This window comes from Bidens hawaiensis, unplaced genomic scaffold (assembly GCF_021521415.1).
Source record: "Bidens hawaiensis isolate Kalapana, Puna unplaced genomic scaffold, B.hawaiensis_p1.1 tig00024454_1, whole genome shotgun sequence".
NCBI lineage: Eukaryota > Viridiplantae > Streptophyta > Magnoliopsida > Asterales > Asteraceae > Bidens > Bidens hawaiensis.
Window position 1 is genome coordinate 98,803 of NW_027493860.1, and position 72,089 is coordinate 170,891.

Below are 72,089 nucleotides of genomic sequence, written 5' to 3' on the forward strand. Positions count from 1 at the left end.
AATTTTATAAAAATAAAACCATTTTGTTGCGCACTGAAATAGCTGCACGTACCTTGATGTGTTGGAGGAATTTTTATAATTTTTGTGTCTAATAGAAAAATATAATAAAAATATTTTTATAAACCTAAGAAATTTATTAAAGTCTGGTAAAAATTTAATAATTTATTTCAAAGGTTATCCTATGTAATTAAACGCATCTTGGCACGCTAAAATCTACACATTTTACTCGTTATTAATCGATAAGTTCGTTTTAGGCTTAACCGGTTGATTTGGTTAGTTGAAAGGTTTTAGGGGCTGAGGTAAAGTAATTGGGTATGGGTTGGGCCTTGGGCCAAGTTGTTGGGCCTTGGGCCAAGTGTTGGGCCTTGGGCCAACGTGTTGGGCTTGAACGGCCCATTAGGCAAGAGTGTTCTTACGGTGTAGTTTAGTAACGCGTTGTGTACTATTTACAGGCCCTTACTTGTGAGTGTGCACTTAGGGATTTCCTAGCTCCTTGCAGGTGTTCGATCGATTTCAGGTGAGTTCATGATGCCCTTTTAACTCTTTTTAAATTTTGGGCTAGCATGCACACCTAGGTGTTTTCCTACTTGATGAAATGTTTTAAACGATTTTATATAGGCTTGCTAGTATATGGTAGGCCTTGGGATGTTAAATATATAATACACACACACACACATTATTGTTTGGCCTATATTTGGCGATGTTGTAGTCGTTTCGATTACTGATGTTGCGTATGCCTACTTTGTGTTTGCATGCGTTGATGTTACGTGTTTGGGTTGGACGTTTGCTCGACCCTGATGTTATTACTTGGATGATATATATGTTGGTATATAATTATAAGGATGTTTTCATATATAATTATAAGGACGATTATATATAATTATAAGGATGTTATTATAAGGATATTTATATATATATATATATATATATAAGGATGATTACTTACTGTTGATGATGGCCTAACTGTTTTATCCCGTTTATTTGGCCTAACTGTTTTATCCCTTTTATTTTAAAACTCTTGGGATGACTATTATGATTATTATTATAAATGTTATTTATAAAAACTTGAACTCAATCAGCTTAAGCTGACTTTGTGTGCATGTTAGTGTGAGTTTCAGGTTAGGGGATGGATACATTACCGCTTGGACGTGCACGAAGCTACTTGGACGGTGGAGAGCATACTTAGTCGGATGTTTCAATAATAATAAATGTTTTCTTTTTAACATTTATTTAAATTGGTTTTGGGAACTTATTTTATTATTTATGTTTTCCTCTGAATTATACTCTGAAATGGTTATTTTAATGAAGTGAATTGTTTTTAACTTTAATTATTTTTACGAGTGTTTTGAATGATTACCAACTGTGGGGTACCCGAGGTTCGGGGCCTTACAACTAAACTTGTACAACTGTAAACTTAGACTTACTGTTCACACGAATGTGATCACAGTAACAAATGAGATGATTAACGAATGAATAGATATTCGTTAATGCCTTACCCTGAGTAACGAATGGAAAATTAACGAATAAAGGATATTCGTTAAACGAGAATTACTTTAACGAATGAGTGCTTATTTGTTAAATGAGAATTACTTCAACGAATGTGTGATATTTGTTAAAGGCTCAACGAATGAGTTTTAGCGAATGAGGTTTAGCGAATGATGTAGAAACATTAACGAATGAGCCGTTTTAGAATTGAATGAATGGGATTTAGAATATTAACTAACGAATCAGCATTCATCATAGCGAATGAGTATTCATCATAACGAATGAGTATTCATCTTAACGAATGAATCTTCATCAGGTCAGAATATCAATTTCAAACTTCAAATCCGTCCGAATCACACCTAAAACATCCTAAACCTTTATCAAACTGTGCCTAAGCCAAATCCGAACCTCTCTGAACTAGTCCGAACTCACAAACAACCATCAGAATTGTTCAATTCCAATTCTACTCAGACTCTGTTTCTCAATCCTTCAATTGAATTTCAATTTCAATCAATTCACCATGAAACTAATACGATATTCAAGCAATTATACTATTAAACCAACAATTAGCATCGAAGATCAGATCCCTAAGCTCTGATACCACTTGAATGAACTTATACGAATCTAGATCATTTGATAACAATGATGCTCATGTTGATTATGAATACAATTAGGCTTGTATACTTTATGTGTGTGTAGTGTGTGTGTTGAGTGAATAATTCGGCAGAGTAACGAGAGAGAAATCGTAAATATCAGAACTATTATAAACAGAATAGATTACAGGGGTATATATAGGGAGATGACCTCATTTGTTTAAGATAAACTTAACGAATGAGTCATTTGTTACACTTAACGAATAAACATCCATATTCGTTATTACATTAAAGATAACGAATGGCCAACATTCGTTATGTTCAATTCGTTAATCTGGGTTAACGAATGGGACGTACAATAGACAAATGTGACACATTCGTTACAGGGTAACGAATGTGCCTTACATTTAGGCAAATTTACATTAATAACCCCTATACATTAATCTATTACATTAATAACCCAGATAAAGATCGAGACGTACAAAACATGTATCAATAGTTGTATGGCTATATTTTTTATGAAAAAGAGGGACCAGGCCCTAATAATATCTGAGAGGATAGGGACTAGATCCTAATCATACCAGAGAGGATAAGATTAGACCCTTATAATATCTGAGAGGGAGAGACCAGACCCTTATAATATCTGATAGGATAGCAACCAGGCCCTTATAATATCTGAGAGGATTGGGATAAGACCCTTATAATATCTGAGATGATAGGGACCAGATCCATATAATATCTGAGAGGTTATAGGGTGAAAGGCTCTTTAAAACGTAGAAATATCCAAGTATGTAATAAGTAAGTTAAAACAAGAAAGTATGAACGTATAAAAGTAAGAAGGCATGAAAGTATAATTGTATGTATGCATGTATGAAAGAAAAGTAAACATGTTAAGTATGTAATTTGTATATTCGGATACACATATGTAAGTATGTGAATGTAATGTATGTTGTCTGATTAACTAGAATCACTCAACGTGGCTGACTTTTAGTATGCAGCAGGCAAATAGGATGAGACAGCTGGCTTAAGAAGCACACATGGCAGATGAATAAAGAAGATGGCATCTGAAGACCTGAAATTATAATGTTTTGTGATGTTTGAACTTAAAAGACATGTTGAAATGTTTGTTTAAATTTAAGACTTATCTAATGATTCATTGAAGTTTATTATTCTGCGAACAGTTTTAATTCATTATGATATTTTGAACTGTGTTTATGAGTAAATCCAACATCCATAGTAGAGCACCCGGGTCCGAGGCCTTACATAATAATAATAATAATAATAATAATAATAATAATAATAACTTTTGATTAAGATGCTATGAAGAACACCCATGAGGCAGTCCACACTTTCTTCAAGCAGTTCAAGTTACAAAAGCAAGGCATGATCAGTCTAAAAGGAGTTCTAGTAGTGATCTACTCATATAAAAGAAAAGGTTGATAACTTATTTTGTGATGACATATTATAAAAAATTCAAATATTCACAATTACAGGCCAGTAGTCGGAATCATGCCACAGAGGTCATTGTTTGAAACATCACAAAGAAAATAAAAAAAATAAAACGAAACTGATCTTAGTTAGTGCAATTTCCAGTTCAATCACTTACAAATCCTAAATAGCATATACTAAATCTCACAATTAGGACAAACCTAATCCAATACAGCCAAAACTTCTCAAATATCTTTAATTGAATAAAAAACAGAGAAAGGGACAATACATTAAATAGGCTCAGATGTGGCAAATCTCGTCATCATAACTCAGCACATAGAATCATCATCACTAGGTGTGAGAACAACAGTATAGAGATATAGAAAGTGTTGCAGGTTGTAGCTCCGACACCACCAAAAACAACTGGAAAGCAGCTGGCAACACCAACTGCAACTCTCAATTTCTCTCTCTACAAAAACAACAGAGACAAAGGAATGGTGAAGAAGATAGGAGAGAGAAGCTGGATGAACTGATGAATTCAAAGGAAGAATATGATACGTGAAAAAGGTACAACACACGTGTAAGATCAACATTTTAGAACAAAGGTACACACAAACCCAATACAATGTACAAACCAAGATGCCCACCGACCCTTGAAATTGTTATTATATAAATTTGAAAGATTAAATAAAATTGGTGAATATATGAGATTTTCTTGGGGTTTCGTAGGGAACATAAATGTTATAAAATATGGGTGATCTTCATGTTATCCACAAATACAATATAATAACGTCTAGGAAATGTAATAAAAACAAATTGTTGGGTATTCTTATATTTAGATAATTTAAGTTTGAAAACTAATAATACCTTGTATTTTTATAAATAAATATTTTATCAACAGGGTTCTCAAATCAGATCTAATCAGTGAACCAGCAAAAACGTTGGTACGCTTCTAGTCCGATCTGAAAATATTGCAACCAACACAAATAATGATTCATTCAATTTCAATTGATTAACCAAGCAAGTCAATGGAATAGTAATTATCTATTTAAGGTAACTCATCACTAACTTAGGCGATGTGGTATACATTCATGCCTTTAATGTCACGAAAGCGTCACACCACGCACCTTACCTTGTTACTCAATCTCACATAAATGAAATTAACCCTGCTTAAGCTCCTTCAATTTAAAAACAATTCTTAAATTATTGTGTGCGAGTGTTAGAATATTTTAAAGTATGTTAACACTTTAACTTAGCTTGCCTTTAAGGGAGTGGTGTCCATCTCGTTAACCATTTTCAAATCAGCTTTAACTCTCTAAGCATTAAAGTATACCCAGGGCCTTAAATCATTTCCAGCAGCATCTCTATCTCCATCTCTATGATTACATAAAAAACACTACATTTTCTCTCACCTTTCAATTAAATAATAATTTTTTTTACTTTTATAATTATATTTTCTCTCCCATTCAGTCAACCACTTTCAAAAGCATTACAAACTTAGAGAGGGTGAATAGCGTTTCCCCAAATTTACTCATCAACAAAAGTTTCTTTATCTCCTTCACTCATAACCACTTAAAACCTTGGATTAAAAATCGCACCTGCGGCAAGCTACGACGAGAGATGGCCTAAGGTGAAACCCACATCTCCTTTTCCTACTCAAGGCGACCAATGTTCAAAAGGCGAGAGTAAGGCATGCTTTTTAGGCAAAAAGTGACCTAAGGCAAAGCTGAGGCGAGCGCCTTTCGTAGGTAATACAACTTGATATACATATTAAAAAAAATAAATCATATATAATGTTCATTTATAGTTAAATCTAAGGTCTGGACGCTAAAAACTTTGATATATATATTAAATAAAATACTTGCGCCTCGCATACGAAAAACGTTCGATTTTGCACCCTGCTCTCCGGTTTTGGACCTCATTGCTTTTGTTCTCCTTTCGCTTTTTAAAACCAAGCTTACAACTACTATATATAACATAGAGAACTTACTCACAATAATATGGAGGACCTACTGAAAATGCTCTTTAGAGGTCGAAGACCAAAATATCGCAAAATACCGATATAGGTAACTTTGTTAGACTATCCTTATTGGCAGTCCAGCACAACCCAACCTTTTATTATAAAAATAATAATTTTCTCTTTCATCTATACAACCTAACCTTACTTTTTGACATATGTTCACAACCCAAGCCAAGCTAATTTTTTTTATTAAAATAAATGTAACATATGATTATTTTTATTGTATTTAGAATTATAATAACAAAAATAAATTATTGTATTTCAAAACAAATAAAAAGTTATTTAAATTAAATATAAAATAAAAAAGTTAAACATAAAAATATAAACAAACTTTGTTTTAAATATGTAGATATGTTCAAAAAAAAACTGAAGATATACTGTGCTTTTATAATTAACTTATTAGAAGAAATTAATAGTTAAGGGTTTGGGTTGCAACTAATTATTTTGTGATATGTGACATGAGAACCACTCAAGTTTGAATTGCAACCTAGGTTGGCCCACCAACCGGGTTGCAAAGTTAGGTTAGGTGCTGTTTGTTTTTTTAGAGGTAAAGTGTCTGTAGTCTGTGGACCACATCTGCAGGCATATGTAGCAGAAGAGGTGGACCAAACCTCTGCAGTCTGCAAGAAGAAGACTATTTGTTTTTTAACGTCTGCAGACTGCTAAAATAAAATAAGAAATCAACAAGATCCATAAGTTAACACTAATCAACAACAAAACCTAAACCTAAACATTTATATATATTAACAAGATTCATAAGTTAATTCTAAGATAGAAAACAATAACTCTGTTACAATGTAAGAAATTAAACCTAAACACAAACAAATCAAACCTAATAAGATTCTTAACTAGCACAAACAAACCGATGATACAAGCATATATCAATTATCAATAGACAAGGAATAGTAAGGTGATTGATAATAAATTAGTATGTAGTTAACAAATAATAAAGGTAATTGACAAGCAAGATATGGTTTATGCATTGAGGTTAAATGGACAAAGAAGCTTACCATGATATCCGGCAAAGTAGGTAGCTGAGAGAGCTGATAGAATGAAAGAATATGAGAAGATGTTAGAATATGTGAGACGTGGGTGGTCCATGTCTGCACGAAAAAGAGGACGCGCAGACCTTTTTAATGAAATGTGTTCCGGAAAACAAACAATCTGTAAACCTAAACGTTTGCGCGTGGTCTTCGCGGGGCAGACAAAAAAGACCAGAAAGATCTTTTATAAAAAAGACTAGGAATACCTTAGTGTGAATCTTCTTTTTTGATTTTTTTAAGAGAAAATTACTCTTTGCGTCCCTGTGATTTTAAGACGGAGACACAATGAGTCATTGAAATTTTTTTTGAACTGGTTGAGTTTCTGTGATGAACCATTTGAATCCCTGCCGTTACTTAACTTTCGGGGTAAACTTTTATTTTACCGAAAAAAAAATGTTTGAAAAACAAAAATGAAAATTGAGATGTGGTGAAAACAGACAGGATGCCCGAATAGCACGAAAGAAGGTTTGACGTCCGTCGGATCCCTACGGCCCCAAACACAGACGAATCCAATCCCCATCCCCTAAACAAACAAACAAACAAACAATTTTCTAATTCAATCTCAATCCATTCAGGTTGCGTTGGGTTGCGTTACGTTTCGATTCATTTCAATTCAATTCTCCTGTGTCTGTCACTCGTAAGTCTCTCTCTCTATCTATCTATCGATTCCCATTTCTCTTCACTTGCTCTTTCTTACATACATACATACATACATACATATTCACTGCTTAGGGTTTTTATTATTTCAATTCAATCAATTTAGGTAGGTTTTACGCTTCATTCTACTTTCCTTCCTTGCTAATTTCACTTTCAATTACGATTCTTTCAGCCTTTTATTTTCTTACGTTAGGGATATCAACAATTATGCATTCTTATTCTCTAACATTAAACTCAAATAATAATGTGACCATTTATTTGAAACCCTAAATAAGTGGAAAAAAAAAATACATATTTTCACATTTTGTATAAGGCGGGGGCTCTTAAACTTTACATTTTCTTTATTTACAGGAGGTCTGAATTCTGTATTTTCAAGACTGATGATGGAAAGAACTTAAAGTTTGATTAGATTCAAATTGCTCCATAGTCAAGTCAATGGCTCGTAAAGGAAACCAACACAAGAACGGCTTCACATCAACCCACAAAAAAGGTGGACTCCACTCAGCCTCTGCAACACCACATTAAAAGCACAAGGGAAGTGTCAACAACACGAAAGATGTTAGGCGGGAAGAACATTCAAGTGACGCACACCCGTCCAATCATGTTAATGAAGACAAGAAAAAAACAAGCAAATCCGATGACCATATTAGCGTAGAGCAATCAGCACCTGGTGATGCTCCTTCTCAAGATTGCGGTGCTGACATGCCAACAACCGGAAGTTCTCGTTTGGAAGAAAATAAATGGACGCCACCTAATCGTATCCGTAGATCAAAGAATAGAAATTTTGAAAGTGTGGAGCTTCCAGAAACTTTGAAGACGTTTGTGTCGTCTGTCTCAAAGGCCTCAAGTGAATGGCTGCACAAACACAGGCCGTTGCTTGATAGATTAATAGCCAATATATTAATCTCTCGTGATTATGTTAGAGTGAAGTCCAAGCATGCGTACCCGATTGTCATGAAATGGCTTGCACATTTCACCAGCATATTGCTTGTCGTGTCAATGGTGTGGCTGGATTGCGCGCTTAGAGGTGTAGACTCTCTTATTCGCATGGGGACTGCATCATTTTTCACAGTTATTTGGTGCGGTATCTTTTCTTCGGTTGCAATGATTGGAATGCTCAAGTTTATTACTGTTGGGGTAAGTATATTTTGTTCTATTCATTTATGTTATGCTTATTAGCATATAAAGACTTATTCTTGCTTATGTGATAACTGGCTTTCTTTCTTTTTACAGGCTATAGTTGCTTTGGTAGCAGTTTTTGTAGGATTCACTCTTGGTCTTTTGTTGCTTGCTGTTTCTGGGATTGTTTTCTTATGGTTGTATGGAAGCTTCTGGACAACTTTACTTGTTCTAATCGTTAGTGGTAAGTCGACCAACATTTGACCGAACATGCTTTACAATCTTGTTGTCTAAATTCCTTTTATGTAATTTGCAGGAATGTCATTTATGTTAAACTATCAGCGTCTTGCACTGCTAGTTATGACTGTGTACTCTCTATATTCTGCATGGACACTGGTTGGCTGGCTGGGTCTTGTCTTTGCCTTGAATTTATCATTTTTCTCAAGTGACGGTTTGATATTCTTCTTGAGGAATAACATGAATGAACAAAGAAGAGCCAATAATGTACCTGAACAGACAGCTGGCATGCCAAGCGGGCCAGGTGCCCCTAATGATGAAGAGCATGCCGATGGTGGGTCCCACCCACCACCTGAACGTGGCTCTGGTGTACCTTCGACCAGTGGGTCTGATTCTGAAGATGAAGTTGTTTTGCTGTTAAACTCAGTAGATCATTATTCAGCATTGGGCTTGTCTAGATTTCAAGAAATAGATGTCACTTTTCTCAAAAGGGAATACAAAAAAAAGGTTCAAACAAAAATATTTGCTGCCTGTAAACTAAAGATGAGTAATGATGTGCTAATGCTACTGTTTTTGATTTTGATATCAGGCAATGATGGTACATCCGGATAAAAATATGGGTAATGAAAAAGCTGCTGAAGCTTTTAAGAAACTTCAAAACGCATACGAGGTACCTTTTTTGGTTTCCAAGTTTTTTTTTTTCAGTGGCTATTGTTTATATTTCTTTTGTTGGTTTGACTGTAGTGCAAATTTTTATTTTTCTCAAGGTTTTGTTAGATACTTCTAAGCAAAAAGCGTATGATGATGAATTAAGAAGAGAAGAACTTTTGAATTACTTCAAAAGATTTCAAAATGCTACCCCAAAGGTTTGATTATATATTCTGCTTTACGTTTTGTTTATTTACTTTTTGGGATATATGACCATAAAAAAATATACCTTTCAGAACAAACGAGATGGGTTGTTTGGATCTTCATTTGGACGAGCGGATGTTCATGTGGATGATCCTTTGGGAGAATCTAGACGAATTGCATGCCAAAAGTGTGGCAGTTTTCATATGTGGTTTTACTCTAATAAGACAAAATCGAGAGCCAGATCGTGCCAGGTAGTGCTTTGTTTATGTACAAAGTAGTTACTTATTATCTATGTGCAATCAGTAGATGACTTCTTTTCTCATTGTTGACTTTGAAGGACTGTAAAGATTTTCATTCAGCCAAAGACGGGGATGGGTGGGTTGAACAATCATCCCACCCGTTCCTTTTTGGGATATTTCAGAAGGTATGTTAGCATTGTTGATACATGTTTTTGTTTGGCATATGGCGTTAATTTAAACCTACATTAATTTTGCCAATAATTTGCAGGTGGATACCCCTCGTGCTTATGTTTGTGCGGATAGCAAGATATATGATGCCACAGAATGGTATCTCTGCCAGGTAAATATTTTCTTCAATTTTATGCCCTGGAAAAAGATAATAATATTATTTTGTATGGACTAAAAGAAGATATTTTAGTTGTGTATGTATATAAAACATAACATTTTAAAGCTAAACACTAACGAGTGAAATTTCTGTAAAACAATCTAGACTTGTATATCCAACGATGAATCATATATGGTAATATGACAAGGAATAACAGAACGTAAAAGAAAGTTCCAGTGCCCACACACGATGTGTGTTCATACTCAGACATAAATAGTTGACCCTTTTCAACTCGAACCCGTTATCCTCATATCATGCCACCTCAATTCATGGTGTATACATGGAAAAAGTATATTTTCTTGAAGTCTAGTTATGGCTAGTGGTGTGAATTTTTGACAACATGGACCTAACATGAAATTCGTGGGTAGAAGTTTGGTATAAATGGGTACAGGTTGAACCCTTGAACTCGTTTAGCTAAACAGGTTGTTTTCTTGACAACCTGGCAGGACCCATTAACCCATGCTATTTTATTATATTTACTTGAAAATTCTTTATGTAATAAATTATATTGATTAGGTATTTGTCACAAAGTTTAAACCTAAAAAGGAATATGGCATAAGAGTTTAAAATTAAGTTGTAAATTTCTGTAAATTTTTATTTTCATGTTTAAAAAGTGTAAATTTAAAGTTTGTGAAATTAATCAAAAATTAAAAAGTTTTTGGTCAACACGCGAGTACTCGTGTTTGGGTTCACGTGTCTGACACGATTTTTTGGTTCGTGTCAGACGTGTGAATCCGAACATGACACGAGTACTCGCAGCTTGACACAAAATCACCTGTCTAGCCTGATGTTTTTTATTTTAATGTTTTTACATATTTATACTTCAAATTTACATTATTTACAACAAAAATTCAAATTTATATAAAATAATTACAGTTTAGTTTTAAAATCTTACATCAGTATCCTTTTTGGCACAAGAGACCTAATAATCCAACGAATTTAATTTATTACATAAAGCACATTTAATAAAATAAAAGATAAATGAGTTAAACGTGTCAATCAGAGAACATGATGGGTTGACCCAAACACGACCAGTTTAGCTAAACGTGTTTGACTGAACCCGTTTATAACAAACCCACGGATTTTGTGGTCTGAAATTCACACCCCTAGGTTTCCAACCCCCGAACACAACCATTTAGCACCCCTTGTTACGGCTTCTATGTTATTAAGCATCACTGACATGACATTTATCTTGGTTGCAGGGAATGTGATGTCCAGCAAATACTCACAAACCGAGCTTTCATGTGAACACAAGTGTGATTTCAAAGCACAGTAAGGGGGCAAGCTCGAGTCATAAAGGAGGAGGGATACCAAACATGGATGAAACCATGACGGAAGAAGAATTCATGGAGTGGTTACAAAACGCTGTCCAGTCGGGCATGTTTGACAATTTTGCAGCCAATGGTGGTTCATCTAATTTTGCAGCAGCTAATGGTGGTTCAGCTTCCAAAACCGGGAGCTCTAGTAAACGAAAGAAGAAAGGGAGGAAATGATAATAAAAGTTACAAGATCTGGTATTGTATATTGTCATGAAATAACGTTCTAAAGTCAATACCTAATAGTTTTTTCTTTTAACGTTCGCCAACTGTATTACTTGAGAAAGAGAGTGAATGTCTTGACCCGAATTGCATGTCAAATTTCAACCCGTCCGTTTGCTTGTGAATTGAGTAGAAGATTTGGGATGTGTTTTATCAAATGAAAATTTTAATTCTAAATTACTTTTGTGTTGTAAGAAACTTTGTTGTTGAAGATTCGAAGTTTCTGCAACAAACATCATGGGCATGTTCCTTGGTTTTATTTCTGTTTCAACCTCAGCAGATGATATACATGAATTGGTTAAAAGAAATGATGTTTGCTTTGTTATTCAAAATTAAGTTCCACTCTTTTTTTTTTCAATATAATAAGTATTGTTTTATTTCAAGGAGTAGCAAAACTATAATATGGTGCCAACCAAAAAAAAAGGAAGAAAACGCTAGCTATAAACTATGCGGTATACCCTTGCTCACTGCCAACGTTGCGTCACCCTCATTGCCAAGCCGGTATGGTCGCCATTTCCTCCACGCTCACCCTACCCCTGCCGCCCTGCTCTTCTTCCTATCTCGTAGCCTTCTTCAGTATGGGATTCTCCACGCATACTTCCTTCCCATGCCGCATAGTCCACGGGTAGAGGGATGATGACATCCTTATCTTTTGTCATTCACTCCTTCACGTAAGCATCATGTCAACTTCACCACTATATTCCTTATCATCTTTCGTGGGCGGTATAGACATCTTACACCATTCAATAACATTTAAATAAATAACATTATTTATTTAAAAATTAAATTTCATTGATAAATTAAAAACAACATTAAAAAACATTAAATAAAAATAAAAACTATATGATTAGAAATGACATTAAAAGTTAGCTTCTCCTCAAGGTGGGGGATGACAGTGTTTCAAATATGCTCTATAAGACTAAACTGTAAAACTGAATGGGTGTCATGATCATGTAGTTCACTTTAGGGATGAGCAAACGAGTACAACTACATGTATCGAATTTAGTACCAACTTTTTGAGTTTCGGTACCGGTATTTATCGAATTTTTGCCTTCGGTACCGAGATAGTGAACCAAGCATTTTCAGTACGGGTAGCAAGTTTTTGAGAAAATCGGGATTGGTACCTATTCGATACCAAACTCATCCCTAGTTCACTTTTGATATCATCGATAACCTCATTGTTGTTTGGAGGATCGAGTATGTATGCTGAAGATATCGCCCTACCTTCATCTTCAGCATACATACTCGATCCTCCAAACAACAATGAGGTTATCGATGATATCAAAAGTGAACTAGGGATCGAGTATGTATGCTGAAGATATCGCCCTACCTTCATCTTCAGCATACATACTCAATCCTCCAAACAACAATGAGGTTACCAATGATATCGATATTGCCCTACCTTTATCTTTAGATCATATTGTGTAGAATAACGTAGAATTACAAGATTTTTCTAATTTTTCTAGAATTGTTTTTAAGTTTTTCTAATTGTGTCAGGACAAGCATTTGGTTGATGAATTTACTATTATACCTTTTAAAAATATCATATTGAAGTTTTAAGCTTATGTGTACTTTAAGCCTACAAAGGGAGTTTGGTTTTGAACACAATTTGATGTTTTAATTGCTTTTTGATTATTATTATTTTGTTTCTTCTATTGAAATATTAGAACTTATTTTTATTTTGTATATTAATATAAATTCTTTACATAAAAATTTCACAAGCATATTACTAGAGTATCATAAGGACCTTTTATTTTACGTTTTGTATAAATAAATTCAAATAAAAATATAAAAAACCTAGTAAAGAAACAGAGACGTTCAATTTTCTAATTCCGAACACCTCATTCCTTCGTTGTTTTCCAGAAACATGGGATTGATTTTTTGAAGATGAGATGAAATCACACACACAAAGAGCTAAATAATGCAAGCAAGGTTAACAATATAAAACTCCAAAACAATTCATAAATGAAGAAGAAACATCTATCATAAAATAAACTAGAAATAATAATTGGGATGAAACAGCTAGACACAATAAAGTTACTGGTTTAGTTACAAATACACCTACTAATTTTATTATTATTTAACATTTTAACATGCCGTGAGTGGCGGTCTATTGACAAAGACAAAGCCTTTAAACATCTAAGTTTGAAAAGGAGAGGTTTTGGGTTCAAATCGCATAGTAAAAAAGAATTAAAGTATAAAGTGTCATTTTCATCCTTATGGTTTGGCAAATAATGCGAATTTAGTGCAAAAGGTTTATTTTTTGCATATGGACCATCCACGTTTCCCAATTCTTGCCAATTACATTCAAATCACTAACCCCGTTAAATCTAATCGTTAAATCAGGGGTAGACATGTCTTTTCACTCTTTCTTTATTATATGAGTAAAGTGCCAAAATCCTTCATGAGGTTTGGTCACATTTACGAATTTCGTCAAAAAATATTTTTTTTGCAGCTAGACCCTCGATTTTTCCCAACCTTAGCCAATTTCGTCCAAAAATATTTTTTTTGCAGCTAGACCCTCGATTTTTCTCAACCTTGGCCAATTTCGTCTAAATTGTTAACTCGGTCTAAATTCAACGTTAACTCAGTGGTGTTACCGTCCTTACATGCATGTTTACGTTATTATAGTTGTTGTTGTTATTGTTCTTATTATTATTATTATTATTATTATTATTATTATTATGTGTTTGTTCGGTGACATATATAACATCTCACGATTCGTATGTTTGAATCTAATATAGTATCCGTTTTAACATTCTTCTTTATTTTTAGTCATATAAAAGATTTAGTTCAGTGTAGTAGCAGCAACAACAATAATAATAATAATAATAATAATAATAATAATAATAATAATGTAAACAAACATGTAAAAAGACAGTAACATCCTTGAGTTAACGTTGAATTTGGACGAAATTGGCAACGATTGGGAAACATCGAGGGTCTAATTGCAAAAAAAAGTTATTTTTGGACGAAATTCGCAACTGTGACCAAACTTTAGGGACGATTTTGACACTGTACTCATATATAATAAATAAAGAGTAAAAAAACATGTCTATCCCTGACTTAACAATTCAATTTAACGTGGTTAGTGATTTGAATATAATTGGCAAGAATTGGGAAGCATGGATGATCCATATACATAAAAAATAATTTTTTAAATTAAATTCGCATTATTTACCAAATCTTAATCCAAATTAAAAGAAGTTCAGTAACACTTGTTTTTTATACGGTTGAATGGTTTCAAAAAACGGAAAAAGAGAAACCATTGAAAGAGATGACTTATCACTCAAATGTATCTCATTTCTCAAGAAAGATACATTAATTAATTAAAAGGTAATAAATAGCGACAAAAGGAAAGAAAAGATAGCTTCTTTGCCCAAATCCTTCCTTTTTTATTTGTATTTGTATTTGTATTTGAAAACCAAGCCCTAACATGTACCTCGTATCATTTTCAAAATGACGATGACGAGCATTGCAATCACTTAGTTTGCTTGCTTTAAACATTATTATTATTATTATTATTATTAAGATATGGTCTCTCAAATTGAATCCGAAACTTCTCTTTCTCTTCCAAAGGTTTCATCTTTTTTCTTTCTTTCTTTTAATTTTATCACATGCAGACAGTTTGTTGGGCTGTTATTGTTTGCAATTGGCTTTTGTTGTAGTTTATGAGTGATGAGGGGCTTTTGGTTTCTCCACAAGAACAGCTCAAGAGAAACAACCTCATTCACAACCTTAAACAGGTAACACTTTGTTTCTTTAACTTAAGTCACATTACATTACATACGATTATTGATGATGCAGATACTAATGACTTGGATTACAAGAGTTGCTTATCAACGCAGGCTGCCACAACACCAGATCAAACATGCTTCTGCAACACTATTAGTCTATGGATCATATGGCCTTGATGTGAGTTTCTGTATTCGTATACTCTCTTTGCTTTTATCCTATAGTCTTCTGATTTATCCATCAATGTTTTCAGGTTTATAATGCAGACTCCAACATTGATGCTGTTTGTGTTGCCCCCTGTTTTGCTTCTGTGGCAGTGGGTCTTCTTTCTGTTCACTGGTATATTGCTACAAACATTTTGGAACTCTAAAGTTTTCTGAACTTGATTCTTCATTTGTTTTTGCAGGAGGATTTCTTCATAGTTTTGTACAACATGCTTGCAGGGAGACCAGAGGTGTCTGGTATCCACTCTCTCAAGGAAGCCAAGGTTCCGATCTTGCAGTTTATTTTTGATGGAGTCTTGATTGATTTGGCTTTTGCTAAACTTCAATATACGGCTGTTCCTGAGGTGAGTGTGAATGATGCTTATGCTTCTTGCACATAGGTTTCCGTTATTGATTTATTATGTTTTCAGAATGTGGATGTATCCACTTCTTCGTTCATAAAGGATATAGATGAAACGAGCTGGATGAGTTTTTCTGGAGTACGTGTAATGAATCGGATCCTGCAGATTGTTCCAGATGTGAAGGTACAAGTTGCTTGTGTGCAACTCGGACCAACATAATTTTCTTGTCTTTTCTTTTTCTTCGTTTTTTTGGTTCTTGTTTCTTCATATGCAGGTGTCTTTTTCAAGATTTAACTTTTCTTCAGTGGTGTATGAAATCAGCATTAGTCTCACCAGAAAACATTGATGCCTTTCAATGTTTCTCTTTTGACAAGATGAGTTGCATGTTTATCCCACTTGTTAACTTAGTTGTTTTCTTGCAGATATTTCAGGAGCTGTTGCAATGTGTTAGGTCATGGGCAAAGAGAAGAGGGGTGTATAGTGAAGTAAGGGTTTCATTTTCAATCGGAGTTACATTTATCTTTTCTTTAGGACCCATAAAAAACACGTCTCTTTTGCTTCTTTGACTCCCCTCTTGTTGGATAATAGTATAGTTAAGGTGGTAATTTTGACCCGTTTACCTGTAAATGGGTTGATTTGGGTTATGCTTAACTCTAAAGGGCGATACATGTTAAATTAAAAGATTAACCAAAAAGAATACATGCCAGACGGGTCAAAAGTCACCCCAAGTGTATTCTTATGCATAAAACCTCCAAAATCATCTATTAGAAAATGGGTTGATTTGGGTTATGTTTTATCTCTTACGGGTCATGCGGGTTAGCCTGAAAGATTAAAGCAAAGAGGATACATGCCAAACAGAAGCATAGAGCCTCCAAAATCATCTCAATGAAATAATATAGTTTATGCACTCACATTTAGGTACAACTGATTGTAAAATTAACAAAATGCATAAAACAGAGTTACCCATTCACGACCTGTTTTTCTATAAATTGTTATGATGTGCTATTAATCCTATTCTCCTCATTCCATTTTTGTAGTTATTTGGGCTGTTTGGGGGCATCCACTTGGCTGTTTTGACTGCTTTTATTTGTATCAAGAACCCAAGTTGCAGTTTGGTCAACCTGATGTCAGCCTTTTTAAAAACATATGCCTTTTGGCCGTGGCCTGAACCAGTTGTTGTAGAAGATGGACCAATGCCTTTGCTGCCACCTCTCCCCCCAGGAACCCGAGTATTGATGCCTATTCGGTTGCCAAGCACTCCGGAAGAGTATTGCTATTCAAACATCACTACTAGTACCTTTAACAAGATCAGGTCCGAGTTTCGTAGAGGATATCGTCAGACTCAGGTCTACAACTATCTTTTCTGTTAAATAATATTAAATAGGTTGAATATTTGTACATATTATCTACTACTCAGAATTAATTATAGAAGTGGTCCCTGTAGGTTGTTTAAAAGCATATCTTTAGGTATTAAGTTCCAAAAGTTGCAAGTTTGTTTGAAATCACATCCATAAAAGGGTATTTTGGTCATTTTACCCATATCTAACAGTAACTTGCAACTTTGAAAGCTTAGTTTGTACCTAGATGGGTGGGTCAATAGGCTAGATCGAATGGGTCAAGGTTAATTAAGTGGGAAGATGAAGAGCAAAGAATTAGGGACATAAATGTTGCAATATTTATCCCAATTAGGTCTATTTATATGTTCTTGTTTTAGTTTATGGATATCCATGTTTTATATATTATAAAAATATTAGGGTTTGTTAACCTTATGTTTGGAGAATTGCCATCTCGAATCGGCTAACCGGAGACTAGCCCATCTCGAATCTGGTCAACTATCCTTTAATTTCTTCTTTAAGTTTAGGGGTTCTGTCATTTGGTTCCATTGCCGGGACACACGATGGTGCATGCCCGGAATAACCAGAAGGAAGGTAACGATGGTAGCAGTATTACATCCAATCAAATCGCCACTCAGTTGGCAGCCATCGCTACCAAGCTCGACGCCATAGTCTCCCAAATGAGGGGTGATGTTGCAGAAATCAAATCCGTGATGTTTGGAACACCCCTCCCGTGCAACAATCAAGATCTAGTCAACGAAGAAATCCCAGACAGCAGCCGTAGCGTTGACGAAGATCGATTAGAGCAAGTTTTAGATCTTCAATCGAAGACCGAAGATCTGTCTAAGCATGTTTTAGATGTTCAATCGAAAATTGAAGATCAGTCTTTGGGTGTTAAATTGAAGGTCGAAAATTTTGATAAACGAAACAATCAGCCAAGCAATCAGCCATTCAATTGTAGGCTGATCCGCATCATAGACCCATCCATAAGCTAAAGCGGATTGTGAAGGCCTGGCAATTTTCTTGTCTTTTGCATCTGGATCCCACCTAAATGATTGTTTGATGGCACGTTTAATTTCAGCCATTTCTTCCTTATCATGTGTGTCCCCTTCAGTCACAGGTGGTTGCTCCGATTCGGTATTCCCTTCCACTCCCCATGATTCCAACAATTTGCATGTTAGGAATCGTGCGTCTTTCGAATTAGATTTGCATGAATGAATTCTTCGAGTGGATTGAGATGACTGAGGTTTGGCAGGTGAATCAAGCTTATGGGATTTAATTTCCAGAATCTGATTGTGACCCTTCCAGCTATCAGAGTTGACCATCTCATCTTTTTTGTCGGCCATTAAACTGTCCTCAGCCACTGTGTTCTTCCGATCCTCATATGCTTTTTCACGGTAACTGCCATCTCCGATCATCTGAGTCTTGATTGTTGCAATATCATCCTTCAGATTTGCTAGGATGGAGTCTAATCGTGACGCAATGGCTGATAACTGGGTAGCGATAACCGAATTCCGGGTTGTAAGTGTCATTCGAATTTCCCGGCAATGGAACCAAATGATAGAACCCCAAAATTAGATTGATTAAAATAAACACGAACAAGGATAGTTGACCCGATTCGAGATGGGCTAGTCTCCGGTTAGCCGATTCGAGATGGCAATTCTCCAAATACAAGGATAATAACCCAAATATTTTTAATATATCAAACATGCATTTCTGTAAACTAGAACAAGAACATATATATAAACCTAATTGCTTAGTAACTGCTGCATAATTTATTATCTAAACCTTAGCTCTTCATCTTCCAATTTGCCCTCTTACTCAATAACTTCTTTGACCCATAAGCTCCCTTGGACCCAGGCCTAAAACAAACCCATAGAGAAGTCGGGTTTGTATCACCGTTTTTGTAATATACATGCACAAGGTGACCCAATTGCCATTTTTTCTTATCAAACAAACCCTGTTACTGCAGGATCCTTTCAAGCCACATTTTGACTGGGGTAACCTATTTGAGCCATTTCCTTACTCAAAGAGTTACTTGCGCTTCATAAAAATATGCGTTTCAGCATATAACAACGTCGAGCTTGGGACTTGGGTACACTGGGTTAAGTCGCGCTTCCACAGTCTTCTTGTTAAGGTAAGCATGCCATCTTTATAGCATTAATAATCACCAACACATACAATTATAGCATTGGCTTTGCTTATAACAAGGTCATGTTAATCGCCACGTAGAGGGTTATTTTAGTAATTTGACCAACAGTGGAAGTTTCAGCTAGGTGATGCATTTATTCCAAGCTAGAATGTTGAATATTTTCTTTATTTTAATATTAATTCGGATAGCGAGTCGAGTTACGAGTTAATATTTAGGAATTTGAGTCATGAGTAGATCACATTGTTGAACCCATATATAAAGGCCAGGCTCTTGTCGTGTCTTTTCTCTAATATGGTTTGGGTTGACCCTCTAATGCTTTTTGCTGATATATTTTATTTAATAAATAATTAGCTTTTTAGATATATTAAACTAAAATATATAGCAAGGCAAATTGGATTTTATTAAACCAGCTTTTTTGTCATTGGCCGATAATAAACCCACTAAGAATATTCCTGCCGGTGGTCCCACCTTTAAAAAACAAAATTCTCATTGGACCTTTGTTAAAATAAACTTAACGGCATTAAGTTGTATCCAAATTTCAAAATGATGTTTTATGGATTTTGATCGGAAGAAGGATACGAGTTGATTGATGTAAAACTTATCTCGAAAGTTGGGATTATTATTGACCAACCCAACCGCACAAAGGTGAGATTATTAAAATACAATTGCCAAATAGTAATTAATTTTGTTGTATAATAAAGCTACAAATTGAAGAATACAATTTGTATGACTTTCAACATGTTTTTACTCATTTGATTCGTTGGTGATAAAACATAAATCAAAATCGACTCATTTGTTTAGTAAATACGTTCTAACAGCCTCTAATGAAGAATACCATTTGTTCGGCTTTTGACCCGTTTGACTTGTTTTTAGTCAATGTTCTACCGTTTGATCTGTTGGTGCTAAAATATAAATCAAAATCTGACACATTTATGTTAAAACTCAACATCTTATGACATAACGTGATAAGCTGCATGAGAAGTAACTTTTATAATCAGTTGGTTCGATTGTAGTTATTTATGTTGTATTTGGTCATGACTGACAGTTGGAAGAGATGCATGCTTTATGTGACCCAAACCCAACAGAGTGCATTGATGCAAACATACAAATGTCCAACATTGTATTTTACTGGGGATTAGTTCCCGGCCGGGGGGATAACTTGGACGTAAACAATGCAACAAACGACTTCATGAGAAACCTTGTTATCGGTTATTCTAATAACCCGGGAAGTTTGACTCTAACCCTTGTTCAAGCATCTCAGCTGCCCAAGATATTGGAGCTTGCAAATGATGATATAAAAGCAGAATTAAGGTTGTCAAACTTTAATTATAAGCAGCAAATGATACCTGTTTATTCAACGCATGAGCCTTGTCATCTTGTTGGATATTCGGCCACCCAATGATGAGTTAACGTCAAAATGGGCTGCACAACGAAGACATAAATTTTGGGATATGTAATTGAGAGGGTATAGTGAGGGATAGATAGTATTTTTGTAGTTTAACACCACTATATCTAACTGATGTACCGGATGCATTTATAATCTGCGGACTCTACATACTTTGCTGTAAGTTGCGTTGTCGGTGGGGCAAAAGCAGGAAACATGGATCATTGTCACCAATCTTTCTTTCATAAACTAGCGTGTGCAATGCATGCATGAAAATTAGAAACCGGACCCAAACATGAAAATTAGATCTCGATAGTGGCGGCTGCAGCTGCTTAAGTTTATATGCGCAGAAAAGGGCTAAAATGTTAGTGCAGCTAGAATACGTACTTGAACTATGGTTTACTACACGCGTTGAAGTGTTGCCTTCTTGCGATTCTTTTAATATGAGTAATAGCGTGTATATCGGGATTATGATTGATGTAAATCTGTATATAATTTAGTTTGATATCAATCCCTAAAATCACGGGATTATCTCTTGTATTTATACCAAACAATATTGAATGAATGGATCAAGGATTTACATTCCTATATGGTATCATAGAGCCAGCCGGCCCTCCTCCTCCTACTCCTACTCCTCCTCCTTCTCTTCTCAATTCCGGCAGCACCCTCCTCCCTTCCTCATGGACACGAAACTCCACACCGCAATCACAGTATCCAATATCAAAAACCTAATCCCCATCACCCTTGACAATGAAACCGGACAATACACATCTTGGTTCGTATTATTCAAGATCCACTGTCGTGCCTACCAGGTGTACGACCATCTTCTACCTAAACCACCACCTCTCAAACCACTCCCTCCTCCGTTGATGCAGCCAAACAGGCCGTTCCACAGCCGGCTGATGACCTCTGGGATCGACTCGATGCCATAGTCCTCCAATGGATCTATGGACCGAACAACGACAATCAGACTGTCAACCGGACCGTGGCCGTGGCCGGGGTCGCTCCAGAGGGCGCGGCAGAGGACGTTATGGTGGTCGTGGCTCTCAGGGCCGTGGGGATCAGTTCGCGTATCCACACTCTACTGTACCAGGTCGTTGGGTTTTTCAGCCCACTTTGGGTCATAACACACAAGCAAATCAATGGACTAAACAGCCCCCATGCCCCTATCCTACCACCCCTCGCCCAACAGGTAGTCAAGCCCCGGGTATCCTTGGCCCGAGACCCAATCAGGCATATGCAATCGGGTATGCTCCTACTGACATTGAACAAGCTCTATACACTATGTCACTAAATCCACCAGAAACCCCTTGGGCTATGGACAGCGGAGCTACAACACACATGACAAATCAACCAGATAACTTCTCGTCTTATTTTAATAATAGCACCAATCGAAATATTATCGTTGGCAATGGCTCGACCATACCCGTACTTGGACATGGCAACCAGACATTACCCCCACCTTTCCCACCTTTAAAACTTACCAATGTCCTTTATGCCCCTAACCTAGACATAATCTTTTATCTGTACATCGCTTAACTACAGATAATTGGGTATCCATTAAATTTGACCCTTTTGGTTTTTTCTGTGAAGGACCTCAAGACGCGAACCCCTATCCTCAGATGCAACAGTACCGGTGATCTCTATTTATTGACGCCACAAATGCTTTCCAAAGTTACTTCTCCCTCAGCAAATGTGGCGATCTCTCAGACACTATGGCATCAACGTCTTGGTCATCCAGGCTCAAGTCCTTTACAATCCCTCAAGAAGTCGTCATTTATTTCTTTTTCTAAGTTTAATAAACGTGTTTGTGAACCGTGTGTTTTTGGGAAAACTGCTAAACTCCCTTTTATTAATTCTTGTAATCGCACCACTTTACCATTTGACATTGTTCACAGTGACCTTTGGACCTCACCGGTTTTGAGTTCCGGGGGTCACCGTTATTATATTTTATTTATTGACGACTTCTCAGATTTCTTATGGACGTTTCCACTTAGTAGGAAATCCCAAGTACATTCTATATTTTGTCACTTTTATAAATTAATTCACACACAATTTGAAAAACGAATTAAACAATTGCAATGTGACAACGGCAAGGAATATGTCAATAACGCCTTTAATCAATTCTTCACCCAACACGGTATGACATTCCGTCTATCGTGTCCATATACCTCATCTCAAAATGGTAAAGCGGAACGTAAAATCCGCACCATAAACAACATGGTCCGCACACTTCTCGCTCAAGCCAACCTCCCAAATGCCTATTGGCATTATGCTCTAGAAACCGCCACTTATTTACTAAAAATACTCCCAAACAAAACCAACAACTTCAATAACACCGACAAAAGTCTTATACAACCGTCAACCCTCTTACGAGCATCTTCGTGTGTTCGGATGTCTTTGCTACCCACTCAAACCTTCCGCTACAATACATAAACTCCAACACCGTTCCAATGTGTGTGTCTTTCTCGGCTACCCACCCCAACATCGAGGCTACCGGTGTCTCGATACTACCCGTCAAATAATTACCTCCCGCCACGTAATTTTTAATGAACTCACCTTCCCATATGCCAAAACTCCCCCACCCGTCTCCGACCCGTACTCCTTTCTATCCGACCCACCACATCCCACTCTCTGGAACCACGTCCAACCCATAACACCCAAACCCACCGTATCCATTCCACCCGGCAGCCCCTATATGTCAGCAACCACTCTATTAACCACCCAATCGCTACTGCCACATCCTCCCCTACACAACCTGACCTGGGGCCTACCGCAACAGCCACCACACCTGTCACACCCCGTTGAGCGGTCTACGGAAGCGAAAAACGGAAATGCAACAGATACAACTGGTATCAAATACATTGTTCATAAAGAAACATTACTAACTAATTTACAATATATTACATCGTTCTAACATCTTTTACAAACTAAGTGATTCAATCGAACTAGTCCGTTAACTACTTCACTGCATATTCGAATGCTCATAGCATCGATCACAATCCCAACATGAAACACATAAGCAATCTATTCCACCTTTCTGATTACCTGAAAAGCATGTTTAAAAAACGGTCAACTACGAATACTTGGTGAGTTTCATAAGTTTAACGAAATCAGTTCTGCGTACCACACAGTCATAGTTTGTATGTACGCGCGTATGTAAAAATATGTATTTACGTTTGTATAAATATGTACAGTCGTATCCTTGTGTCTGCATATGCACACATGTAAGTTTATAATATGAATTCGAAATTTCGGTAAAATCGTGATTGTTTGTTCGTACTACGTGTTTCCAATTTCCGTGTTTAACCAACCACTGTGGACCCCCTTCCTCTCACAACGATTCCACATAAACTCAACCACTGTGGCCCCCCTTCCGCCCACAACGGTTCCGCGTTAACATCAACCACTGTGGTCCCCCTTCCGCCCACAATGATTTCACGTAAACTCAAACATTATATAGTGTACACGCAAATAATTAGTATATTCTACACATAGTATTTCCTACGGCTAATCATATAGCATGTATATAGACACATATACACATATAGTATTTATCACGTATCACCAAACACTGTGGCTCCCCATCCGCCCACAATACACATAATCACATTATTTTCTTAACATTCATGTCATAATCAAGTTAGTTCGTTTAATAAGTTGCAGCAGAACTTGGCTCATAGGCCATACTCAACTTTAGTTTGGTACTATTGTGCCCACCCCCCTTCCGCCCACAATAGCCCTATGGTCATCACTGACCACGTTATTCCCCATGGCCGTTACAAACCACGTTATTCACCCATGTCCATTACAGACCACGTTATTCACTCATGGCCATTACAGACCATGTTATGTTTAACAGTACACAGCGTATTTGTATAAATGTGTTGTCACGCGTAATTTTGTTATGTTTTGGTATTCGTGCCATATCCATTTAATTTGTTATTCAACACTACTATTCGCCATTCATTTGCACGTAATCAATCGTTATGTTTGTAAGGACTTTTTGTATGTAAACGCTCAGGTAATTTATTTCCTGAACCATTTCCAGATAGATAACGTATGTAACTATGCTTTTCACCCCAACAATTTCGTAAACAGTTTGAAAAGAGGGGTCATGAAACTCACCAACTATTCGCAGTTGACCGTTTTTAAACATGCTTTTCAGGTAATCAGAAAGGTGGAATAAATTGCTTATGTGTCTCGTGTTGGGATTGTGATCGATTCTATGAGCGTTCGAGTATGCAGTGAAGTAGTTAACGGACTAGTTTGATTGAATCACTTAGTTTGTAAAAGATGTTAGAACGATGTAATATATTGTAAATTAGTTAGTAATATTTCTTTATGAACAATGTATTTGATACCAGTTATATCTGTTGCATTTCCGTTTTACGCTTCCGCAGACCGCTCAACGGGGTGTGACAGAAGTTGGTATCAGAGCCATTGGTTATAAAGGATTAGGTTATCCCTTAGGATACCTTTAATATAACCGTAGGCTCGATTATCACTGGGAAAGTTAATAATGAGTAACGATAGATACTGATGGATGCCGGGATGAACTCGTAGGGCAAGTGAGTTATTATGGTCTGGAACGTAATAACAGACTTGCTTGTACGAAGGAATTCAGGGAGAAGTCGCGGAACATATTGATAGGTAAAAATGGCAACATACGTGCATAAAGGTGATGTAGAGTATATATGAAATGTGCATACGTGCTTATCTGAGACGAGGGATAGGGATATGTGTACGTACAGTACTACCGATGTAACATCCCGAAATTTCAAAGGTAATATTAATTATATTACTTATTAATAGATGGGAAGTTTACTCGGGTTATCAGGAAATAAATAAAAGAATAGGAGTTGGTATGGGTCGGGCTAGTGTCGGGTAATGGAAGTGGGTTATGGACTTGGGTTAATTGAGATAGGTTAAATGAGAATGGGATTTCAGGGATATAAATACCCCCAAAATCCCAAAATATCTCATTTCTCACCAAACTCCCTAACACACACTCCTTACACCCTCAAAACACACACATTCTAACCGATCTAGATTCGAAGCCGAGACCCGAGATTTGTTGATAGATCTGAGTTGGTAAGGTAAGAACTAATCTAACAAAGCTATTATTACTGAAAATGGTTAGGATTGGATGGGTTAACCGGACCCGAAACCCAACTGCCCAAATCGGACCCCTAAAACGTCGATTTTAGGCCGATTTGATGGTTGGGGTTTGTAGGCGCCGATCATACGGTTCCGTGGGTACCAAAATCGAGTTATTTGGCTAAGAAACGAAGGAGTTATGGGCAAACAGATCTGCAGCGCGATAACTTCGCCTGCAAGATTAAGTTCGCCTGATGAACTTCGCCTTCAAGCGTAACTTCGCCTTCAAGCGTAACTTCGCCTAAGGTTTAACTTCGCCTGAAGCCAAGTTCGCCTAAGGTTTAACTTCGCCTGAAGCCAAGTTCGCCTAAGGTTTAACTTCGCCTGAAGCCAAGTTCGCCTAAGGTTTAACTTCGCCTGAAGCCAAGTTCACCTAAGGTTTAACTTCGCCTGAAGCCAAGTTCGCCTAAGGTTTAACTTCGCCTGAAGCCAAGTTCGCCTAAGGTATAACTTCGCCTGAAGCCAAGTTCGCCTAAGGTTTAACTTCGCCTGAAGTGAGGTTCGTTTAGAAAATAAATTAAAAACCTAATGGAAAATGTGTTAAGGCAGTTATCGAAAATAAAATTTTTCCAAGCTGACCTGGCAGCTTAACCCCAGCCAGGGGCTCTGCCCCTTGGACCCCGCTAGGGGCTGCCGCCCCCAGAACCCCGCTACCAGGGGCGCTGCCCCCGGACCCCCGTTCGTTGTGGGTCATATAAAGATAGAAACGCAACATAAGTAGTAGTAGCTAATTGATACGTGTAAATATTATACAGTTAGCCGTGCACAACTCAAGAGGGGAATAACTATTAACGGAGAGCGTAACAGTATTCAGGTGAGTTTCTAGCCCCATATATGTGTTATGTTTTCGGGGCTGTGTGCATACTCGATGTGTTGTTAATACATTTATCCTAAGTGATAAGTGTATGCCATATGTGATATATGTGATGGATATGAATGGTTGCTTGTCGGTACGCGAACGATCTTCGGATATTGCGCGTACTGTCAGGTCAAAAATAAAGGTACGAATATTATACATCGAAGATGTATGAACATTACAAATGAATACTTGTCGGGGCGTGAACGATCTTCGGATATTGTACGTATCGACAAGAGGTATGGTTGTTAAATGAATGATGTAAAGAACGCCTAGGGTGTTCTTATGCTATGATGTAATTACTGTATATGTGAAGTAGGTGTATACAGGTACACGAATGGTATGTGAGTTCTACGTTCGACATAGTAAGTTAGGATGGCAAATCCCTCTAGCTTTTGTCGGACATAGACTCGGCTGGTGATGGCGTAGTTAAGGACTGCGGGCCTTATACGTAAAGTAGATGATAGATGTAAACGTAGTTAAGGACTGCGGGCCTTATACGTAAAGTAGATGATAGATGTAAACGTAGATAGGGACGGTGGGCCTTATACGTGTTATAGATAATAGACGACAACGTAGTTAAGGACTGCGGACCTTATACGTATTATAGATAGGCATCAGCATAGGAAAGGACTGTGGACCTTATACGTGCTGTAGTTGTATTGTGGTAGCATAGGGGAGGACTGCGGACCTCGTACGTGCTATGGTTTAGGTTGCAACATAGGGGAGGACTGTGGACCTTGTACGTGTTGTGGATGTAGGATGGTATAGGGAAGGACTGCGGACCTTGCACGTACCATAAAGGGTGAACATAGGTAAGGACTGCGGACCTTTGTACGTGTTCACGACCTTGAGTACAGGTATAGACGGTGAACTATGAACGTACTCTCGGTAGGCTGAGGTTAGTGATTGTAGACATGTATGTATGTATGGTAGCATGTATGTAAGTAGAACAGAAGGGTAACTAGTGAAGTATGGATATGTATCTACGGATATGTATGTATGTGTATGTATTGTATGGCGTTCGATTAACTAGAACTCACTCAGCGTAGCTGACTTTTAGTATGCACGCAGGTGAGCTGATTACAGAGTTAGCATGAGGATGACACACGGCATGGATTGAACGGCTGGCATCTGAAGAAAGAAGTAAAGATGTTTTAAATATAAAGTTTTGTGTTATGGTATCAAAGAAAAGGTTTAACGTTTTGTAACAAATGATTGATGTTTTATATTCCGCGAAAAGTTTTAATAAACTCTGATTTGAAGAACTGTGTTTATGAGTAAATCCGACGCTAAAGTAGGGCTACCGGGTTCGGGGCCTTACAACCGATGATATTGAATCTTATCGTAACGAATATTATATTCGGTTATAATCAATATTAATTCATAATATGATTAAAATTATATCGTATCAAAATTTATATTATATTTTTTTATAATTAATATTATACCTGCTCATAACAAATAAAATATTTAGTTTCAGTACTGATTAATAATATCCTTTATGCTGATCTAAACTATCGAGTAACGTTTTCTTCTGATTAACGATTGCACCGAAAGATGTCGAGATCGGGTAGCTTTACGACAGATGAAGAACCAGTGTTGCCTGTGAGTGAGAATATGAGAATGCTTCAACAAGTTTAACTAAGTCTGGTGATGTGACGAAACCACAAAGGGGCTTAATATACAAGGCCGGGAACGAACTGTGGGAGGTGTGACCTACATACAAAAATTTCAAAAGAATATATATAATACTTTTCTGCTTGGATCCAATCCTATCCTATACACTCGTTTTCAAACAGTAAACTAAACAGTTTTTCGTTCGTCTCTCCACTTTCGCTTCTCGAAAACAAACACTATTCCTAGGAAAGTACCTAGTGATGAGTCCGATTTATCAAATTATAATACAATAACTACTTTATTGATTCCCCAATTCTATAAACAGACCGTGACTACCAGTACATATAATATACTAACGATATTTCAAAAAGAAATATTAATAATAATAATTTCCTTTACAATTCACCAGTACAACTAACTCTGATGAACCTCCTTAACTTGCAAACTCTTCGAACCATCTATGAACGAGAACTTCCAACCTCTCCTATATTTTTCCAATTCCAATTGGTTACTGTAGGAGAGAAACCTCATGCTCACGAATTGATGACATGCTGACTGGAACGGGACATACTTAACCCAACCCGTAAACTACCACTTTTAGTAGGCCCAACATGCTTGCGTGCACCGAATGACCTGGCGAAGGAATATACTCTATATTTATATTTAACAACCTCTAAGGGTCTAGTGGAATATACGAGTGCATTCATATAATAATACACTAATTAAACTCATAACGAGCAATTGTCTACTTACGGAAGAGGCTGAACAAAAACAATTGCCTAATGACGGGATCGTACCGGAATAATTGTCGGGAAAGTTGTCAACCGTATATAATTGTATAATGTGTACTTAGATAGATAAGGGTAGTACGATATTGTTGTATATAGCCTTCGATACCCCATGCAAGCATCTAGTAGGGTGCTATGTTGATATGGGTGACGAATTGGATATTTCATTACGAACACTTACCCTTACTGGGTTACAATTACTTGTCACTAGGTGACAACTTTTGATATATATATATATATATATATATATATATATATAAACATTGGCCTTTGTTAGGCTAACTTTACATACTATCCTTAGTATACAGACTCGAGCACAGATCCGTATGATACATACGTGCTAATTGAAATACCTGATTACTTGTTAATGTGACCCCTTTTGCGCTTAGTTGTGTAAGTGCATTGTTGTTAATTGTGGTATAATTGATTATTTTTATAGAATGGCCCCGGAGAAAACAACCATACTATGTGAAGCAGTGGTGGCCGAGATGATTGCTCGGCAACTGCAAACAGTAACTTTGACAATAGCAATATGATTCGCTGCTGGCATTAACACAACAATGAATACAAATCAAATACCGGACACTAACACGGCCGCGAATACTATTTCGTTGCCCATTACCGATACGGTTGCAAATGTCATACTCCCAACCAATACTAACATTATCACGAATAATACTCCCCCACTGAACATTAATGCTACTACCAATATTAATAAATTCCCCCACTAAATGCCATTGGAAACGGGAATCTCTTACCGAACATGAATACTAGTCGTAACAATAGTGATCCTTCACGACGAGAATATTCGTTTTAACAATCTATGTCATACAAACTTGTAAATTTTAGTGACACTAAAAGATTATATGGGGTAGTAAAATGAAAGGTGCATACAAATTGGAATACACAAAATGTGTTAACAATCTGGCTCGAATGGTGCTATGGCTAGTAGCTCAGAAATAAGGACATTAGTTAATCCAGTTAACCACCAAACCTTTGAGAATTCCGTGACATATGCCAGTGTGATAACTTTCAGTTTGGTCAAGAATAATTTGTTGAGTATGCCTGGGGAAGCATCTAGTACAAAGTGAACCAATCTTGAAACAGGAGTACAAGAGATACAACCAACTAAACGTGCGTACCCTACAACTTAAACCGATACTTCGATCAGCTTTAATTCCGAACGAACAATATACAATAAGCTTTCATCAAAGTGTGGGAAGTGTAATTATTATCACATAAGAGAAGGTCGAACAAAGGTATGTCACAAAAGCGGGAAAGTTGTACACTATGCCCGTAATTGTAGAACTATTATGAATATTATAACCAACCGACCCAACTTTAGTAATCACAACTACCTCGGCCCTAATCGATCCGACAACAACCAACTCACCAAAACCAACCCATAATAAGCCGTTATACTTACTATGAGTGTGGAAGTATGGGGCACGCCAAGAAAGACTGCCTGGTTTGAATTGAGTTGCAATGAGAAGACAAAATCAAGAACCAGCATCGATGTCCATCCCGACTAGAGGGCGCGTATTGTGATTAAATCAGATAAAGTAAGTGCATTAACGAGTACATTCAGAGTCTAGTATACTTTAGTTTTATTTAATGTGGGCACTGATAGATGTATCGTTTCTACAAAACTTTACCTTGGAAAAATATATACCATGTAGTAACATAATAAATTCTTATATTATAGAACCTACTAAAGGTAAAACTATAACCATTAAATATACTGTTCAAAATTGCCCTCTCAACCTAAACAACTAGCTATTCCGTGTCGAGGTACTCTCGATGAAAGTGAGGAGTCGTTATGTAATAGTTAGTAGGGATTAGTTAATTGAGTTCAAACGGAGGTTACATATGGTGATTGGGTGGAATTGTTAATAATCATAACTGTGAAAACCGAAGAAATTCCTTAATACAAGAACCGAAACTTAAACTTCAAGATGTTATAGCCTCAATGACCGGGCATGAACGAGGAAAAGTCTGTCCAGATGATTTGTTTGACAAAGTACTAATGTAAGGTGTAGAGATGTAAGGGAAATTTATGGATGAACTGGTATAAGGAAGATTATAGTCACATTTGTTGTAAAGTTGTGCACTATAATAAGTTAAGGTGGAATAGTAAAGATCCTCGGGGACGTTACAACAATTTGAAATACCCCATTGGAAGAGGGGAACAAACTACGATGGATCTCCTATCACATGTTCCTGAAATATCCCGAGAAAGCAATTAAAGCTGAATGATAGTTCCTTGACTGATCCACTCCGAATACTTTCTTCTGACTTGTAACAACTATCCAACTGAAAAACTCGCCTTAACAAAATCTTACCCTTGGTGAATTATGTATGAAACTTTAGATCTCTTATCGACCTGAATGCGGTCTGTTGTTCTCTAACTAACAATCAAACCAAACAAACTATTCAAACATTAGAGGAAAGTAAGACCGGTATTTTCAATCCACATACACTAACAGTCATTGTAATATTATACAAGTGGTTATATACTACATTATACGAGCAAGAATATAAATCGCCACCTAATTAAATTGAAAAATTGGCGACATCCAAAATACAAAATCCGATTCGATTTCGGGAATCATAGATAAAGCTCGTAATATTAATAACAAACCGAGAGCCGCATGAGGCTAACAAGAGGGCTATACTGATAAACGCGAGAAGTTATAAATTTTTGAGAGGTGTTAGTTGAGCTAATGAAACCGACAAGTTAACTTGAGAATACGTGGAACTGTAGGAAATTGCCTTGAAGGTTAACCCGTAGCGTATTAAACAAAATTACTTCATTCCCGATAGTTTATATATATCGAATCAGAATGAGTGCTTTACTGACAGGACGAAATTAATACCATTTGAAAAATTTTATATAACTAAAATCTATAAAGAGAATTGTGAAAATGTTGAGCGGGGAAAATCAAACAGTTACGACGCAATAAAATCTCAATGAATAAAATTTGGTGGAACCTACAACAAGGAATCAAACGTGTTTGGAAACAGAAAGAACGAATTACGAAACAAATACTTATAAACTATAACCTAAAGGGGCGTAATTGGCATATTGAATTTCGGGGACGAAATTTCTTAACTGGGGGAGAATGTGACATTTGTGACAAAACCATATATATCTTAGTATTCGTTTATCGAATAAGCGATTAACTGCTTATTGGGTAGCGAGCAAACGATTAACCGAACGAGTATGGTTATGACCCAGGTGTCCTGAGGGGCCATCTATAAGTGATATATATCTATTATAAGCCTACATATTGATATTAAGGCCTTAGTTAGATAGCAAACTAGTTAAACGAAAACATGCTCGTTTAACTACCCGCTATGGATTTAAACGCGAAAGGTAGTTCCGAAACAAGCATTGTATCATCCATTAAGCCGAAAAATATCTACCAAACAATTTTTAGGGATGTTTTAAGCGATCCATGAAAATATTTTTGATTTTTACAAACAAATAGTATGTTTTTCTAAATTTACACAAAAATGGCCGAAAAACACTCGTTTTCGCAATGTTTGTCGTACCTGGTAGATTTTTCACGCCAAGAACCAAACCCGAAATAAACTTGGACTCTGTATTTTATGTTTGGGCACGCAAAACGAGACTAATGGGCCAAAATTGGGCCCAAAGGGGCCCAAAAAGATCCTAGCCCGCCAAAGTGGAAAAATCACCACCTTAGACCTTTCTTTATACTTAAGCATTCCAAGTTAGATATTTTCCAAAAAAATCCAGACCTTGGAACATGCTCTTGTTTTTCTTCAACAACACCATCCAAAACACAAGGTATACTACATGATTTTGATCAATTTTAACTTGTTTAAACATGGATTTTACATAAACATGAGTCTTTGATTACCAAAAATTACTTCTAACCATGCAAAAACCCTAAAATTGGTCCAAAAACATATTTTGATCATACATATGGTTAGGAATCTGAATTGATATCTTTCTTGGCCATAAACGCGGATTAGAGGGTTTAAACGACGTTTTTACGGTTCAAAAGTTCGATTTAGAGCCCTAACCGAAACCCTAACTTTCGTGGCTGGTCTCTTGATGATACATGCTTGGTTTGTGATATAGTAACTTTACTTAGCTTATATAGAAGCACGAGAACCCGGAAATTGGATTAAGAGAGCGAAAACGGGCGAAAACCACAAAGGTAATGCCGAAACATTCGTTTACGGGTTGTTTAGGTTAAGGTTGTGATGTGCATATTTTTAGGTCAGGAAATTTTGCAGGGACATCAGGGACCATATCATTGAGTCCCTATTCAAATTTGGTAATTTTTCGACCATCCGAGAATATTTGGCGAATTTATTACCGAATTGGAACGTTTAATTGGGAAAAATAGTTAAAATGCTTGAAAATTTTTGTGGGGAACTCAGATTTGGTATATTTTGATCACATATGAAATTTGGGATCAATTGGAAAAGTCTAAAAGTGTTTTGTGCATATGCGTTTGTATGAAATTGTATAGCCGAATTTGGTCCGAAAAGAATACTGAACAAGGTTGTTACATTCTGGAATTGATACAGATGATTTTGGGATATAATTTGGACATCCAGGAATTTTTGTGGAATTTTTGGAAATCGTTTGGGATAAACGGACGATTTTCAGGCTAAATATAGCAGGTAAAATGAATTTTAATAAATTAATAAATCAGTAAATAATTCCAGAAATATTTTTATAAAAATCTAAATGTTTTATTTGATAAGTAACTAAATTTTCATAATTTAATGATTAACGGTTAATTAACTATGCTAATTTGAAGATTAAGTAAATTCAATTCTGACAAAAACCGGCAAGTTCATAATTAACGAACCTGCGGGAATATCAGAACACCAAGAGTGATAAAAAAATTATATTTTTGGATTAATTAAGTAAAAACGAACTTTTTATGAGAAGCCTGGACAATCTGGATAGACTGTGCGTGTTTCTTCTCAAATCAAACTGAATAAACGAAAACGGGTCCCGTAGCTAATCCGGGACCCAATGTATGATCTTTCTTTATATCTTAATCATTTTATCAACCAACACATTTACCCATGCTTACATCCCCATAACTGTTTTCCAAACGCATAAACGAGCAACTTGGCCTAGCTGGTGAAACGGGGAAACTGAGCCAAGTTCGATTTTAAACATTAGACATTGAACAACATCATAATCTAAGCCTACTGACACTTTCTGGGTATAACAGCTATAACCAGATTAACTATACAGCCCAGTCTAGTTTAAGGATTATAATAATATTAAAATATTAATATTATTATAATATTAATTATATGGACTAAGTGATAGCAAGGGAAACGAATCCCGAGCTGACCTCGCACTAAGTGCCTACAAAACCGTGAGTTTCATGACCCCTCTTTTCAACCTGTTTACGAAATTTTTGGGTGAAAAGCATAGTTACATACGTTATCTATCTGGAAATGGTTCAGGAAATAAATTACCTGAGCGTTTACATACAAAAAGTCCTTACAAACATAACGATTGATTACGTGCAAATGAATGGTGAATAGTAGTGTTGAATAACAAATTAAATGGATATGGCACGAATACCAAAACATAACGAAATTACGCGTGACAACACATTTATACAAATACGTTGTGTACTGTTAAACATAACGTGGTCTGTAATGACTATGAGTGAATAACATGGTCTGTAATGGCCATGGGTGAATAATGTGGTCTGTAACGGCCATGAGGAATAACGTGGTCTGTGATGACCATGGGGCTATTGTGGGCGGAAGGGGGGCCACAATAGTACCAAACTAAAGTTGAGTATGGCCTATGAGCCAAGTTCTGCTGCAACTTATAAACTAAAGTTGAGTATAGCCTATGAGCCAAGTTCTGCTGCAACTTATAAACTAAAGTTGAGTATGGCCTATGAGCCAAGTTCTGCTGCAACTTATTAAACAAACTAACTTGATTATGAAATGAATGTTAAGAAAATAATGTGATTATACGTATTGTGGCCGGATGGGGAGCCACAGTGTTTGGTGACACGTGATAAATACTATATGTGTATATGTGTCTATATACATGCTATGTGATTAGCCGTAGGAAATACTATGCGTAGAATATACTAATTATTTGCGTGTACACTATATAATGTTTGAGTTTACATGGAATCATTGTGGGCGGAAGGAGGACCACAGTGGTTGATGTTAACACGGAACCGTTGTGGGCGGAAGGGGGGCCACAGTGGTTGAGTTTATGTGGAACCGTTGTGGGAGGAAGGGGGTCCACAGTGGTTGGTTAAACACGGAAGTTGGAAACACGTAGTACGAACAATCACGATTTTACCGAAATTTCGAATTCATATTATAAACTTACATGTGTGTATATGCACACACAAGGATACGGCTGTACATATTTATACAAACGTAAATGCATATTTTTACATACGCGCGTACATACAAACTATGACTGTGTGGTACGCAGAACTGATTTCGTTAAACTTATGAAACTCACCAACTATTCGTAGTTGACCGTTTTTTAAACATGCTTTTCAGGTAATCAAAAAGGTGGAATAGATTGCTTATGTGTTTCGTGTTGGGATTGTGATCGATGCTATGAGCGTTCGAGTATGCAGTGAAGTAGTTAACGGACTAGTTTGATTGAATCACTTAGTTTGTAAAAGATTTTAGAACGATTTAATATATTGTAAATTAGTTAGTATTGTTTCTTTATGAACAATGTATTTGATACCAGTTGTATCTGTTTTACGCTTCCGCAGACTACTCAACGAGGTGTGACAACACCCCATGCACCGGCACCCTCCAATTCTCAGCCGGACACCTCCTCCCCACCCATTTTCACCTACTCTTGACGAAACAAAACCCAAACAGCGCACACTGACGTACCCATTCCACCTGTTCAGCCAACACCACAAACTCCGCCTACCACCGTTCCGGCGACTCGCACCATGCGCACACGCGCAATGGACGGGATCTCCAAACCCAAACCGCAATTCAACCTTCAAACCTCTTCCGTTGAACCTTTACCAAAATCACCTAAAGCCGCTTTGTCAACACCAGAGTGGCGAGCCGCCATGGCCAACGAGTTCGATGCTATTATTAAAAATAAGACGTGGGAGTTAGTCCCACGCCAACCTCATATGAATGTCATCCGAAGCATGTGGCTTTTTCGCCACAAGTTCAGATCAGACGGGTCATTGGAGCGCTACAAAGCGCGTTTGGTATGTGATGGCAGAGGCCAACAGATTGGTGTTGATTGCGGAGAAACATTTAGTCCGGTTGTTAAACCGGCTACCATACGCACCATTATCTCTCTCGCGTTATCTCAATCTTGGGCGGTCCATCAACTAGATGTGACAAACGCCTTCTTACACGGGAAGTTAGACGAAACGGTGTACATGTATCAACCCATGGGATTTAGAGACAAGACACATCCACATCACGTATGTTTGCTCAAAAAGTCTCTTTACGGTCTCAAACAGGCACCACGGGCATGGTATCAACGGTTCACCGATTATGTGCTATCGTTGGGATTCACGCAGATCGCAGTGACAATTCACTATTCATTTATCATCATGGGTCGGAAACTGCTTATCTCTTACTATATGTGGATGACATCTTATTGACGACCTCCTCTGAAAAGCTACGTCTTGACCTCATGGATCGTCTCGGATCAGAGTTTGCAATGAAAGATCTCGGTCCAGTAAGTTATTTTTTGGGTATCTTGGTCAAACGTACGGGCAACACCATGTTCCTATCTCAACAGAAATATGCTCGTGACATCATTGATCGTGCCGGTATGACCTCGTGCAAACCCGTAGCAACACCAGTTGACACTAAAGGAAAGCTAAGTTCTTCGAGACCCGAGTATGAGAACCCGTCACTGTATAGAAGTTTAGCCGGTGCTCTTCAATATCTTACCTTCACCAGACCGGACATCTCGTCTCGCTCACTGGAATAGCCTGCAACGGATAATCAAATATCTTCAAGGAACCTCGCATCTCGGCCTTACACTCGGTCCCTTGACTTCTCACTCATTACATGCCTATACCGATGCTGATTGGGCAGGATGTCCGGACACTCGGCGTTCTACTTCGGGATATTGCGTGTACTTTGGCAACAACATTCTCTCGTGGTCTTCCAAACGTCAGACCACTATCTCGCGCTCAAGCGCAGAGGCTGAATACCGTGGAATCACGAACGTTGTTGCGGAGATATGTTGGATCCGTAACCTTCTTCTCGAGCTTCACAGACCGCTAGCTCATGCTTCTTTGGTCTATTGTGACAATATTAACTCCATTTACTTATCGGGCAATCCTATTCAACATCAACGGACGAAGCACATCGAGCTAGACATTCACTTCGTGCGAGAACAGGTACATAGGGGACTGGTTCGGGTTCTACATGTACCCTCACGATATCAAGTTGCTGATATTTTCACAAAGGGGTTGCCGAGGGTGTTGTTCGAAGATTTTCGATCCAGTCTAAGCCTACGTGAACCTCCAGCTTCGACTGCGGGGGTCTAATAGCGTGTATATCGGGATTATGATTGATGTAAATCTGTATATAATTTAGTTTGATATCAATCCCTAAAATCACGGGATTATCTCTTGTATTTATACCAAACAATATTGAATGAATGGATCAAGGATTTACATTCCTATAATGAGCAAACAATATGCATTCTGGTTCCGCTAACAAGTCAATTTTGTCTTAAAAAAGTGCATTTAAAGGATTCTTAGGCATGGGGTTTTTAAGTTTGTAACGTAAAAAGTTTAGGAAGCAATTAGATAGTGACTAGGCTTGTAAACGAACCGAACGTTCAACGAACAGTTCGTGAACCGTTTGGTGAGAAGTTTGTTTACATTCATTCTTTTAATAAATGAACGACACAAACACCAAAATTTGTTCGTTTACTTAAATGAACGAACATGAACAGAGCTTGTGTTCGTTCATTTGTGTTTTTGAACGTTCGGTAATGTGTTCATTTATTTTTTTTTTGAAGTTAATTCGTTTAATGAATGTTTGCTTTATAGTTTTATAATATTTTATAAATTTTATTGTTTATAATTTTATAAATTTAACTTGTGCTTCGTTAACATCATCAGAATAAAGCTGATTGGAGGATGATTATGTCTAATGTTTTGGATTAAGAATGTTGTTTCTCTTTGTTTTTTTCTTAAATGGTACATGTTCGTTTGCGTTCGTGAACAAGTTCAACTCCTTAACGAACGAACACAAACAAAATTTTCCATTCAGTTAGCGTTTATGAACCGTTTATGAACAAGTTTAATGTTAAACAAACAACATAAACAAGGCTTTGTTCAGTTCGTTTACAACCCTAATAGTGACATGTGTATGCGTGAGAATTTTATGGTATTTGCATTTGTTTACGAACAAAGGCTTCCGGTGGCCAATCAACAACACAATGCAAAATGAGATGACACTGGTTTTCGTAATTAAAATATCATTTAGACATCTAAATGGGCTAGTAAAAGAACAACGGAAAATGGGATACCAACACTTTATTTTCATATAATAAAGATGAATCCAACCCCGAACGACATATCAATATTATGTAAAATGGTATTATAACATATTTATCCCTTAAAATTGATGTATTGATGAAAATCTCGGTTTGACTCTTACAAGCCTTTACTAGCTTCCATTTAACTACATAACCGCTACCAGATCCATTGGCCATGATGAATTGATGTGTATGGATTTAGACATTTAGTGAGCCAGCAATTTGGAATTAAAGTATATGGTGTGTGGCTAGGGTACTAGTTAATGTGATCTGGTAGGATGGACTAGTTTTTATCATCTAATAAATTTACAAAAACATGGGATGTATCCTAAGATTATGGATTAATTAATGTGACAGTTGATTTAGGTTGAATATAAATGGGTGTGACATAACACCGATTAGCAAAAAAAAATAATAATAACGTGACACGGAATATATATAATGAAGTGTGACATGCGACATGGATTAATTAATAATGACTCGGTACCACATATCCAATACCACATATCAAAATGGACCAAAATAGCCTTAATATGCAAAGGCTTGTCTTAGGATGACATAAACACCTTAATCAACCAAGGTTGAAAAAGGAAAAACAAAAGAACAAAATAATATAACATAAATAATCAGAAAGCATAAGTTTCAATTACCCAAATCGGAGTTAAAAGCAAAAAATAGCTTATTCTTGACTTTAAAAGTCAAAACAAAGGGAAAGAAAGTCTTGCAAATCCGAATTTAGAGAGAATAGAATGTTATGAGCAGCTGAATACGATTATGAAACACTTGCATTTATAGGCGAAGGGTGTAGAGAAAAGCTTGAGAGAGTGAAGGCTCCACCAATAAAATTTAATGTAAAAATATTATTGGTTGCTTTTGAATTAAAATAAAACCTTTAATTTAAATAAAATAATTAAAATAAATATGGACAAAAATATGTTTTATAGTTGGTAAAATATTTATGAGATTAACCTTGGTTGGTTTTTGGCAACTTTGCTCCCTGTAGTTCATGTCGTTTTGAGTATAGAATAAACGTTTTAAACACCGTTAAGGGCCTTAAAAAACGGCAAGTATGGAACATGATTATAACTTAAAATACACTATTTTATTATTATCAAAGGATCCAGAAAACAAAACGGATCGGGTTTACAATAAAAATGCAAATACGAATCAAATCGAAAATGACAAATGTCATAGGTTCAAATAAGAACTTTGATTTTCCTAAGAATACTAGGAATCATGAAGTTTTGGTCTACCACTTTCATCTCAAACACCCACTTACATCTTCACCCACCTCCTACACCAACCACCACTCCACCGCCCATTGCCACCACCTCGAGGGAAAAAGTTCACTAGAAAAGTCGGCAAAAAACCGGTCGCCATCTCCATTGCCTGAAAACGCTCACCATCTTGGTATTAGTGTGGTTAGAAAAGGAAGAAGAAAGAAGAATAATGAGTCGGCTAGTCATGAAATATAACTAGGTGTGATCCCGGTGCGGTACGCCAGTGCACCTTCGTTATAGTTGTTACTCGGGGCGGTTGCGCTAGTGTACCTTCGTAGTTGTTTCTCTGTTTAGCTAGACAGTGAGTGCGATTTATTAATTGTTACAAAAGTTTCTTCCATTTATGGTGATACGTTTAGCTAGGCAATTTGGTGTACGTTTAACACCAACGCTATCGTTTATCTCCCACCTTGCAACAATCGCACCGGTCACCCGATTCAAACACACATAAAACATAGTACGTTATAATAGCTTTACCACCACACCACCTTTTCCGTTACTTGATTTAGTAAGAAATCTATAAATACAAAAATCTATTTCTATTTAAACCAAAAAATTAAACCCAAAAAAAAAAAGTTATCAGCAGATTCGAACTGGAGACCAACGATTCACCAAATGTGAATGACTACACTACCTATTTATGACAAAAAATTGAACCAAATATACAAAAAGCAGGTTATCAGCAAGTTTGAACTCAAGACTTACGATTCACCAAATGACTACATTACCACCACAATAGCTTTCATGTTTGTTATCTTTTCTGCTTTCAAACATTTACATTAAATAGTAAAACAGATTTCAAAATATTAAAAAAAAAAAAAAAAACTTAGTAGCTGTCACATAACAGTCACTAATTGGATTTCACCAAAATTACTATAGTTGAAAGTTTTCATTTAATATATAGTATAATGTTATAAACCATTACAAAAATAGATCGAGTAAAGCGTTCGTTAACGTAAGACTTTCAAAAAGGCTAGAAAAGATCAAGACATTATTTTAGAGGATACTAAGGGACATGCTTTTCTTTGAACACACTAGATGAATGATATCAAAACTTTTACCGTCAAATTTCGGTTCTTAATTTCTAAAATGTAACTTTTAGTAATTTTACCCCTCTTCTAAAACTCAATACAACGTATTGTATTTTATGATTTTTTTTTCTTCATTTTGTTAATCTGTACAAACTTATTTACTAAATAGGGACACTTTAAAAAAAAAATTACCACATTAGTTTTACTTTTTCTTTACTTTTCAACAAATACGTTTACTTTTTTTTTCCTTAAGTCAGCTCACTATTTTAATCAACATATAATAATAATACTTCTATGAAAAATACACGTTTTTTTTTTACTTTTAAAAGAAAATTCATTTTACTTTACATTTTAAGGGAAACGTTATTTAAAATATCAACAGACAAAACTTTATCCTTCCAAAATGTATTTTCTATCAACTTAAAATAATTGTAGTCTTTTCTAGCTGTTGTAACTTTTAATTTACTTCCCTTCGAAAATATAAGCAATTTTTAGCAAATTACATGACAATGTTGCTTACCTATCTTTTAATAACGTTATAATTTATAAAAATTAGTGATATTGTTATGATTTTACAAGAATTAACACAAGAATAGTACTAAAACTTGAGAACTTTAGAAAATTTAGCAAAGAGAGAAAGTAGTGAAATGTATCATTTATGAATGTTTATGTATGAGGTGCATTTTCTCCTTTACATTGAGCTAGTATTTATACTACAAAAGATTAACCTTTTCTCTAGACAAGATTAAATATTTGATGGTCATGTAGTATGGGACATTATCAATAAGTTTGACAAAGAGCTCATCCACTTGTTTGGTAGATCTAGATGGGTAAATCTTGATCTTGAATTAATATTCATAACACTCCCCCTTGGATGACACTTTGCAAACTTTGGGGACTTGAAGTACTGCCTCGTTAAAAACCTTGCTAAAAAAAACCCAATGGGATAAAAACTTTAGCTAAGGGAAATAGAATGCAGTTTGTAGCTCCCCCTCAAGTTGCAGTATATAATGTGTTATATCCTCTGTACATGGCGCATGCCAATGTCATGAACGTGTTTCCGGAATGTTGCTATGGGAAGTGTTTTTGTGAAAAGATCAGCTGAGTTGTTGCTTGATTGGACATATCTCATCTCAACCTGATTGTCTTTAATAAGGTCCCGAGTATACTCAAAGTATCTTGGTGGTATATGCTTTGTTCTGTCACTTTTGATATACCCTTCCTTCATCTGCGAGACACAAGCTGCATTATCTTCATAAATAGGAGTTGGACTTCGATCTTTCTCTAGTCCACTAGAGGTCAATATGTGTCGTGACATAGATCTTAACCATACGCATTCTCTTGAAGCTTCATGCAGTGCAATGACTTCAGCATGATTTGAAGATGTTGCAACAAGTGTTTACTTTTGTGAACGCCATGAAATCGCAGTTCCTACATTCTTAAATATTTATCCAGTTTGAGATTTTGCTTTATGGGATCAGACAAATAACCTGCATCTGCATAACCAACTAACCCTTCTTTTGAATCTTTAGAATAAAACAAGCCTAAATCAACAGTACCTCGAAGGTATCAAAAAATGTGTTTAATCCCGTTCCAATGCCTTTTAGTAGGGGTTGAACTAAATCTTGCAAACAAATTAACTGCAAAAGAAATGTCAGGTCTTGTACAGTTAGTAAGATACATAAGAGTTCCAATTGCACTGAGATATGGTATCTCTGGACCAAGAATCTCTTCATTATCCTCGCAAGGACGAAATGGATCATTGTCAACATTGAGTGATCTAACAACCATCAGGGTGCTTAAAGGATTTGCTTTATCCATATTGAAACGCTTTAAGAGTTTCTCAGCATAAGTTAACTGATGGACAAGTATGCCATTATGCATATGCTTAATTTGTAAACCAAGACAATATTTTGTTTTTTCAAGGTCTTTCATTTCAAATTCTTTCTTTAAAAGAGCAATTGCTTCATTAATTTCTTTTTGCGTCAAAATTATATTTAGATCATCAACATACACAGCTATGATCACATATCCTGATGTTGTCTTCTTAATGAAGACGCATGGACAAATAAGATTATTTGTGTATCCTTCACTTATCAAATAATCACTCAAACGATTGTACCACATCCTTCCAGATTGTTTTAGTCCATACAAGGATCTTTGTAACTTGATGGAGTACATTTCCTTAGGCTTTGAGCTTAATGCTTCGGGGAGTTTAAATCCATCAAGAATTTTCGTATATATCTATGTTACTATCTAGTGATCCATACAGGTAAGCTGTGACAACATCCATAAGACGCATCTCTAAATTTTTAGAGACTGCTAAGCTGATTAAATATCTAAAGGTTATTCCATCCATAACAGGGGAATATGTTTCCTCATAATCAATCCCTGGCCTTTGTGAAAAACCTTGAGCTATAAGTCTAGCTTTGTATCTTGTAACTTCATTTTTCTCATTTCGTTTTCGTACAAAAACCCATTTATACCATACTAGCCTTACAACCTTTGGTGTAATAACAATAGGTCCAAAAACCTTTCGTTTGTTAAGTGAATCTAATTCAGCTTGCATAGCGCCTTTCCATTTATCCCATTCATGTCTATTTTGACAATCATTAACAGATTTTGGCTCAGGATCATCATCTCCACTCATGATGTCACTTGCTACACAATAATAAAATATTTTATCAATATTTTCCATTTCACCTTGATTCCACAAGATATGTGTCTGAACATAGTTTATTAACATTTCTTTATTATCAACATCCTTTTCATGGGAGGTTTTAGTATTCAATGTTTCATCAAGATCATTCACTTTGTGATTAACTTCCTTTTCAAGAGTTTTTCTTTTTCGAGGATTTTTATCCTTTGAACCGATTGGTCTTCCATGTTTCAAACGATTCTGAGATTCCTGAGCCATTTTGTTATCTACTTGATTATTTGGAATCTCAATTCGAGCTGGGGCATTAGCAGCTGGTATGTGGGATTTAGTAACTCTGTTTGTATCAGTAAATGCATCAGGCAATTAATTTGCAATTTCTTGTAGATGCATTCTTTTTTTAACCTTTTTCTCATATTTTTTAGTCCTTGGATCAAGATGTAACAATGTAGGTACATACCATGAGACATCATTTTCTTGTTTTTTTTGTTTTCTCCCCCTAATGCAAGGAAAAATGCCTCATTAAAACGACAATCAGCAAAACGTGCTCTAAATACATCACCCGTTAAAGGTTCAAGATATCTTATGATGGAAGCCGATTCGTACCCAACATATATTCCCAACCTTCTTTGAGGACCCATTTTTGTGTGTTGTGGTGGCGCAATAGGAACATACACTGCACATCCAAAAATTTTAATATGGGATATGTCAGGTTATTGGCCAGAGGCAAGTTGTAGGGGAGAGTATTTATGATTTGCACTTGGTCTTACACGAATTAATGAGCCAGCATGTAAAATTGTATGACCCCAAACAGACACAGGAAGTTTTGTTCTCATTATTAATGGTCTAGCTATTAACTGTAGACGTTTAATCAATGATTCAGCTAAGCCATTTTGTTTGTGTACATGAGCAATGGGGTGTTCGACTTTAATTCCCACAGACATGCAATAATTGTTAAAAGCATGTGATGTAAATTCACCAGCATTATCAAGTCTCACCCTTTTAATAGTGTAATCAGGGAAATGTGCTCGTAATTTAATAATTTGTGTAAGAAATTTAGCAAAAGCTATATTACGAGTTGATAACAAAGAGACATGAGACCATCTACTTGATGCGTCTATTAAACCATGAAGTATCTAAATGGTCCACATGCTGGATGAATTGGTCCACATATATCTCCTTGAATTCTTTCAAGAAATACAGGTGATTCCTTTTCAACTTTTACTGGCGAAGGCCTTGTAATTAATTTTCTAAGAGAACAAGATGCACACATAGGGGTTTTATCTGATTGTGGAATCTTTTGATATTTCAATGGATGCCCATGAGTATTTTCAATTATTCTTTTCATCATTGTAGATCCTGGATGGCCTCATACATATATCTTGTTCATTTGTTTGATCTTGTGCTCCACTGATGTTCATTTTAATCTTGAAAGTATTAAGAAAAATAGTAAGTGTATAACGAAGACATTATGATATTTTAAATGTCTACTTGATGCCATAAATTAAATGTCTTAGGATCACAAAAATTTTCTTTGATTGCCATATGTGCTTGCGGCACATTAATATGTGTATAGTGTAAGCCAGAATGGAGCATTGGCAATTTTTCCAATATCTGATCTTTGCTTGTAATATGCAAATATTTTTCATTACCAACAGTTCTTGACTGAGTATCATATCCATTATGATATATGTTTTTGAAACTCAACAAATTTCTTGTTGATTTTGGGGAAAACAAAGCATTTTCTATTATGAGCTTTGTACCATTTGGTAATGCTAAATTAGCTTTTCTCACTCCTTCTATCAAGTTTGTAGGACCTGATATTGTATTCACGATCCCTTTTGTTGGTTTCATTTCATAAAAATATTTTTTCGATTTAAGTATAGTATGCGTGGCTCCACTATCAGCTATACATATATCTTCTTCATTTGTTTGATCTTGTGCTCCACTGATGTTCATTTTAATCTTGAAAGTATTAAGAAAAATAATAAGTGTATAACGAAGACATTATGATTTTTTAACTAGAACTTTATTTAATCAAAAAACAAACAGTACATGAAGGAAAACACATAATTAAAGATAGCAGGAAACACACTTAGTTGTTGCATATATTGTGGTCAAGCAACATCAAGTTCAGAGTTCCACATCAAAGTCTGCAGTGTTCAGCTCAACACCGAGATCATCAAAGTTATCCACATGGTTCACTTCCTTCTCTTTTCTTTTGAGAGAGGCTTGGTAAAGTTCACATAGATGTGGAGTTGTGCGACAAGCCTTTGACCAGTGGTTTGTACTACCACATCTAAAACAGGAAGTGCCATTGTTTTCGGACCTACCAGCTTCATTCCATTTATTGTGTTGGTTGGAATTATTATTTTGTGGAGCGTGATAATTGGTAGTTCTTTGATTTCGGCCATGACCATGAAAATTTCCTCGGTAATTATTATTACCTTTGAAAAGACGGTTTCGACCATTAAAATGGCTTTTATCAAAATGGCCACGACCACGGCCTCTTACCCACTTTTTCCCAGAGTCTTTAGTATCATTATTAGTAGCAACATTTGCTTCTGGGATTGCTAGTGATCCGGTGGGACGAGATTGATGATTTTTCATTAAAAGCTCGTTATTCTTTTCTGCTACGAGGAGAAATGAATTTAGATTGGAATATCTTTTAAAATTTTGCAACCTATATTGTTGTTGCAAATTTATATTTGATGCATGAAATGTGGAGAAAGTTTTCTTCAACATATCTTCCTCAGTAATAGTTTGCCCACAAAATCGGAGCGCTGAGCATATTCTGAACAAAGCAGAGGTGTACTCGTTTACTTTTTGAAATCTTGAAACCTGAGATTGTTTCATTCATCTCTAGCAGTGGGAAGTAGAACTTCCCTTTGATGGTCAAATCTGCTTTTAAATCTTTCTACAAAACGTATGGATCCTCACAATTTGAATACTCAAATTGTAACATCTCATCAACGTGTTTGTGGAGGTATACATCGGCTTTTGCCTTGTCTTGTTCTTCGTAATTATTTCCCTCCATTATCGTTTTCAAAACACCCATTGATTTGAGATGTCGTTTAACATGTGTCGTCCACGGCATATAATTATCTCCGGTGATGTTAAGAGCCGGAAATTCAAGTTTTGCGATGTTTGACATTTTATTACTAAACACAAATAAGATAAACATTAGGATTACATACTTATTAAAATTGAAAGAAAATACAAAGGTAGAGCTAGAAATAGATAAAGGAAAATGAAAAAATCAAACTCCTTAGGTGGGAGATTACAAATTAAGAACAATAAGATTATCAACATTATGGTGGTTAACACCAGAACCGAATGGATCATTTCTTGAAAATTATCTTGAGTAATCTTGAGTTGAAGAGTGTTTATGGTGAAAGAAATGAGATTGAAAATTGGAAATTTATAGGGTAATTTTATACCCGTTTAATAACGGTTATATATATATATATATATATATATATATATATATATATAGAGAGAGAGAGAGAGAGAGAGAGAGAGAGAGAGGAGGGATCTTTTAAGAACCATGTTGAGTTGTAAGAATTTAAGAACTCCATTCTAGGCCACACATTTAATTAGGTGGAATGGAATATGTGGTTGAGATTAAATCTGGCAAAAAAGTCAAAGTAGGAGAGAGAATAAAGATGTAAGTGGTTACACTAACTTTTACGTCCGTTACACATGTGTAAAAAGTTGGCTCGGTGCGTAAAAAATTCTATAATTTTTTTACGTGTATGTAACTTACATATATTACGCATGTGTAAAAAAAATTCGATTACACTGAGTTCTTTCGAGTTCTTAAAACTCAAAGGGGTTCTCATTTGAAATCTTGTGGGAGTGCCCGCGCGTTGCGACGGGGGCGGAAATTTGGTAGGTAGCGGTTCGGTACGTGATTGTCATGGTTAGTTTTACATGGTTTTTTGTGACATTTTTGTTCATATGGATATAAAATAGTTGTGCGGCTGTATCTATCATTGTTTAAATTTGATAAACAAAAAAATCATCCCAAGCTTGATACCGATTCGTGACGAGTATCTGATTTTTGGTTTTTAAAATAATTTTGTAACTCAAATCAGCAGGTAGATAGGTAGATGACAAATTCTAGTCAAGATAAGAATTAACAATTACAATATATGTACACACTATTATAACATGATAGGTACAAAAAAAACCTTATGCTTATATTTACAACTCTAGCTCTTACCATGATATGTATTCTATTATTATTAAAAGAAAAGAAAAAAAACGCTGCCAAGTGCCAAATATTAGTTTATATGGTATAATACTCATTTAAGTAAAGGTTATTTACGATGTGCTTGTTTAATATTGATACTTGTGGTAAAATATTTACTTCAAATGAAAATTGTCACCTCACTTATGTTCGAGTGAGGAAAAGGGGAAAAGCAGTCAAATATCGGTTTATATGATGTACTACGGTTAAGTGAAACATTCAAATTTCATAGTAATGCAAAAATTTAATTTTAATTTTAGTCGGTCGTAATTAACCATTTATGTGTTTTCTCACTTTCTGTTTAGTTTGAAGTCCATTTCGAATTACAAATATACCCTTATTTAATGTTACATGCTTGACCCCGCCATCATGATATATACAAACTGTATGCTCAAGTAGCTTTGGTAAATGTGATATGGCCACCATTTTTAATTGATAACAAGCTCAACTGACTGACTTCCTTTGTAAATGGGTTTGAACTTTTAAAGTCAATCGAAGGTAGATTTGTAGATGTTTTTAAGCATAAACAAAAACACTTGTGGGACAAGATGTATATCTAGAACAACACAAGAATCTAATATCAATATATCATCAAGAGATAGGGGCTTTCACGTTCATTCCACACATTTTTAGTCAGTTTCAAAGAATTGAGTTTCAAGGGTGTTTTGGGAATTTTGGATGGTATCATGTAACCAGCAGGTTGGCAACAGGCCCAACTGAGCATGAACATGTAATATAACATATGTTTTTGCTTATTTCATTCATTAACTCCCGCAACCTGGGGTACAATGCTAATATCCTCCATAATTACTTGTTTGTGCCAAGTCAAATCCAAACCTAGCACGGCATATTGGAGAGGTGTGGTTTAACTTTTTGCAAATTAATAATAAATTAATGTACCAATTCACAATAACTTCCGGTGAAAATTAACTACAAAGTTATTCATAACCAATTTGTAAATAAAAATACAGTAAACAGGTCCTAGTAATTTATCCAGTACCAAGAGAAGTGCTCATTTTACGTATCTTTATCCCATCTACATTATTTCCAAGAGGTTGTATTAACCTATATTGTGCTGGGAACCGCAGGTCCTTTCCAGATTCCTTGTGAAACAATCAAAGGCTCAACAACCTTTCTTTGACTCACTGCAACCACCACTTCAGAAGCTTTTTTTGCATCTTTTTCAGCTTCTAATGCTTTGGCTTTAGCTTCTTCCGATTTCTTCTTTTCAGCTTGATGCTTGGCCTGCACACAAAATATGAAAATTAAACAACTCTTTAGCAATAATATAAAAAAAATAAGATTAGATACAATTATAAAAATGTGTATTTTCTACAAACCTCTTCTGCTTTTATTTTTTCTTGACGAATATTTTCTTCTTATAAAGCCTTTGCTTTCTTTGCCTCTTCAGTTGCAGGATTGTCTCTTACAATTTTTTTCTTCTATATGGGATTTGTATTGATGGTGCCTCTAAACATTAATAAATTATTCAAGTTCTTATGCACTAAAGAAATATAATATATAAATAAATAAAAAAGGTCAACATACTAACAAGCTAAAAATTGGGAAGGAATAAAAAAACACAGCGCAGACTATTTGATGCAATATAATTAGGTCTTACATTTGTCGCTGATCTTGCAAATCGTGTTTTCTGTCTCACATCGAGGCTCATTTTTTTTTGCTCGGGAAAGCGCGTTTCTAAATTGCCTTTTCGTTTGAAAGATCGGCCCCAAACGCAGTATACGGGCTTTTACTTCTTCCTATTTATCAGAAGTATTTAAAGAACAAGTTTAATATTGAATGTACATCTAATAGTTAAGGCTCAAAGGAGGCCAAAAAGATCAAAAACAGACCACAACATTAAGCTTGTGTTCATGGCTTAGCTCGATTAATGCACCTTCAATAACTCCACCTTTTTCCATCTAAGAACATTAGGCGCCACCGGTTGACTTGTTATCAGAATCATCATTGTCACTATAAAGTATTAAAAAGTCAGAATCATCAATGAAGTCTTTTACATCAAAACAAACGGAAATGTGAATAACAACCTTAAATAGGCATCCTCACAACCAAAACAATTACCAATCGTCACATTCCTGCTATTATTCTCCTCACAAACATAAGCTTCATCATCATTAAACTCATCATTTGAAACAAGCATCACAAGGGCCTTTTTGTTAACCAAAAAAAAATAAAAAAACTCCTTGGTGGAAACAGAGGATCTGCTGAAGTTTCTCTAATGATATAATGGTACCTTGAGTGTCTTTCAATGAAATGTAAAGGAACCAATGAGGATGCTTGAAGTTTATGATTTATGGTATTAACTATTAAGCTCTTATATGAGGTAATCAAAACCCCAATCACTTTGTGGATCGCCTATAATCCCGTTAACACATTGGGGACATCGAAGATCGAATTGTACAATGCCCATGATTATAAAAACATCATTAAAGTTAATCAACCTTTACTACAGTAAATCAAACACTCAATACCAATGCCACATTAGATATAATGTTGGATCAATAATATTTAAAAAAAAATGGTAAATTAAATATATCAATAGGTATAATTCTTTTTTCTAAGCCTTTTCTGAATCTTGTAGATAATATAAGCGAATTGGATAAAAATAGCACAGAACATACATATTTCAGATAAGTTAGGAACCAATATATCAAAGCGATTGCTTCAGTTAGGTTGTATATAAAGTTATGCATGTGCACAAAAAGAGTAGAAGTGAAGTGAGTATTTGAATCACAACATACAATCTGGATCAAGTTATAATTCAATCTAATACCAATGTACAACTATATTCTACTAAACAAAAAGTTAAATTTTCACCTCTTCAATTTGGAAAATGGTGGTGGCACGAGCGATTTGGCCAGCTAGCTGCACAAAATGAGCCAAAATTTAGTCCAAGAATAAAAAAAATATTGTTGAATACAACATAAAAACTTTCAGTGAGGTTAATTGCCAAGCTCAACAACTATATAATCAAAGCACATATGATAAAATTAGGGCAAACTGCCAATGAAACAGGTAAATTTTAACACCAAATCAACAAAATTACACTGTACGAAACGTAATTCAGCGCATTCAAATGGAGACACTCGAAAAGATTGAATGAGAGGAAGATAAAGTGTAGAGACGATGGCATCGAAGAATAATGAAGGAGAACGCCGGATTTAATAAATTTCGCCTGGATAGTTGTCTGAAACTTAATGACCTATTTAATTTACCGGTGTCCTACGGAGAGAGAAACAGAAGGGGATGAAAGGATGCAATCTCTGTTACAATGTAATATATATATATATATATATAATATTAATTATTTTAAAGTAAGATATTAAATGAAGTTTATTTTATAAAGTATATAATTAGTACACACAATAATAAGAATAAAAATGTTAGTAAACATAAATAAATGTAAACTCTAACTAAAATATTAGCATGCATATATAAGGAAAAGTTAGTTGCGATGAAAGTAAAAGTTAGATGCATAATGAAAAGTTAGATACGTCAATAAAAGTTAGTAAAAGTTAGATACTTAATTAAATGTTAGATGCATAAATAAAAGTTAGATTGTTAGTAGTCTCATTGTTGTCAAATTTTAATAACATTCTTTATACTTAATTATTATTGGTATTACTTTATAGATGTATATGTGTGTGTGTATAATGTGTAAAATTAAAGAAGTGTTTATGATGTTTATATGGGATACCTTTGTGCCTAATACCTTTCTTGATTAAGATATAAGTTGTTCGTGCTGATAACGTGTTATGATTTTACAAGAATTAATACAAGATTAGTGCTAAAACTTGAGAACTTTAGAAAATTTAGCAAAGAGAGAAAGTAGTGAAATGTATCACTTATGAATGTTTATGTATGAGGTGCATTTTCTTCTTTACATTGAGCTAGTATTTATACTACAAAAGATTAACCTTTTCTCTAGACAAGATTAACTATTTGATGGCCATGTAGTATGGGACATTACCAATAAGTTTGACAAAGAGCTCATCCACTTGCTTGGTAGATCTAAATGGGTAAATCTTGATCTTGAATTAATATTCATAACAGATATAGGTTTTTTCTAAATATTTTAACAAAGGTAAACTTTCTATGGTTAGTTTTGTTTGAAATGGTGCATGACGGTTTGCTGGTAACAGTCGGTACGGTGGTGGATAATGTAAAGACTCTAAGCTTCCTTTGGGTAAGAAATAGATCCGCGCAAGCGCGGGGGGGGGGGGGGGGGGCTTCAGTCTTGTGGGCGAATTATAGTGACGGACCTAGCTAATGAGGAGGGGTAGCCTCCGCTACCCCTCAACGTTTCACCGGTAGTGTAAAAAAAAAATTTTTGATCGATTTTCGTGTTTCGTTACCCCTGAAAAGAAGATAACGTTACTCCTATGCATTTTAAGCCCAACCAATTTAATACTTAAACCCAACAAAAGTCTACTTGAATTATAAAGTCCAAACCAAAAAACCCAATAATCCAAATAATCCTTTTAAGATTAACAATAAAAAAAAGGACCCGATATTGTGAACACAGGCACAACCTACAGCTCTCTGTCTCTATAGACTCTGCTCACCACACACCATCAGTTCACCATGGCTGCCGCCACCTCCACCTCTATCCGCCACCAGCCACTTCCTGACCTCACTCAACCACTCCACCTCCGACCTCTCATTTCCGGTAAGATTTCTTGTATTTAGGGTTATGTTTAAATTGGAGTTAATTTAGGATTTATGGCTTATTTTTAAGTTGGAATTGATTAGGTATTTAGGTTTATATTTAAATTGGAATTAATTAGGGATTTAGCCTTTAGTTTTATGTGTAAATTGGAATTGATATTAGGTTTTTGGTTCAAATTTTGTTTAGAACTTTGAAGATGAGTAAACAACATCTTATTAGCAACGTTTTTAAACGTCAAAGAAAAAAAACAATGACATCGGTTTATCACTAAGTTTAAATATTCCAACTTTAAGTTCAAACATGCGCGACTCTTTTATTTTCTTATTTAATTAAATATTGTGTTTATCAATACTTTTGTTGAGTAAACTTTAAAAGTACTCATTAACAATATGTGTTTGATCTGATCGAAAGATATCAATAAAATCATTGTATTAGTAAGTTAATTAGTTTGAATATTTTCAATATCATTGAGTAAACAAGTTTCGGTTATTTTGATTCGCCCATTATAAACCAACTTGTTTTGATCTGCCATTGAAAATGGGTTAACTGGGCTCCGGTACGCTTGTAACACGAAGCCGAGCCCGGGACGCGCCAAACGCGTAACCAGACACCTGCACGAGCAAAACGCGTTACTGGGCTCCGCTACGCGCGAAAGGTAGTCAGGCCCCGTAAACGCGAAACTGGTAAAAAAAATTTCTTAATGTACGTTTAAAAAACTTTTTACGCTACCCGTGAATTAGTTTATAGATCCGCCACTGGAATTGGGTTCGTTTTGTCGCATAAAGTTTGGGGTTGTTGCCCTGCAGGCTGTTGGCTGTTGGTGCATCTAGGTTGGGTCTTGTAGTTTATTGGGCCGGCTTGGTTGTCTGTTGTATTTTTTGTGATTTCTAATATAAGCTTGCTTTTGCTTCCTGTTAAAAAAAGTCTCATTTGAAATAATCTTTTGTGTATAAATAATTTATTATTTAAGAAAAAAAGGAAACGATAAAAAAAGATATTATTTTTGTTTAAATTTAAATGCTTTTACAATAAACTTTGAAAAGTGATAAAAAAATTAGAGGTGTTGGGTGAGATTTCAAATTTTGATTATTTGCTTATTTGATTTTTGAAAAGTAAAAGATAATTGATAAAGCCTTTTTCAAAAGCTTTAAAATGAAGCTTTTTAAAAATCAAATAAACAAATATGTAAGTTTGAAAAGAAAATAATGCCAAATAAGAACAATGAAAACCTTGTAAAAGTAAAATTATGTGTAGAAATATAGAATTAATACAATGATTCAATGAAGATGATTACAAATCAAAGCTAATAAAGTCAAACCATAACAATTGTATTATCTTTAATACTCACACACAGTAGGGAATTATATGGCAATATACCAATTAAGGGTTGAGTTATTCTACAAAGGCCAACAAAAATGAAAAGCGTGAGAAGACATTGTTGATTGATATGTGTCAAATGGGGACCAAAGGTAAAAGGATATAAAAGTAATATTACATATTTTCTCTCTCCACATGCAAGTCAAATGTCAATTACCCCATCATTTTAAAACGTCCGCAACTTTTTCATATAATATTAGTTTTTAAACAAAAATCACCATAATAACAAGAGTTTTTTATCTTTAATATGAGTATGACTTTGTTATATAGAAATTAAAAAAAAAATTACGTCATTGTATCTTTGTGTCTTTTCGTCATTGTGTCTTTCTGTTTGCCATTGTGTTTTTTTTCGTCAGTGTGTCTTTCAAATCATCATTGTGTTTTTTTAAATGGTAATAATACGGTTGTGTAATAATAATACATAAATATAATAATAAAATAACAAATTATCTAATACATAAAACACAATGATGAATACATATTACATAATTGTTTTGGTCAAAAATCGGTTTAAGAATCAAGTAATCAAATCCGTTTGTGAGATTTGATGCTTGTATGAATGAAATGAACAAAATGATGATTCTAAGAGATGAACAACGGGATTTATACGAGGAAAAACCCTTGGCAACTAGTATACCTCCGGCACAAAAACCTCGGGTAGTGAAAACTATCACTACCAATTTATATTATGCTCAAAAATGATTACAAAGGTTGGAATTACGGCTGAGTATGAGTACAAAGTGTTCTTGCTGAGAATACTAAGTATGCTAAAGTGTTCTGTGTGATCAGCCATAATTCAATGTTTTTATATACAAAAGTTTACAACGGATACTAACTAATTTCCTATAAACTCGGCCACGTTTGTTTACCACTTCTTCAAGACCGTTCACGAGGGAGGACGAGCTGAGACGACTTGGTAAAATATGTCTTCCATGAAAATACATACCTACAAAAAAGGTTATAACATATTTGAAGTTAACTGTTGAGGATCCTCGAACCATTAGGTTCCTTAATCCTGGCAGCAGACATTTGCGAACGCCAAGGATAATTTATCTTCAAGGATCAAGGATCTTGGTCCCAACAATTGCCCCTAAACATGATAGGTGTGAATGGAAAATAGCTGTTATGTTTATCCCGAGAATTTTGAATCATACCGTCGGCGATAATATGACGTGACTGTCGCCTGCCATCGCATCATTATCCCTATTTAATATGCTTGACACCCTTATAACTCCCCTTTCATTGGATCAAAAGAGATATTCTGGCGATCAGTGGAAGTTATTCCTGAACTCCAGACCCAAACCTTCTTAAAGATCCATCCTCCGAGATCTGCAAGTTTACTGACAATCCAGAGCATTTCCAGTTGCTTTCCTGACGGAACCGTGTTCAGGCCCTATGACCCCCAAATCAAAAGTGACTATATCTCCAGCGAATGGGTTTACTTTCCGGCACTTACGTTTTTACTCGGCTTTTCTTACCCATTCCCTAACCTAACAGAGACCTTGTTTTCATTCACCTGTATGAGCTATATTCAAGCTATGCCAATGATGTGGAGAACCCTACACACCATTGAAAGATTGATTGAAGAATAAAACCTCGATTTCACCCTTTCAGCTCTGTCATACTTGTACAGCCTCGTAACCCATGGTTTCAGTAGATTCGTCTTCAAGAGCAAACCTTTTTAGCCCCTTCCAATCATTAAAACCACTCATAACGATCAGAGTTGGAAAAATCAGTTTTTCTTCGTTCTGAGGGACTCCATCCCGAATGGGAATTCCCTATCGACTCGCTGGATCCTCAAGTCTAGGATAGCGGATCTAGAGAATATGTGATCCTCTGTTTACTGATTATAAACTTGTTGTTGTTGTTTTTTTTATGCAGTCTCCAATTTCTCAAGTCTTGCTGCTGACTTAGACGGGATCAAGAGAGCAAAGATATTCCTTTCCTTGGACCCCTTCGATAGGACTTTCAAGACCATGGGTAAAGATTCATCAGCCGAATCAAGTGAAAGAACTGGAAGCTCCTCCGTAACCATGTCAAGTAAGTTAGTCTTTCGTACTTAATAAAAGATATTAAACAAATAGGAAGGTAATAGATTAAGAAAAACTTATCTTTTTCTTCTATGTAGGTGCTCAGAAACCAGGAAACAAGCCTTTTAAGAACCTCTTAGGTCAGTTCCAGTTGGAAGACGTTGATAGCTTAATCTCCTCCCGCTCCACCGAGAAGAAACATGTGAAGAGCTCCAGCCTTGCTCCACCAAATACTATGATGACACGCTCCAAGGCTAGTGGGAAGAGGAAGAGGGATCCTGAAGTGGAGGTCCATGGTGCCCAGTAGGTGTTTGATCAGCTCTCTACGGTAAGGATCCTTGATCCATAGGTATAGATGATTTGGTCATATTTTTAATGGGTTGTCTCTTTGCAGGCTGGAGCCGGTTTCAAGGCTCTTTATGATGAAAGCATGGCTAACGCGGAAAAGGAGCTGGCCAAGTATCGCACAGGAATGTCCTTGAAGGACAAGCTGATTGCGGAGCTTCAGTCGGAGAGAGATGCTCTGGAAGATCAGTTGGCCCTCGTAGATGTCCGAGCCCAGGAGCAGGTGGTGGAAGTCACGGAGCAGGCCAAGGTTTGGGCCACCAAGGCGGTGCTTATAGCTAGGATCAAGATTGCTGAGGAGGCTGAAGACGCCAGCTTTGACAGGTCCAACTGCAATGTGGCCATGTGGAAGAAGACACTAGCGGGTTTCGGTGACGAGGGTGAGGATGCTAGAGCTGAAAGGAGGAGCGAGGATGCTGGGACGAGCGGGGTCAAGGATGATGTTGTGGAGATCAAGTATGCTAGTGAAAGTGACGGAGGCGTGGTGAAGGAGTAGGCAGGGGTAATGGGGATGATGGATATCAAAGACAAGGCCGGAGCCCATTTTTTATAATGTTTTGAATGGTATTTGTTGATGGTTTGTTTGGACAATAGTAGTTGTAATTTTCAAGATCTATGATCCTTAAGATAATTATGAAAGATGGTTAGGGTGGAGGGATCCTCTATTTTGGGGATGAAGCCTTAGCCACCTTTCGCTCTTTATTTTCTGTATGAACATGTGGTAAGTTTGATGTGGTTTGATCCGGGTGGATGGTCCACATGTTGTTGGTGAAGCCCGGATCAACTTGTGCTTTGCTAGTAATAACATAACTCTTTTGGTTTTCAATTTATCATTTGTGTTGCTAGAATAGAGAATTCTTGATCCTTAGAGCTTTTGTCTTGAATTGTTTACCTGTTCAAATAAATAACCAAAATAAATCATAACAGTTAGAAAAGTTGGACTTAAATCCAACTATCTTGGGGACAAGCCCAATAAAACGTGGGGACTAGCCCGATAAAACGTGGGGACAAACCCAGCAAATACATGGGGACAAGCCCAACAAATACGGGCAACGAGTCGATCCTTGGCGTTGGCCCAATTAAACGTGGTGACGAGCCTAACCCAACGTTGACTTTAACTTGTGTATATGGTACGTCTACCATTTAATTCGTAGGATTCAAGATATGATTTTTAGCCATGAAATTATCAGCCATGAAAATTTTACCAAGTAACGGGTTGATGGGACTGATTAGGATCCAGGATTCTTATTAACAAAAATACTTTTGAGATGAATTGCATTCCAAGCCCTTGGAAGCATATCGCCTTCCATATTCAATAAACGATATGCCCCCTTTCCAGCCTCAGATTCTATCAAGTAGGTACCTTCCCACTTGGGTGCTAACTTTCCATCGGCAGGATTAGTTGTATTTTGGAATGCCTTTCGTAGAACTAAATCTCCAACTTCAAATCTTTTGATTTTGATATTCTTGTTGTATGCATTAGCTATCTTCTGTTGGCAAGTAGCCATTCTGAACCTTGCTTGATTTCAAAGTTCTTCAATAGTATTTAAGTCTTGAGCAAGGTTATCATCATTCATCTGAGGATCATGGATGCTTGTTCTGGCAGTTGGATACACCATTTCAATAAGGATTACTGCTTCAGCTCCAAAGACTAATGAGAGTGGTGTTTATACTATGACGTTCTTTGGAGTTGTTCTATCTGCCCAAAGCACATAGGGTAGTTCCTCAGCCAATTTGCCTTTCTTTGCTCCAAGCTTCTTCTTCAAGTTGTTGATGATGATTTTGTTGCTTGATTCTGCCTGGCCATTTGCTTGTGGATGAACTGGTGTTGAAGTGATCATCTTAATTCTCCAACCGTCACAAAATTTAGTTGTTCTTTTCCCAATAAATTGAGAACTATTATCACAAATAATTTCAGAAAGAATACCAAATATAGTAATAGTATTTCGTTTAATAAAGGATATAACTTCCTTCTCCCTGACTTGAGGAAATGCTTTAGCTTCTATCCATTTGGAGAAATAGTCAGTCATTGCTAGCATAAAGACTTTTCCTCCTGGAGCTGTGGGGAGTTTGCCAACTATATCCATTCCCCACTTCATAAACGGCCATGAGGAGACAATAGGTATAAGGGTTCTGCTGGTTGGTGTAGGATGTTGCCATACCTTTGACAAGCATCACATTTTCTTGAATATTCCATAGCATCCTTTTTCATAGTAGGCCAGAAGTATCCAGTCCTTAGCATCCTGGAGAATAGTGCTCTGCCCCCCGGTATGATTGCCACAATCTCCTTCATGGAAATCCTTTAAAACTTCCAGGATCTCGGGTTCTTCGATGCATCTTAAGTATGGACCTGCAAGGGATTTTTTGTATATCATATCATGTATAATAGTATATTAAGATGCCTTGGCTAAGATTTGGGGTTTTCGCCTTTCGGGATTTCTCCATCTTGGATGTACTTCATTATTGGAAGGATCCAGGATGAATGATCATGAGGGTGATCCTCAGGATCTATGAGTATATTCCCACCAACTTCCATTGCTTTGCATTCCTCAATTACAAGAGATAAGACATGAATGATAGGAATTTTTATATTCTCAGGGAGCTTCAAGGCTGAAGCTAGGTTTTCTAAGGCATCAGCCCCTACATTCTCTTCTCTAGGTACCTGTGTAATGTTAAAATAATCGAAGGATCCTGCAAGATCCTTTACTTATTAATTTCTCACCTTTGACAGCATATGAGCCATTAAAATGATTAGCAATCAATAATGAATCCACAAAGATTTAAAGATACCTGATTCTCATACCTTTGGCTAGCTGTATACCTGCAATGAGTGCTTCATACTCTGCTTCATTGTTAGTGTCCTGGAATTCACAAGCTATCAAGTGGGGTAGTATGTCTCCCATGGTGATTTTAGTAGTATTCCCAATCCTGTTCCTTTAACATTTTAGGCTCCATCAGTGAAGAGTGTCCAAGGATCCATGATTTCTTCAAGCTGTTGAACTTCAAGATTTGCTTGTTCCTCTATGTCACTACTGGATTATACATCAAGGAGACTTTTACTTACATAGTAAATAGGGTGTTCGTTACCTTCATGATCCTTTACCAAGACTGCACTTAAATCCGTAAGAGAAACAACCATATAAAGGATCAATGGTTCTCCATCCACAGGTTTCATCAGAGCAGGGGTTGAGGATAAGTAGTTCTTTAGAGTGGTGAGGGCAGCTTCATGTTTCTCCGTCCACTCGAATTTCTTGTTTTTCCTCAAAATGTCATAGAAATCTTTGCATTTTTCTGAGGAATTCAAGATGAACATGTAGATGAACATGTTCAATGTTGCTACCCTTCCCATTAATCTTTGAACCTCTTTGACATTCGTCGGGGACTTGAGGTTTATGATAGCTTGGATCTACTCTGGGCTCGCTTTTATTCCCCTTTTGGTCACCAAATATCCAAGGAATTTTCCGGCCTTGACGTCAAATACACACTTAGAAGGATTTAGCTTCATGTTCTGTTTGTCAAGGATGTCATCCTTGAGGTGGTCTTCTGCTTTCTTCGATTTCACTACCATGTCATCAATATAGACCTCCATGGTATCACCTAACTGATCCTTGAACATCATATTGACCAGCCTTTGATACGTGGCACTTGCATTTCTAAGACCAAACGACATAGCAATATAACAATATATGCCCGTAAGGGTTCTAAATGTTGTATCCTCTTGATCAGATGATTCCATCTGGATTTGTTGAAATCCGGATGAAGCATCCATAAAAGTTAGCATTTCATGCCCCGCGATAGCATCCACCATAGAGTTAATGTGGGGGAGAGGGAAAGTATCCTTGGGACATGCCTTATTCAAATCAGTAAAGTCGACACATACCCTCCACTTTCCGTTTTTCTTTTGAACAACAACCACATTGGCTAACCATTTTGGATACTTTACCTCTCTAATCGTACCTGCCTTCAACAGCTTCTGTACCTCTTCCTGGATGATTGCATTTCTCTTCGGGGCAAACTTCCTTCTTTTTTGATGAACAGGCCTGAAAGAAGGATCAATTCCAAGTTTATGAGCTATAATGTTCTTAGAAATACCTGTCATATCCTCGTGTTTCCATGCAAAAGTTGATTTTCGTCGTTGTAAGAAGGATATTAGATCCTTCTTGATGGATCCTTGAATATCCACTCCAATTAGGAATTTATCATCATGATCCTTTGGGTCTAAGACAACTTCCTTAGAATCTTGTTCCCTAGCCTCTATGATGTTCCTCCTTGCTTTCTGTAATTGCTATGATTCCCCTAGCTTCTTTGTAGGTTTCATTGAAGAAGTATAGCAATCCTTAGCGTCTTGTTGGCACTCTCAATCTTTTCTATTCCCCATGGGGTAGGCAAATTCACACATTGGTGGTAGGTAGAGGGAACTGTCTTCATTCCAAGTATCCAAGGCTTGCCAAGAATGGCATTGCAACAAGACAAAGTATCGATAACACAAAATTTTGAACAGAATTTACTCCCTCTACGTAGATGGGAAGTTTGATGTCCCCCAGTGAGTTCTTCGTTTCTCCACTGAATCCTACAAGGACTGAGGATCTTGGAACGATTTCGGATTCTGGAATATTCATCTTTCTTAGCACTTCTAGCTGGATGATGTTGACTGAACTCTCGTCGTCAATGAGGATCCCAGATACATAATGGTTAGAAATAAACAAAGTAATAACCAGACCATCGTGATGAGTATCCAGAACATTGACTTGATCATCCTCATCGAAAGGGATGACTTTTTGCTCGATTGCTGTCGAAGTCCTGATTGGCCTTTCACCATTTTCCAATTTACACTTTTTAGCATGTTTCTTCGCAGCAGAATAAGAACTCCCACATATGTCAAAGCCTCCGAAGATCACGTTGATAACTTGGGCATCTGTAGGAGGTGGAGCAGCCTTTTCGGGGACCGGTTCAGGATCCTGGGTCCTAGACTTCTTTCTTCCAAACAGCTCCTTGAGGTATCATTTGTTGAGTAGGTAGCTGATTTCCTTTCTCAAGGCGATACATTCTGTCATGTGGCCGAAGTCCTCGTGGAAAGCACACCATTTTGATTTATCTTTGGGGGAAGGTGCCTTCTTATTCTTCCTTGGCCATGTCACTTTATCACCCAAGTTCCTAACAGCAAGCATAACTCCTCTCATATCCACAGAGAAGCAATAATCGGATATTCTTGGACAATCTTCATCGTCCTCTTCTTCCTCCACAACATTGATCTTCTGGCCATTTGGTCTGAAATTATTATTCCTGAAGTAGGATCTTTATATCTTGTCTTGAGATTCATTTTTTGTTAGAGTGCTCAGTTGATCTTGTATTCTCTGATCTTCCTCTAACCTGATTAACCTTAAAGCTCTATTTCGGACTTCATCTAAGTTCCTGCAAGGGGTCATAACAAGATCTTGATAAAATGGAGAGTCCTTTTGTAATCCCATTTTGAATACCTCAACAGCTATCGGGACATCCAGGTTTGGAATCTCCAAGGCCTCTCTTCCAAACCTAGTAAGGAATTGTCTAAGGGGTTCCCCACGAGGTTGGATAATCCTATATAAATCACTAGTTAACTTTTCAAAGGATCTACTGCATGAAAACTGACTATTAAACAGATTGATCAAATGAGAAAAAGAAGTAATCGAATAAGGAGGAAGACTTAGCAGCCATTTGAGAGCAGATCCTGTGAGTGTTGATCCAAAGCCTTTGCATAAGCAAGCTTCTTTTAGTTTTTCTAGAACAGGGTTAATCTTCATCCTCTCTCGGTATAAGGCTACGTGTTCCTCAGGATTAGTGAACCCATCATACATTTTCATGCTAAGGGCACTTTGGTATTTCAGCATCACAAATTGGAGGAGCGAATCTGGATATGTTATGACTCCCTGCTGGTAACTCCGGGATGGGTTTGATGACTCTCGGTACACTGGATATCATATCCTTGAGTTTCTGTAACTCACGGGCTATAGTTTGATTGATCCCTGCATCCTGCATACCACCATGATTAGTGCCAAAATATAAGTTATTGTAAGTGTTACCTCTTGTGTGATCAGAAGATCCCACTCCATAGCTGTGTCCGGGATATATTGTCTCAGCGTCGAGAGTTGGTCAAGCAGGAGCATTGATCTGCATGGGTATGAAGTCCCCTTCGTGGACCTCAATTGGCCTTGATCGTGGCTCCTTCAAAGGTTCTTTTCCATAAGGTTTGTAGGATCCTGGGTGTTGATGAATGATGGATTCTGTCTGGAAGCCCAAGGATCCTGGTGAAGGATAGATGATCCTTGTGAATGCTGGGAAGAGTATCCTTTTTGAAAGAGATCTGAGGATCCCTGTTGAGGATAAGAGGATCCTGGGCACCTTGACCTGGGAAATCTGGAGTGCTGAAATCAAGTATCTTTGGGATGATGGGACTAGTGTTTCAGCAGTCTTCCTAGTTTTCTTGATCTCCTCAATCTTATGGAGGATCCTCTGGCTGGTCTTGTTCTGTTGCTCCATATAATTTTTCATCTACGCACATAAAACAGAAACATCATTGTTAGCAGTTACCGCTTAGGAGACAGTAGTGGATTTTGATCCAGAGAAAACGACAATCTCCTTCTGAGCAATAGCTATGGGCTTTTGTGGCTTCTTAGAGGAAGGTAGTGGTGGCAAAGACATATGAGCCGAAACACTTGAAGCAGCGGTTGTAGAAACAACTTTTCCTTGAGAGGCCATTAAGTGATAACTTTGAGTATAGGAATTGAATAAAGGTAGAAACTTTCGGGATTATAGCACCAATGGCCCCACGGTGGGGCCAAATTGAAAAATCGGTTAAGGATCAAGTAACCAAATCCGTTTGTGAGGTTTGATGCTTGTATGAATGAAATGAACAAAATGATGATTCTAAGAGATGAACAACGGGATTTATACGAGAAAAAACCCTTGGCAACTAGTATACCTCCGGCACAAAAACCTCGGGTAGTGAAAACTATCACTACGAATTTATATTATGCTAAAAAATGATTACAAAGGTTGGAATTACGGCTGAGTATGAGTACAAAGTGTTCTTGCTGAGAATACTAAGTATGTTAAAGTGTTCTGTGTGATCAACCATAATTCAATGTTTTTATATACAAAAGTTTACAAGGGATACTAACTAATTTCCTATAAACTCGGCCATGTTTGTTTACCACTTCTTCGAGACCGTTCACGAGGGAGGACGAGCTGAGACAACTTGGTAAAATATGTCTTCCGCGAAAATAGGAATGCTGGTAAACACGTTTCAATACCTACAAAAAAGGTTATAACATATTTGAAGTTAACTGTTGAGGATCCTCGAACCGTTTAGGATCCTTAATCCTGGCAGCGGACATTTGTGAACGCCAAGGATAATTGATCTACGAGGATCAAGATCTTGGTCCCAACAATAATTACATGAAACGTAAAACACAATGATGAATACATATAGCACAATGACTTGAAACGTAAAACACAGTGGTGAATACATATAACACAATAACCTGAAACGTAAAACATAATGGGAACTACATATAACGTAATGACATGAACGTAATACACAATGACTAAAACACAATGATAAGCAGAAAGACAAATGATGAGCACAAAGACACAATGACAAACAAAAAGACACAATAATGTAATCTTTGTTTTATCTTTAATATGAGTATCAATTGATAACACAATGACCAAAATCTATAACACAATGCATAGAAAAACTCAATTAAAAATCTTAATGAACAACTAATAACACAATATAAAAAACTCACTAATTTTTTTTATTTTTATATAACAATATGATACTCATATTAAAGATAAAAGAACGCTTGTTATTATGGTGAAATTTAAAAAAAAATAATGTTGCATGAAAAAGTTATGGATATTTTAAAATGATAGGGGAATTAGCATGTGCCTTGCATGTGGAAAGAGAAAATCAACAAAAGTGAGTTATTACATTTAAACCCTTTCCATCAATTTATTTTATTAAATTAATCTCCACAATTCAAATATAAGATTAATGGATTAGATTACTTCTCACACTTCTCATTTTTGTTGTCTTATGTATTTTAACTTTAACCACCAATTAAATATCTAAAAAAAAGCAAGAACCATGACAGACAACATATAGAAATATTGACTTTGCATTATTTTATAAGTACATAAAAGGAAACCAAAAAACAAATTGAACCATGCCTTCATAATAACTTGTCCTACAAAGAAGCCGTTTCCTAAATTACCCTTAACTAATTTGCTCTTTACCCTCCTCTTTGCCGACTTGGAAGGATAGCATATCTTGAAGAAGTCCATGATCTCTAAGCAAAGAAGAAGGGCAATACTGTCTTTCTTGAAAGTAATGTGAGTCTGATGATGGAACAAGAGTGATGTCGGTGGTGTTAAACCTTAGAGAATCATTATGGTTGGGGAAAAATGGTTGTTGGTAGTGACTTTGAGATAAGAGAAATGAAGAACCACCTCCTCTGCCACCGCCACCGCCACCGCCACCGCCACCGCCACCACCATAAAGAGGGTTGATGGAACACGGGTGTGTATGAGTACCTTCATAAGTTGTGACAACCATCCATGGATCTTCTGATGATCTTTCAATCCTCTTCTTCACTCTACATGATGCACTAGTGCATCTATAGTAACTCCTATAATCAAATGACATCTTTATTAATAATTTAAACTATTAAAGCAAACATATTGTATGATTAACTCATGATGAATTACTAAGACTTATGAAAGAAAACATGGAGTGGCTGGATGCACCTAGGAAAAGGGCTGTTTTTGACGGCTTTTTGCCCGTATTTTCTCCATCTATAGCCATCATCCAAGTGATCAACTTCGGTCTTTGTCACGAACGCAAATCTTGGTTCCTTTTGTTTTTTTTGGTTTTTCTTTTTGACCTTCAACCTACATAAATAACATTCACATCTTAAATAACATTCACATTGCCCTGCTGGCGGTGCACGCATATAATGTATATATGTGTGAACTCTCGGGTGGGCAAAAGTAAAATTGCACTAATTTTGACGTTATTTTACTAATCTCGTGAAAATAACGTTAAAAGTGGGGGAAGGTTAATCAGGCATCATGTGGTGGCGTTGATAGCCGAAAGACAAGGGCACATGCATCAATCAGCCGGTGTCCCGATGATTGAGTGCTATGTGCCTTATGTCCAAGGCTTGATGCAAAACTACTATCGAGCCGGGGGTCTCATCGGAAGCAGCCTCTCTATCCCTATGGGGTAGAGGTAAGGTTGTCTACATCTTACCCTCCTCAGACCCTACCATAGCATTGCTATTGGTGGGATATACTGAGTACGATGATGATGATAATGATTATTACAAAACATAAAAATATTGGTATATTGTTTAATTTTTAGTTAAAACAGGTGTAAAAGAAATCAAGATTATTAAAATTGAGAGATGATCAAATTAATGAACGATTTGTATGAGTGTGAATAGGTGTGAAAAGGTGGTATCTTATAATAAGAACTAATATATATTCAAAGATCTAATATCAAACAAACACGCATCACATGCAACCAATACACTCCATGTGTAAACAAAAACATGCTTGTGACTATAGATATCATAAATAAAATAATAATAATAATAATAATAATAATAATAATAATAATAATAATAATAATAATAATAATAGGTGCAGGAGAGAGTTTTGAATTGAATTTCTTTCTTACTGTTTGTTAGTAGTAGTATTTTGTTGATCATCATCTGATTTTAGGTGATCAAAATCATTCTCGGGTTCATTTGAAGAAGCCGATATGGGTGAAGAATTCGTAACCACCTCGGATGCCTCCAGCATGGTGGAAGAAGGCTGCTGAAGCAAATCAGAAAACGAAGCACCCACGTAATCCTCAAAGGCCAGCATGTCCATACGCTCTTCATCAAAAAAACTTGCGCCATCACACATCGCTAAATTCGACATCAAGATTTAGTTTCTATGTTGTTCTTGATCAGTTCCACAAGTGTCCCCAAACTCTTTGATTCTTTATTTGTAGGCTTTGAATAGTGTGGATGGCGTTTTGGAGTTTATAGTGTGAATTTATATATAGGGATGAAGTAAACCCCCCACTAGGAAGTCAACGAGTGAGAAATTTTTACTTAATTTGAGATCACTTTATATATGCTAAAAGGTTATCAATTACCAAACTAGAGGAGGTAATTGCGATTATTAATTAGTTAGTAGTTACTTCATGAATGCGTACGTATGACCACTTAAAGTTTGTTCTGTTTCAAATTTAAAAACATTAAATGAGTCAAAGTCAAATGCAAGCTATTTACGTCACACAAATATTCTTTTATAATTCCGGTCATCACTTTAAATATTCAAAAATTAAAGTTTTCCTTAGAAATTACTATTACTAATATATATAAAATAGAAGTTTGGCGACGCTGGACTATAAGAGGGGAAGGAGCACTCATGGGTATTACCCATGCACCGTTCAATTCCGTACCGCCATCTCCTCATGTACCCACAAACCACAAATTCACCGGCGGCACCTACCCACAAGTACCCTAAAACCTTTTGTGTTTTTGTTTTTTATAATAATAATTAATTACTCATTTATTTTTTCCAATTGTCATATATTCTTCATGGCAAAGGTTTGCCATGAATTGCAATTTGACAATCTATCCTCATAGGTAGGGGTGGGTTTGCCTTGTGGCTTGGAACCCATAAAGCATACCCTTGCGTGTGCCCTTTCCCCTCTGATTGGTCTATTTGGCAAGATTCCATTAGACCATGTTATGTTTTGTTTTGTTTTTTTTTTGTTTTTTTTTGTTTTAAACTTTGATAATTATATTTCTAATTATCTTTGTTATGTTTGTTTTTTATTAGTTTAGTTCCAATACCAATATACCGTAACGGATGTGATAAAAACTGACATAATTTGCGTAGACTTAGTGCATTTTGTTTTAGTTATAGTATCGTAACGAAACTGACCAAATGACAATTCTTTTTTTTAGTCCGGTCTTATAACGAACGTGAAAAACCCAACCAAATTTGCATAGACTCACCGCCAGGGACCAACAACGCTCGGGTTTTACCAACGCTCAAGTTTCACCGACCAACGCTATCCCAATGTTCCATCTCAATTTTTATAACTTTTTTTTGTTTTAGTTTCCGTACAATAACACATGTAACAGAAACTGACCGAATTCACTTCAACTTACCGCCTCAACACTTAGGACCGGTAATGCTTGTGTCTTACCAACGTTCGGATTCACCAACCTGCCCGACGCAACGCACGGGGTTAAAAACTAGTTATGATCTATAATGAGAAGCTGGTTATTTTGTTTTTTTTTTCTTTTTTGGTATGGAGCCCATGTATGCATGAATATATAAGTTTAAAGGTGGCTGCCACAATTAAAAAACTTTTTGATCGTAAGTTTTACGAGTGTCGTACTGTTGTTATTATTATGGGCATATACTAGTTTATTTTTTGGATTTAGTTCTAGAACCGTAACAAACATAACTGATACGACCAAATCTATGTTTCTTTAATCATAAGTTGTACGTGTTTCAATAATGTTTTGTGCGTTCACAAATTTATTTATTTTTATTTAGTGTCGATAACGTAACGAACTTAATCGATACCACTCAAATTCACATCATTGCGCTAGCTACATTACCTAGTTAGGGATGGCAACGGGGCGGTTTCGGGGCGGGGAATGCCAATCCCATACCCGCCCCGGTTTATAAAACTCATTACCAAAACCGTCTAAAAACCCGCGGGGACTAAACGGGGAATCCCCATCGGGGATTCGGGGAAAACCGCGGGTATTCGGGGAACCCGTCTAGCATAAATGGTTTTTAAACGGGCTAAATTCCCCGTGGGGATCCCCATTTAACCGTCGGGTTCACCGTTTAAAACCCGATTGTAAGAAAATGATACAAAATTACAATACAATATTAATACACAAAAAGTTCAATATCCAAACACATTACACATACAAAAGACATTATTAATACATAAAAATGTTTATTTCTCCCATCACAACGGAAATTAACTTCATGATTGATCCTTCTTACACGTCCATACCGCACCCATTCAACCATTCAAACACTTGTCACGCCGGATTGCTATGATAATCAAACATTAACATATTAATTGGAAACTATATAAGAATCAATGTTAAACCATATTAAAATGTAAACGATAAACCATATATATATGTATTACCTCAATACCATCGTCACAATCATATTCAATAGTTTGGCAATATGCCTCGGATTCTTCTGAACAAGTTGCTATATTCATATCACAAAAGTCAAAAGTTTATATACTAGCTAAGTTAAAAATAAAAAATAAAATGTTCTTTTATTGCGGGTATATTGGGAAAATAAATAATAAATAATATATTATATATAAATATAAAAATTATATTTAATTAAACGGGTTTTAAACGGGTATACGGGGCGGGTATACGGGGCGGGTACAGGCTATACCATACCCGCCCCGAACCCGATTAACTTAAACGGGGAAAACCCGAACCCGGACCCGTCCCCGATTAAGTGTCCCCGAACCCGCCCCGTTCGGGGCGGGTTTCGGTTTTCCCCATCGGGTTTGGGTTTTTTTGCCATCCCTATACCTAGTTAAGCCAAACTAATTGCAGAACTAACTAGGGTATATGTAGCCATTGGTAGCAAAAGGTTATGTATAAAAAAGATTGGGTAGTATTGTAGGAAATGAATTTACCAAAAAAGTTTATTTGGTTTAATAATATCTTGGTGTGTTATAATATATTTTATTTTTTAAAGATCGAGTGTTCGAGTTCCGTCATGGAGGTGCAATATATTGGAAGTGGATTAGATTTCCGTATGAAAAAAAATGTATTTCAAGTGTAAAAATTTGGGGAAAGCAAAAAAGAAAAGATAATAAAGAAGTGTCGACAACATTTTGCATATATATTAAATTTCAAAATATATTCAAAGTGTGAAGGAGGGTAACGGAAAGCGGCTTTGGTTTGGAGGCATCGCTCACGGGAATTTGATTTGACCGGATATGATGTTTACTTTTCTAGTCAACGCATTCATATACGGTCCTCGATCACAAAGCGGTTATGTGTAAACGGGTTTTGGTTTCACTTACTAATGGTTCATCAGCATTAAATTAAAAACGAGTTGTGGTGGGGACGTGACAGAATTTCAGTTGGCAGTGACTGGCTTTATTACCATTTTGATACGAAAACCTACACATGTTATAGCAGCCAGAAAATAAAATCCAAAAAATAAAATTGTAATATGAACAAAGAGATATCAACATGTGTTCTGTGTTCGATCCTGGCAATGACGGTTTATTGTAAATAGTAGGAGGCAAGCTTAAACACTTAAAAAAAAAAAAAAAAAAAAAAACATGTGTTCGGTTCATTACAGCGGCGGCTCTGGTTGACACGTCGACATGTAATAGCGAAAAATTACATCGTAAATTATCAAGATCGCAATATTAGATTTTTGTTTTAAAAAGCTGATATTAGGTATAGACTGTATTGACAATTTCGTTTTATTAATTTTATCATGTTTGCTCGTTTTATATATATCTAACAATTCTGATACTTATTTTAGTTGACTTTTTATTAATTATTAATATAGCATCGGAAACGAAGGAAATGAATGATCGGACATGGAGACTAAAAACGGGTATGTTTGACTTTGTTAAATCTTACTCTTTTTTTGAATTATGTTGGTTTATTGATTATTTACATTACGAGTAAAGATAAATATGTTGCTTTAATTTCAGCATTCTTGCTTTAAAAAAAATGTTTTCTTGGTTCCTTGAAACCTAAAAAACCCCTCAAAAAATAAAAAATAATAACTCAAAATATAAATAAAAACAAACAAGTTTAAAAACTAAAATATTTCCATCGTCATTCCCGTTCCATAAATAAATAAATAAAACGAGGAAAAGATACAATGCCGAAAAAAAAGACACAATATATAGCACAATGTTAACACAATGCAGAACAAAATATAACACAATGTTAAGTAATATAACAAAATATTAAGAAAAAAAACACAACGTCAAAGGAAAAGGACACAATCAATGACGAAAACAAATAAAAAACACATTGATAAACAAAAAGACACAATGATCCTTTTTGCCTAACATTGTGTGTTTTTTTTAGAATGAGAAAGACGGGAGAAAAATTATTGTTTTATTTACTTTTTTATTTTTTTTGAGTTATGATTTTTTTATTAATTTTTTGAAGGTTTTTCTTGTGGCCACAAATTCTTCTCATTTTTCTCATTTTTGTTCTCATCTGTAGAATAACCTGACCCCCAAATTATAACCACAATCGTTTATAAAATTTACCAAAAATATAAAAATTATCAATATATATATATATATATGTATGTATGTATATATATATCTGGTTTTAGTATATATTTTTTTTAAAAACAGATGGTGCTTTTAGCTAGTAGTGTGTACACATGACTCGTGAATGATGCTTGTGACCGACTAAAAAATCGACAGTCCGAAATCTCTTGGGACAGGGTCCGGTCGACTTAGGCTTATTATGCACGTCATAAATTCGTGGAGCAATGTGCGGTCAACCATGAAATAGACACTTGGTCAACCACAACAACTATTTATTGTACAATAATTGTTTTGTTATGTTTATTTCATTTTTTGATGTGTCTAAAGGCACCACTCTCTTATCTATAAATTAGCGTTTTGTTATGTTAACACTACATGTGTATGTTGAAAAATTATCATATGGGAGTATGAGTGGTTTACGTAAGTGTGTTTGTATTAGTTAAACAAATCACAAGGGTCGTCTGATTTGATGAACACCACCTCATAGGAACTATATGAACCACTTTTGTCATATTGTATTACCCATATGATCTTTTTTCGCATGTCATATGGTTTGTATATATTTATATGTGTCATATTTTACATCAACAGTGTTTGAGTAGTAGATTATGTCTTTTCATAATCATATTCCTATGTCATGCAATTTAAATACACTATCAAAAAAGTTTGTTTATCGTATGATACCTCAATGATATTTGAATAATATGCTAGTAGTATAGTGTGTTATTATAGCTTATCCCTTTTTATAAATTCACTATTCAATACAAAATTTTGTTTATCGTCATATTTTTATCCATTTTAAAGAATATAGGTAGAAGTTCTGGATATTATATCTTTAAACTTTTATGAATATAGAAAATAATGTTAGATACACGAGAATGTAGAGAGAAATTGGTGTATATTGCATGGTGATCTAATTTACATTATATAGACAAATGTAGAAGAAAACTTAAAATAGTATCGTAAATAGTACTTTGCACCTACTCAGAGTAATTGATTAAGGAAATGCATGTGGTAATAAATAGATTTATCTCATAACACTCCACCTCAGACATATTACCACTCATTATACACTAGTAAACATCATACTTCGGGATTATGTTAACTCGGTACTTCAAGACCTACAAATAACCGATACTTCTTGATTAGTTTTGCTGCATCATTAAAAACATTGCTAAGAAAACCCAATGAGACAAAACTTAGTCAAGGGAAAAAGAGTGCAGTGTGTATAATAATGTTCCCTCTCAAACCAATACATGTCTTTTAATATGTAGAATTTGATCTTCTATTATCAGCGCTTGACGTGATATTTGATGTAGTATTCTCTTATTCGAACTT

General features: G+C 36.1%; 3 protein-coding genes across 3 annotated transcripts; 2 read left to right on the top strand and 1 right to left on the bottom strand.

The window, feature by feature from the left end:
* The first annotated feature begins 7,814 nt into the window (after positions 1-7,814).
* On the top strand, positions 7,815-11,776 carry LOC143569321 (uncharacterized). The gene is made up of 9 exons (XM_077055271.1): positions 7,815-8,363; positions 8,460-8,589; positions 8,662-9,089; positions 9,172-9,252; positions 9,350-9,448; positions 9,527-9,685; positions 9,772-9,858; positions 9,942-10,013; positions 11,261-11,776. Exons 1-9 carry the CDS (start codon positions 7,929-7,931, stop codon positions 11,267-11,269), a joined length of 1,500 nt encoding a protein of 499 aa, XP_076911386.1. The 5' UTR covers positions 7,815-7,928; the 3' UTR covers positions 11,270-11,776.
* A 3,354-nt stretch (positions 11,777-15,130) lies between these two features.
* Positions 15,131-20,835, top strand: LOC143569316 (nuclear poly(A) polymerase 3-like). Its single transcript, XM_077055267.1, has 10 exons — positions 15,131-15,175; positions 15,265-15,342; positions 15,404-15,511; positions 15,585-15,647; positions 15,738-15,899; positions 15,966-16,079; positions 16,319-16,381; positions 16,934-17,242; positions 19,203-19,367; positions 20,428-20,835. Exons 1-10 carry the CDS (start codon positions 15,131-15,133, stop codon positions 20,782-20,784), a joined length of 1,464 nt encoding a protein of 487 aa, XP_076911382.1. The 3' UTR covers positions 20,785-20,835.
* A 43,785-nt stretch (positions 20,836-64,620) lies between these two features.
* Positions 64,621-66,343, bottom strand: LOC143569318 (putative WRKY transcription factor 48). Its single transcript, XM_077055268.1, has 3 exons — positions 66,111-66,343; positions 65,177-65,320; positions 64,621-65,058 (listed from the first exon to the last, which is right to left on the bottom strand). Exons 1-3 carry the CDS (start codon positions 66,341-66,343, stop codon positions 64,647-64,649), a joined length of 789 nt encoding a protein of 262 aa, XP_076911383.1. The 3' UTR covers positions 64,621-64,646.
* Positions 66,344-72,089: the final 5,746 nt, after the last annotated feature.

Coding starts and splice junctions, on each gene's coding strand:
- LOC143569321 (XM_077055271.1), top strand. CDS start 7,929: ATGCCAACAACCGGAAGTTCTCGTTTGGAAGAAAATAAATGGACGCCA. Junction 9,090..9,171: donor AAAGGGAATACAAAAAAAAG/GTTCAAACAAAA, acceptor TTTTGATATCAG/GCAATGATGGTACATCCGGA. Junction 9,859..9,941: donor TTTTTGGGATATTTCAGAAG/GTATGTTAGCAT, acceptor AATAATTTGCAG/GTGGATACCCCTCGTGCTTA.
- LOC143569316 (XM_077055267.1), top strand. CDS start 15,131: ATGGTCTCTCAAATTGAATCCGAAACTTCTCTTTCTCTTCCAAAG. Junction 15,900..15,965: donor AATATACGGCTGTTCCTGAG/GTGAGTGTGAAT, acceptor TTATGTTTTCAG/AATGTGGATGTATCCACTTC. Junction 16,080..16,318: donor AGATTGTTCCAGATGTGAAG/GTACAAGTTGCT, acceptor GTTTTCTTGCAG/ATATTTCAGGAGCTGTTGCA.
- LOC143569318 (XM_077055268.1), bottom strand. CDS start 66,343: ATGTGTGATGGCGCAAGTTTTTTTGATGAAGAGCGTATGGACATGCTG. Junction 65,321..66,110: donor AATACTACTACTAACAAACA/GTAAGAAAGAAA, acceptor TTATTTATGTAG/GTTGAAGGTCAAAAAGAAAA. Junction 65,059..65,176: donor AAAAACAGCCCTTTTCCTAG/GTGCATCCAGCC, acceptor ATTTGATTATAG/GAGTTACTATAGATGCACTA.